We start from the raw sequence: 72,089 nt of genomic DNA on the forward strand, positions 1-72,089 counted from the left end.
GCCAACCAGCAGCTACTGCTTTTCCCTTGTGTCTATTTTCTCCCTCTCAGCAGATGTTCTTTCTCAAACTATTTTAGTCTTTTGGGATTATTAAATTAATAAAACATCAGTGAATTTTGTCTCTTTATCCTGTGGTAAAACAAAGCATTAGTATTTAACCTACAAAATATACCTTATTTCTTTTTATCACTATTTCTAAGCAGAAATGTCAGTTTAACAGCTAAAAAACACTGATCAGTTGTAGCTACTAATTAGCTAATACTTTAATTACTCCTACCTATAGGTTATTGCTGTTGTGTTTAAAATCAACATTAACCTTACTCAAGCTTTAAGTCACTTGTGTTTAAATAGTCATTAAGATTTTACAAATATGTGCACAATCATCAGGTTATAACAGGATCGTAATGTGTTTTTTAGACCAGAATCTTCTTTCTCAGTTAACATGTAATACAAACAAGCTCAAATTGGTTAATACTAAATACACATGATGAATGACTGATGGATACGTTCTCCCTTGTGCAGACATTATTGCACAAAGTGAAATGTTCACGTAAAAAAACAACAACAAACAAACAAAAGAACTAACAGAAAAACTTTGTGACTGAGGTGAAAGTGTTTATCAATTTGTATTGTTATTTAAAAAGGCGAGGCTTGAGTCATCTGTTTGAAGTAGAAGCTAGCTAGCTTCACTTAGCACTTATGCTGTATTTAGACGATCCAAAGTTAAGTTTTTGCTCCAAAAGATTAAAAAAAAACTATTAGAAATTCTTTTGGCTGATTATAACTTTAACTGAAATTACAGATTAATTCAAGAAATATTTTATCTCTTAATCAACACTATTTATAAGAATGGCTAATGGCTAACTGAACCAACACTTTACTGTCATTCTATTCAAATTTCTATCTGCTTTCAAAGTAAAAGAAAGATTCAAATGTTGTTAGAATTAAACCATTGTTGAATATTTAAATTTCAAACCAAAATGCTTGATTTAATTTCCTATAATGTTAAAAGCTAATGCATGAGATGCTGTAAACTTTGTGTCTGTTGCTTTCCTCAATGAAAAAAATTTGCCAAAAGTAATAATTGCTTTGTGATTAAAGCATAAGACGTTAATCAATTAGTAATAAACATTAAAAATAGCTGAATGGCTAAAATGTTAAAATTAACCATTTATTTAAAGCTGTGTGGTTAGCTAGTTTGGCTTTAGCATTAGTGCTGTGGCTAAACTATTTGAATACAAAGCTTTTTTATCAGCATAAACCCCTAAAAACCTCACCAGTCTTTTAACACTTTTAACCCATATAAAGCTATCAACTTTAATTTTTTAAGCTGGACAGCAAAAATAAGTTTCAGTCACTATTTGACAATTGAACTATTATAAGATAATTTCATTGAAGTGTATTTGTATTGAATATAAAAGAGCTAATGTTAAAAATTTATCATTTTTCAACCATACACTACATAGAAATTACATTGCATGATTTAAGTGGAGGTTATTCTGATCGCTTGTGATGAATTTCCTGTAAAACCTATTTTTGCAGTGTAAGTTATTGTTATCATTCTGATGGACTGCTGGGAAAGCAGACCCTTGGGGGAGTAGCATCTTTATCAGACACAGCTCACACAGGATTAGTGTAAAATAATAAACCTAATCTTTTTTGCGAGGAGCCAAGCAAGTGTTGTGACTCTCAACAAACCGTGGTTCAGTATAGATCAAACATTCCTCTTGTTTCTGAATTTATCACAGGTCAAACCCTCCCTCATTAGTCAGGGCTTCTCAGCGAGTTGTAGCTGCTAATTCTGGGGGGCCGCCCAAACGTATCGCCCCCCGCTCCTTTTAGTACTATGGCTGCCATGTTGCTGAAACCCTCTCAAGCTGTTCCAGACGTCTGACAGCAGCGACATTTATTTATTGACTTCATTTCACTCTCAGGGCAGCTTTTACGGCTCCCCCGAGTGATACACAGTTAATGTAGAGATGTTCATTGCCCGGGAGGGTTTTTATGCTCCTCCTCGCCCTGCTTATAAACTGTTCCTAAGTGTTTAAAAACTTAGGCAATGACACAGTGCTGTGGAAATGAAAAAGCATGTGGAATAAAACGGGAAAAACATTAATCTGGGCTTCCACCTCCCACCTCTGACATCGAGCCACCGAGGAGGACATGGGAGGGAGAAAAGCCCAGGTTATCGGAAAAAAAATAGAAACTGGCACTGGATCTAGACCCTGTCATGGTCAAGAAAATGGAAATTAAAATAGTTGAATTGGAAATTATCATTTATTACAAGCAATATGGATGTGTTTCTTTACTGTATTTATTGGAGTAACATATTTTTTTAACTTGCATTTTAACAGTTTCCTATTTTGTGTACAATTTATCTAATCAAATTTTTATTCTTTATAGCAGTAACAAAAGTATTTAAACAGGAAATTTAAAACTTCAATCACAGGGTTGACCAGTGAATCATGGCAAATTGGTTAAATTGGCCCCCTTTTCATGTTAGCCACAGCTACTTATAGCTGGGTTCTGGGATTAGTTTTATGTTTAGTGGATACTCCTATTTAAGTCTTCACTACCTTGGAAGTATATTAGAACTCTGTGAACTTTTAAACAAGAGCTAAATTAGAACATAAATGTTGTTACATTGCTATCACTGCATACTGTTTTAGCAGTTTATGATAGGAATAATTTAGGCCACCATTGTCAAATATATATACCAAGTAGTTTTGGGTTGTTTATTTTAATAACATATATAACTGTTTTTGAGTGGGATGTTTTTGATCAAATTTGTAGAAAGCTCTTTTCAAATCTTACCCTTAGAGCTGGTCTTGCAATCTTTACATTTAATATACCTCTTTATGTTCATTGTGGTTTTAGAAAGCTCTCAGGGTTCATTAAGTAGTAATAGTTGCATATGTGTGACTGTGAGACCCCTGCAGATGATTAGGCTGCACACTACAAGTACGTTGGAACGCTGTAAATTGGTGTACATGTTGAAATTTAGGCCACACATGCCACACACATTAGGGAAACCACAAATTCAGCTTTTACTTCTTTATTTCTGTCATTCTGACAGCCTATCCACATAACTGTGTTATAAAGCAGGCCACCAGGAGTACCTTAAGATATGAATTACTTAACCTAAACACAAAAAAGTCACGCACTCAGCCTTGAAGTGAGGTATACCGGTACTGTCTGAGCTTGTACTTATAAAACTGAGGGCCTAAACCAGAACTATACTAAAGTTTTAAGCATTTACTTCAAAACTAATCATTTTTTATCATATTGTTCCTACAATTTTAAATCTTTTTTTTAAAGTCTCAAAGAAAATCTTAAATTAGCATCCACAGTTCTCTTTAAGATTAAACTGTGTTGTTGGTGCCTATAGTTAGGGGACCAAAGAATAGCTGCCACCCTTTTCCTTAACTTCAAAGAAAAAATCTAAGTTTCTGAAATATTTCCAGACATGTAAAAAGAAAAAAATATGTAAGAGAAAATGCCTATGAGGTCTCTATCATCAGAAATGAATGGATGAATTGTTGGCATCAAGGCTTTGCTTCCATGAAGTCTATTTGTTCCTATTAATGGACATGTCAAGCAGCATTGTCCCTCTCATACCACTCTTTTTTTTTCTTTTTACCATTAAAATATTAAAAGTTTTTCAAAAGAAGTAATGTAGCTGTATGTAGCTGGATAGACTATATAACATGTTTCATTGTGACTAATTGCCAAGGTAACTGGTTCTGATCACAGCTGGTATACTAATCAGCTGTTTTTCCGTTACCAGCTAGTGTTTAGCCAATGCAATAATTAAGAATAATCAGAGTGATGGGAAATGTTTCATATGTGTCCTACAACAAAGTTCACCCTGACCATGTTATATAAGCTTGTTATGCTTGTGTTAATGGTTAAAGTGCAGAATGGCTGAAATAAATAATGTTCTGTGTAAAAGGCACCTGACATCTACCAGCTTATTGACTTTAGTTAATACAACTAGAAACCACCAATCAGACTCCAAATTCGGCCTTCAATCACCTAAAGAACATCTCAAGGAATAAAGAACTAATGTCTCAGCAGGACCTTGAAATTCTAATTCATTAGTTCATCTTTAGCGGAATTATTACTGAGAAGCAGTGTTTAGGTAACTCCCAGTGTTTATTGTAAACTCCCAGAAAACTAAAAATGTTGAGACACTCAGTTGCTTTAAATAAACATTAAAAAGGCATTTGTTTAGAGTTGTATTTACTGTGCCATCTATACATCATTTAAATTTCAAGTCTAACTTTTGTTCCATTTTCCTAATATTTATCTTTTTTTTTAACATATAATCCACTTTTTGTTATTTTGTCACCTTTATTCTTTTTTTAACTATTTGTGCTACCTCTATGCCACTGCAATGAACTTTTCTGTTTTCTATTTTTCTATTTTTTTTAATGTACAGCACATTGAACTGTCTTGCCACTGAAAGGTGAATAAATAAATAAAGACCCCTGCTAGGATTATATGTCTTGGATGCTGCTTGGATGTTGAATTAAAAAATGCTCTACAACAAATCAGTTTTAAATACCCAAGAAGAATAAAGCTATTAAGTCTTTTACAGTTCTGAGTGAATAATTGAGAATTATATATTGTTTGCAACACATATTGTAGTCTTGGGTATATGGCCATGAAAAATTTATTTAGGAATTATTACTGAGGCAGGACAGTTTTTTTTTTCTTCCTGTTCCCCTTTCACTTCTGCTTAGTAAATATTGCCACAGAATGTGTATGTGAATTACTAGTGAAACTGTTAAACTGAGTGAATAAACTGATTCATTGCAATGTGGAAGATTACATTTTTTTTTTATTCTGTGATAATCATCCTATTTTACTCTTGCAGATTTAGAAATAATTGTTCATTGAAATGAAAGCAATTCAATAAAGCTTTAAATGACTCTTGAGAACATCCAGTTGTTTCACGCTTACTAACTGGATGGATAGAAAAATTACCTGAGTGTGTCGATTTACCCCATTCACTGGCCTCATAAGGCTCTCTGCCATTATGGCAGTTTTATATGACAGGATAGAACCTCCTGCTTTTTAGGTTTTCTAAATCGTTTTTGATGATTTTGGTGTGTGAACAGTGTAAATGGCTTGGTTTCATTGTAGCAGCAGCATCATGGGGGACAGCCTCACAGAAGGCTGTGGAAAGGTGTTAAGAGTCGATAGGAAGCTGTAGTGATCTTAATCCAACTGAGAATAAAGGCTGAAACTTGATGTTCAAAAATAGCTGCATAACTTTAGCTAACAGCAAATCGTAACTTTGCATTCATGCAACACAACATCTAACAATGCATGTTACCCTGACTGCATCCTGTAGAATATGAAACAAAGTGGTGGCAGCATCATAGTGTGGGGATGCATTTTTTTCTTCAACTTGTAGTTATAGTTAGAGGTTCTACACAGGGCTAACATTGTTTGAATTTGCAAGGAGAGTCTATGAGTTTTTTTAATTGGATAAATACAACTCTCAGAATATCTGTCTCAGCTTTGACAGCAGCACTCTGCAGCAGTGAATCTGGTGGCATTTCTCTCTGTGCAAATTCATAGACCAACTCAGACACAAAAGAAGAAATGAGCTCTACCGTTTGATCAAACTCACTCTGATTCAAATACGGGCGTCTTTATAAGCTAAACTGCGATCCTATTGACTTCAAGAGAGCATGCATTATCTGCATCATTTCATTGAAAGAGCCATAATTATTGGTGGCTTTGGCTCAGTCTACCCACCAGTTATTATTGCATTTGCAGTCCTCAGCCTTTAGAGGCTTATCATGTTTATGTGTCCCACCACCCCTTTAGATGAATGAATTCAGGCCCTCTCTATCCCTCTCCCCGCTGCTGCTCCAACTGCGTTTCACAGAGGGCCTTTAGCTCGGCAGCTTTTTCAAATTTGGGGCTTGCAACACTCAGCCAAAAGCCGCAAATTACCCCCCTCTAGCAGCAGCGAATTAGGAACAATTTTGTGTTAGCTCTATAAAAAAAAAAAAAAAAAAAAGCGAGTGGGAGAAGCAAAGGGGAAAATATAGCTTACACCAGGGACCACCAACAGAGGCAGCATGGGATGCATGGGCTCACCGCTCCACTGTTTGGGTGGCAGGGCGGTGCTAAAAAGCAAGCCTGAGTGATCTTCGAAGCAATCAATCCTATCATATCACATCTACATGGAGCAGCATAACATCCATTAGCAGACACAAAGGCCTGAATTAGAGGATTTGTGTTGCTGTTCCAGGATGTTTGCAGGCCTGTGGGTTGAGCTAACACAGACCTGCAGCCAGGATGCTGACAGATCTCCAGCACCTTGCAGCTTTAGCCACTCTGATGACTCTGAATGGGGAAAGGGTACATATAAGGTGACAATCCTGGAATTTTTATTCTTTCTTTCACTGAATGTGGGATTTTGATATTTTCTTCTTATTATACCTCCCTTAACAACGCGGTTGGTCTTTTACGCAGTGCATTAGTATAAAAAAGGGGTCATTTTCTAGTTTCTTGCAAAGCGTGAGGTTTGGCATGCCTGCTTAATCTGCTTCCCTTGAGCCAATCCATGTTTTTCCCATTCTGGCACCACCTTTCTACTCCCTTTTAAAATCTATTTCCAAGTTGTAATATGCCACTGCAGCCGTTGCTGTGGGGGGAAAGAAGTAAGGGGAGAAAGTGCAGACAGAGGTGCAGCCCGCTCCTCCGAGGAAGACAAAGTGGTCTGCCTTCCTCGGAGGAGCGGGCTGCACCTCTGTCTGCACTTTCTCCCCTTACTTCTTTCCCATTTTCATCAGACGGGGTGTTTGGGCCAAAGCCGGGTTGGGGTTACTGACTCTCATTAGGCCCGTGCAGCGATCGCCAGGCCTTGGGCTCTACAACCGTAATAAGAGCCTGCAAAACTTAAGTCTGACCCTCCCCTTCTGACACATTAATTGTGTTTCCTGCTCAAAGTTTTTCATTAAGCAGCATTGAATTTGAAGCCTTTGTTTGTGTGGCTAATGGCTCTCATTTGGTGCAATAAGCGGTTCGGGGGCTGCTGTGGGTGACATCACACACTTGCTGCGTTTGATCTCTGGTCTGTAAAATGAGAGCTTTTCTTTCCCCTGGTGGTTGGAGAACTTCTACCTGCAGTGCATTCCACAAGCTGACATTTACAAAGGCTGGCGCCTTGATTCAAAAACTCTTAGAGGAGATCTTTGGAGGGAAGCCACCCTCTCTCAGGCAAGAACAGCTGGCAACTAGGAAAGCTAAAAAATTAATAACATAAGCTAATATGCAATAATATGTTAACTTTTCACTAATATTTTGTTCTAATTTTGTGTTTGGAGCCCTGCAACCATGTCTCTGCTGGACACATAATCCTACAGACGCAATCTTCCAGCCGCGTCCGTGTTTTTCTCATTCATTTTCCCTGCCTTTGCACGGAGCTTTATATTTCCCATGATTAAAACCTCCGCACTCACCGTTTTGGCCCTGCACACATGACGTCCTGTCTGTTGTTTTCAATACTTTTAGAGATTGGAGGATTTCAAATAAGCATTGCTTGAGCTTTAGATAACCTCAAAAAAAAAAAAAAAAAAAATTTAAAGTTCTTAATAAAAAAAAAAGATTCCATATTGTTTTAAAGAAATATATCTTTGAAACATTTGTTCTTTTATGGAACAAAAATATCAGTTGTCAAATCAAAAGTTTGTGTCTTTATAGTTGTTATTTCAGGGTTAGACAGTAATACGACGCACATCTGCAGGGCTGTTCAAAACAAGAATTAGGTGCGCAGGTTCAAAATTATTGTGGATTTTCTGTAATCCAAACAGAGTCCAAATTACCCATGCAAGAGGGAATAAATACACCACCCCCCACTAATATTTGGCTTAATGGGGGATAAGGGTGTGGGTTGCACGGTGAGCAGCTGCTTTTGTAGCCATCAAGAAGCTTCTGGTAAACTTAAGGTCGGATATTTGTAATCTTTTCGTCGTGGGATTGTTAGAGCTCGTTTAATGTTGTTTGGTTTGCTGGCACCAACAGTGCTGTTATGTTTGCTTGAAGTCAGAGGTTTCCATAACATTAATGTAAAATGGCGTCATTAATGCCAAAAGCAGATTTTGCACTTTGTCAAAGTTTTAAACATTTTGTTATTTAATCAGTGGTGGATGAACTACTCAACAGCAGTACTTGAGTAAAAATATTGATACTCATAGTCAACTCTTACTCCACTACAAGTAAAAGTTACTCAGTCAAACAGTAAACATGTACTGAATTACTCACTTTTGAAATACTTAATTATTCAAAGGTACATGCTTTTAATAAAACTTAAAGGTGAACAAAGTTTTTTTTACATTGGGCCCTTGATTTTACGTTATTACATCATGTTCTACTGACCTATGTTAGTTTTGTGTCATTTGGAGCCATTCTAAAGATATTTGGTTAGGTTATATCCAAGTAACGTCTTCCTAGTCTTCCTATGGGCAATGAGTTGAAAACACTGTTCATAATTTATTCTTTATGGTACGCCAGCATTCATAACATGTAGGCGAATCACTGTCTGCCAGACATCTGCGATTATATTTTTTATATTTATATATATATATTTTTTTTTTTTTTTTTTTTTTTTTTTTTTTTTTTTACAGTGTCCTGTCTGGCAAGGTGGCAATAAGAATAATTGTCTTGATGCCAAAAGGAGCCCAACAGATTTTACTTTCACAAGTGTAGCGGTATCGCAATTGCCATACCGCTCCACTTGTTTCATGTATATAAATTGCTTTATTATAATTATGCAGGGAGTTTTACAGTTCATATGGACACTGCAATGTAAGTAGAGCAGAAAAACAGAAGAAGAAGAAGGAAAAAGAAAAAGAAAAAAACAGGACAAAAGATGAAAGAAAGAGGAGATAGGAAGGAGACAATGACAAAACATTTTCAGTCTGCTTCAACACCTGTAATGAGATGGAGAAAAAAAAAAGAAAAAAGAAAAAAGAACAGCACAACCAAAAAACATGGTACGAGATATACAATAAAGCAAACACCTTGAAACTATCACTAAAGTAATATTATTAAGTCTGACATGTACTCTGTGTTACCTGAAGATATGAATGTGGGGTTTCTGTTTGGAAGTGAATCTCTAAGTACCTGAAGCCTAGCACCTGTAGTTGTTTGTGAGGGTGAACTTGTGCATGTAAAGTTTTAACCATAGAAAAAAATGCTCAATAGTGGTTGTGGAGAGCCGGAGAGGCACACCCCCCAGAGCACTGAGTCCAGCGCCGGGAGACCCAAAGCCCCAGGCGCCCAAGGGGACCCCAGAAGCGAAGGCACCAAGGCGGGGCCAGCCCCGGAAATCAGACCCCACCAAGGCAGGAGGAGAGACAGCCACGAGGAAGCCCCCCAGCCACCGCCATGCCGGCGCCCCGGGGAGCCGCGGGGACGAGTCCGCGGGCCCCGCCGGCAGCCGGCCACCCCGAAGTAGGGCCGGGCGCCGAACACCAGCCCCCCCACGGCGCCGACCGAAACGCCCCAGCCCCACAGAGCACCGAAACACGCCCCGCCCCCCCGCACCAAGCCCCGGCGACCGGCCGCAACACCCACCGCGACCGCACCACCCAGGAAAACACTAAGGCGGCCCCGCCCCCGGCCGGGGCCCATGCGCATCCGCCGCGAACCGGCCACGAGCGCCGCGGGACCCCCCCCAAAACGCCCCCCCGGCCAAAAGCGCAGCCCCACCCCACCAAGACCGATGCCAACAGCGCGCAACGAAACACACCGCGCACAGAATCAGCCCGAGAGCAGAAAAGCCGCCCGGCGCAAAACCGCAAGAGGAGCAGACCGCAGCCGGCGCAACCACCCCCCCCAGCAGCCCGAGGGGCAGCACAAAGCCAGAGCGGAGCGAACCGCGCCGCCCCCCCACCGGACGATGCCAAAGCAGCCCAGCCACGTCCGCCACCCCCCCCGCAGCCCGCACCAGGCCGGGGCCAGCGGAGAGGCCGCCAGGAATGAGCCAGCAGTCCCCCGGGCATCCACCCCCAGCTCCACCAGTGCCCGGGTGACCCCCGGCGCCACCCAGGGGAAAGGGGAAGAGGGGGGGGGGAAGGGGTTTTCCGCACTTAGCGGGGGAATTGGGAGATTATTTGGGAGGGGGTTGGGGGGCGGTTGGGGCCCCCAAACGGGGAAAAAAAAAAAAAAAAAAAAAAAAAAAAAAAAAAAAAAAAAAAAACACACCACTAAATCATGCCTTCCCCCCTAGTCCCCCCCACTCGTCCCACAAAAAAAAAAAAAAAAAAAAAGAAAAAAAAAAAAATTTGAATAAAAAAATAAAATAATAAATAAAAAAAATAAAAACCGGACACACATTCACACATAACATTTCACATCCTTTTAATCCCCGGCCCAAAAAACCCCCCGGTTTACCCCGGTTTGGTCGGCCCCGGGGGAACTATGGGATGCCCCCCAAAATTTGGCCCTAAAATCCAGATGTGAGGGGGGGGGTGGGGGGGACACCCCCCCCCCACACCCAACCCCATTTTCTTTCCGGCTTAAAGGGCCCGGGCCCCCCCCCCGCACCCGGACCGGACCCCCCCCCCGAAAGACCCCCCCCGGGCCCGGGGCCCCCCCAAATCCCCGCGCCGGCCCCCCAACCCAAAGAACCCCCCCCCCCCCCCCCCCCGAAAAAAAAAAAAAAAAAAAAAAAAAAAAAAAAAAAAAAACCAAACCCAGGCACTTAAAGCCCCTCCTTTCCAACCTTCTTTGGAGAGAGCAGAGGTGAAGCCCCGCCACCAGCAGGCCCCTGGGCCCCGCAGCCAGCCCCACCCAAAAAAACCCCCGGACCATTTTGGCCCGCTCTTCCTCCGGGGCCCCAGACTCCGGCGGGAGCCGGGAAAAAAGGGGTGTGAAAAGGGCCCCCGATCCTCACTGCGCCCCCTCGAATGTGGTGTTGTTGCGTGTTGCTCTCAGAGGGTTAATTAAAACGGGGGGATCCCAAGGAGGGGGGGGCCGGGCACACTCCCCCCCCCCCCCTCCAGGAGATAGACGGTGCCAGACATCCCCCCCCCTTGGGAAACCCCCTAAACCCCTCAATGTCTAAAAGCGAGAGGGGTGGAGGAGGGCCCGGTGGTGGGCCCTTTTTTTTAAGCCCCCCCCGGGTGGCCCTACCCCCACCCCCCGAAAATGCCCAAAAAAAGGTGTGTGTTGTGAAAATAAAGTAGATGGAAGTGTCTAAAATGCAAAAAAAAAAATTGGGTGGGGGGACGTCATCAAAAGGGGTGGGGGGCCCCTCCAGTAACAAACCCCTCCCCAAAAACCTAAAAAGTGTGGCCAAAGTGTAGGAGCGGGGAAGAGGGGGGAAATTTTCGGGGATGGGGGGGCAAAGGACTGGGGTGCCTGCTGCACTCCCAGGGAGCCGCCCCCCCGGGCTGACTAAAATGGGCCCCCCCCTTTTCCCCCGAAAAGCCCCCCCAGGGGAAAGGGGGCCCCCCCAAAGTTTCACCCCCATAGGCCCGGGGGGCAGGGACCGGCAGCGGACCCACCAGCCACCCGGGGCAGGGGGGGCCCGGGACTCCACCCCCCCCCCCCCCCGTCCTGTCCATCCAAAAAAAAAAATAATAAAAAAAAAAATAAAAAAAAAAATAAGTAAAAATAAAAATAAAAATTAAAAAAAAAAAATTTAAAAAATTTAAAAAAAAAAAAAAAAATTAAAAATAAAAAAAAAATAAATAAATAAAAAAAAAAATTTTTAAAAGGAAGATAAGAAAAAAAATAATAATAATAAAAAAATTTAAATGAATAGGGAAGGGACAACCCCAAACCCGGCCCCAACCCCAAACCCGCGGCCCAACCCCCCGGGGGCACCCGGCCCCCAAAAACCCCCCCCTTAAAAAACCCCCCCAAAACCCAGGCCAAGACAGGGGGGGAAAACCCCAAACCCTTCAAAAGCTTTTCCCCAAAACCCCCCCCAAACCCCCCCCGGGAGTTTAAATCCCCCCTCCCCCCCCCCCCAATTAAAGAGTAAAACCCCAAAAAGGGGGGAAAAAAAGAATTCCAAAGGGGAATTCCATCCCCCCCCCCCCCCCCCACCCACGGGAAAAACCCGTGGAAGGGGGAAGACCCCAAAGGGAACCCCCCCAGGCCCCCCCCCCCCCACGGGCCCCCAAACCCCCCCGGGCCCCACCGGGCCCAGGGGGCCCAAGGGCAAACCCCGGCCACAGGCCCGGGCCCAAGGATCCCCCCAAAACCAACCCCCAAAGGGGGCCCGCCCAAAAAACCCCCGGGAGGGGGGGCCCCCAAAAGGGGGAAAAAAAAGGGGAAGGGGTAGGGGGGAAGGGGAAAAAAGGGGACCCGCCACCCCCCCGACCCCGGCCCCAAACGACCCCCCCCAAACCCCGGGGTCCCACCCCAATCCGAAGAAAAGAAAGCCACACAACACAGCAAGCGCAAAATCCCGAGCCCCACTCCAAGCCCCGATCCCCCCGCCCACAAAACCCCCCCCCATACAAAAAACAAACAAAAACAAAAACAAAAATTTAATTAAAAATTCTCCCCCTCACCGGAGGGGGAAGGGCCCGCAAACAAGCCAGTCCCCAACACCCACCGCCAAAACCAGGGAGGACCCCCACCCAGATGCTCCTCCCCCCGAAAAGTTTAAATGGCCTGCCCCCCCAGGAGACAGGCAAGGGGCCCCCGAAACCCGGGGAATTTTTCCCCGGGGCGCACCGCCGGCATCGGGGGCCCGAAACAAGGCCCCCAAAAGAAACAACACCGGAAAGGGCCACAAGGGGGCGAAAACCCACGGCACCAACCAAGGGCCCCCCGGCGGACCCCCCCCCAAAAAACCCCAACGAAACCCCCCCCGCCCCCCCCGACCACAGCAAAAACACAAACCCAAAAGGGGAAAGCAAAGGGCAGAAACAGCCCCAACCCGGGGCCCCGCCAGAGGGGCCAAGCAGCAAGGCCCCCCCGGGCCCCCAGAAAAACCGGGGGGACAAGCAGCAAAAAGAAAACAGCAGACGCGACCCCCCACCCCCCCGCGCCCCGGCGGGAAAAGGGAAAAAAAAAGACCCAAACCCCTCCCGGGCCCCCCAAACCCCCCCCAGGGCCCCCCGAGAGGAGGACGGCCACGCCCGGCCACGGCCCCTCCCCCCCCCGCCCCCAAAAAACCGAGCAACCCCCCCCCCCAAGCCCCGCACGATGCACCGCACCCCACGCTTTAACCCGGCAAACCCCCCCAACGAGCGAAGCCCACCCCCGACCCGGGGGCACTCCCAAAAGGGACCCCCGACGCCCCCAACCCGCCCCCCAACAGAACACCGAAACCCCCGCCACAGGCCGCGACCCACCGCCCCCCCCCCGGACGAAAAGGCAACCACGGCAAGAAACCCCGGGGGCCCCAAACACCCAAAACCCAAGGGACCGGAAGACGAGGCAAGCCCCGACCCCCCGGCCCGAGCCCGAAGCACCCCGGGGCCAGCACCCAAAAAGAACCCCGAAAGCCCGGGGGGGCCCAGCCCCCACCCAAACAGCCAGCAAGGCCCACCCAGGAAATAGGTCCACGTCCCCCCAAACCAAACCGGGAAACCCCCAAGGGGCACCGCAAAGTTTGGCCGCCCCGGACCCCCCCCCCGGCGCCCCTACCCCGCCCCCCGGGGGCAACAGTCCCCCCGGGCCGACCCGCCAGGCACCCCCCTTCCCAGCACCCCCCAGGCCCCCCCCGGGCCCAAGGGGCCCCCCAAAATAGGGCCCCCGCGCCCCCCAAGACGCCAAACCCCCATTTGCCCCCCACTAAAACTTAAGGGGGGAAAGGAGCCCGATCCAAGGGGGGCCCAAAAGAGATCGGTCTGATGGGGTTTCAGAAGCTGTTCAAGATTTAAATTAAAGATCCCAAAAACAGATTTTCTGTACTGATTGATGTTGAGTTTATCCTTAACCCCCAATTCATGAGGGTAGTTTTCTTTGCGATTCATTTGGGAGGGGATGCCAACAAACCGTTTTTTTTTTCCCTAGAAACTTCCCCCAAAGTTACACCCAAGCAAACAATGAAGGGGGAAAAATTTGAATTTTTTCAACCCCGGCCAAAGGTGATAGATCCTTAAAAAACCTGTAACCCCGAAACACCCCGAACCGGGGTGCTAACCATGCGCCGTTTAAAATTAAATTTATCCCAAATCGATTGCCTGTTTCACTGTGGACATGATGGGTTAAAATTTTTTAAATTTTTGAATTCTTGCCGGGAATCGTGTTGTGGAGGTTTTTTGTAATTTTATTTAAATTTTTAAATTTTTGGGGGGTTTTTGGTTTATTGGGTTTAAAAGTTTTAGGCATATCATAAACCCAGATGTTTTGTTCAAAGCCGATGATAAAAAAACCTTTTCCCATTTAGTAAAAAGGGGAAAAGATAATTTTAGATCATCCAGGGTTTAAATTTAGTGTCCTTGGGATAAACTTTTAAAATAGTTTGGGGGGGGGGTTCTTTTCTAAAAAACTTTTGAAATTTTAGTTGGAATTATTAAACCTTCCATCAATATGCTTAAAATTTTATTTCTAATTAAAAGCCTTTTTTTTTGCTTTATTTTTCTAAGAATTAAAATTTTTTTTAATTCCAATTGCAAAATTTTAAACCCAGCGAAATGTGATAAACCCCCTACCTTCAAACAAATTTATCCCCGATATGTAAAACCTTTATTTTCCAGTACGGAAAGTTTTTTCACAATTTTTGTTTTGTAGAATGTCGGGGTTTTTCCAGATGGGGTACGACCCGCACGGGAAAATTTATGAGGTTTTTGTTTTTTTTAGAAAAATTCCCCCATGCTGTCAGGGAAAGTGAGTTAAATTTTTGAAAACATGGGGGCCGTTTTGATCTTTAGAGCTAATAAACGGCCCAAAACTTGAGATTATTATATTTCTGCATATTTTTCCTTTTTCTGTGTTTTTATCCCCGGGCTCATCTAAGGGGTTATGTTTTTTTCCTTTTAGAGATGTATTTTAATCTATTTTCAAATAAATATTTTGGGGTTAGGTAATCTAGTCCCCTCTGTCTTTAAATTTTCTGGGAGTGTTTTTTTAAACTTTTAACGAGGGGGTTTTGTCCTTCCAAAAGAAATTTGAGGAATTTGGAAAAAATCTAAGGAAATTTTTAAAACCCTTCGGTTTATGGTTTTATTTGGGGTCATTTGGGAAAAAGGTAGTTAAGGGTTCCCGGTAAGAACCCTTTAAAATTTTAAATGGGGCTACCCGACCCAAAAAGGTTTGGGGTCGGAAAACCCAATTTCCCATCTTTTTTAGGGGGGCCGCCCTTTTATTTTTTTTAAAAGAGGGGGTGTTTGGTTTTGGAACTTCCCGTTTTAGATGACACAGTAAAATTCCCCAAATAGGTTTTTTATATTTCCCCCGATTTTCAATTGGGAGAACCGAGGGATTCTGAAAGGGGCAATTAATTGGGGAGTATTACAGAAAAAATTTTGGGGCCCCAAATTTATTTTTTTGGGGTAAATTTTGAGATTTTTTGGAAAGATTTCCCAGTAAAAAAATTTACTGGGGAGAGGCAAGTGTTTGAGTTTCTGGAGATAAAGTAATTTCATCTCTGGGGGTAAAAAAAACTTTTTTTTATTTTCTCCAAATTTTTATGCCTTTTAAAACCTTTTTAATTTATATTTGTTTGTCCTGATTGTAGCCAGAAGGCTTTAATAAAAAATCGCAAAAAGGAGGGGGAGAGGGGGCTCCCTGTCTGGTTTCCCCCTGGGACAAAAACTGGAAGGGTGTTTTTTTGTTTTTCCTTGGGCACAGGCTTTTGGGAAAATTTTATTTAAAATTTTTTTTATAATAAATTTTTTTTAGAAAAAAGCAAATAAAAATTTCCAGTTTACTCTATTTGAAAGCTTTTTTTGCATCTAAGGACAAAATTAGGATTTAAGATTTTTGCTGTAGGAATAAACCCCCTTTAAAAACAAACGGGCTGGCCGGGGTTTTTTAAACAGCCCGACTGCCCTTCCCCTTTTAATGAAACCAGTTTGACTGGGGGGATTAAAGAGAGAAGTGACTTTATTAAACCCTTTTGCTAAAACTTTACAGAAATTTTTTTAATATCCACAAATTTAATTTAAAGGGTAAGGGGGCGATAGCTGGGCGGGAACCAAAAGGGTCTTTGCCTGGCTTAAAACAAGGGCGAATGGTGGGCAGAATTCATATTAAATGGAAATTTTTCCATTATCTAGGGGTTTCCTGCCCGCTTCCCGTGGAAAAGGGGGGGCCAGAATGTCCCAAAAAACTCTTTAAAAGAACTTTTTTAGGGAACCCCCTTTTGGCCCGGCGCTTTTTTATTTGGCATGTTTTTAAAAAGCTTCCTGAGCTTCAGCGTAGAAGACGGGGGTCCAGGGGTTTGCCTTTTCTCTCCCGATAATTTTGGAAGAGTTATTTTTTCCCAAAATCGCCCTTGGGTATCAATTTTTTTGATGGATTTTTTCTGTGATGTGTTAAAAATTTTAAAAAATCTCGGAAAGGGATTGTTTTAAAAATCCTTTCCGGGTTTCCCTTTAAAGTATTTTCCCAATTTAATTTTGTAACTGCAAATATAGTGTTTTTTTCTTTGGGTTTTTTTTTAGCTGGGGGGGCTAAGAAAGCTTCCGGGCTTATTTCTATGTTCAAAGTTGCAATTTGAAGTCTTTGAATTAAAAAATTTTTTTTGTTTTTTTAATAAATTCGTTTTTGTTTTGTTTTTTTTTACGGATTTTCCCCCCAACCTTTTTTTCATCTTTTCCCAGCGAGTTTTCTTTGTAACTTTTTTTTTCCCCCTTAATTTGGATCTTTTTTTTTTCTAACTTTTTTTTTTTGAGATGGGAAAAAAAAATAATTTTTCCCCTCAACACGCTTTTCCCTGCCTCCCATATTTTAGATGCTGAAGGGGTTTCCGGTAAATTTAAATTTCACACCAAGTAGATGCCCAAATCTTCCTTGAAAAAATTTTTAGAAACTCTTCCCTCTTTAAGCAGTGATGTAAATTTTAAACCCCAGCTCTTGTTTTTGGGACCCATTTTTTTATTTTTTAGGGTTTTTTTTGGTTAAAAAACAGGACATGGGTCACGACCGCAAAAGGATGGATTAAAAGCAAACTGAAAACGTCAGACAGCAGTGAGCTGCTGATTAGGGAAAAAGTCCAGACGAAGAGAGGAAGATGGACATTGGAAAAGAAAATGTTTTTCCTTATGTTTTTTGGAAAAAGAGATCGCCAGCAAACGCAAAAAACCAAAATCACTCAAGTAAATTTTTTTACTACATTTAATGATTGCCCCAAATGCGCGGGGCCCGTTGTACTCCCCCTGTCCATTTTCTCCATTTTAGGCCAAAGTTGAGGTCACCCCCCCAAAAAATTTGAGAAAACCAAACCCCCTGCTTTGAAAGTGATGAAAAAATTTGTGGGGAAAAATGAGGGGGGCGGCAACATTTGGACCTATATTTGACAATACAAAACTTTTGGTTAAAAATAGATTTTTTAATTAAAAAGAATTTTGCCCTTTAGGGGTCTAAAAATTTTGTCTAATAAAGTAAAAAATGAGGTTTTTTGGGGGATTAAAATAAACTACCCCTCTCGTCTCGATTATAAAAAGGCTGCAAAACATCAGGGAAACCAGGGGAGTTAAAAATCACTTATAATGCCCCCGAATTTTTGGGTTTCTTGCAATAAGACAACATCTGCATTTTAAACTTTTTTCTGGTTAAAAAACCTTTAAACTTTTTCTCTCCGGGCCAGCCCCATGCACATTCCTGTCACAAAACCCTTAAAATTCTCCCTAGGTTTTTGAGTGAAAAAGTTTAAAAAATACATTTCCTTTGAAAAAAGAGTTATACCTTGACCCAGGGACATCAAAAAACCCGGTGTGCTTGTGATTGTGTGGACCCCCAGGGGAAAACAGACGAATAAAAGGGAAAAAGGGGAAAACAAAAATTTAAAAGAGTGCAATGAGGAGAAAAGGTTAAAGAAAAAAAACCCCAGCCCAAAAAGCATTCTGAACCCAGCTGTAACTGCAGTCTACCCTTTCAAACGTGCTCTAGAGCTGTGCATATATTTCATTTATCACCGTGAAATGTTCTATACACTTTAATCAGGTGTCACATGCTTTTAAACCTGCCTGTTGTGCATCTAATAAAGCCAAGGAGTGATCTTCTGATCCCTGAACAACTGACCATTAATATAAAGTTTGTCAACTGCTACTGTAGCTCTGACGCCTTCACTGATGTATTTCTTCCTGATTGGGAATAACGCTCGCCTGCGATCTAATATTTCCTTTGGATACTGGTCATTGACGCTGAAATCTGTTCCTCTCAGCTCTCTGCCCTGACTCCTGACCTGCTCTTTCTGCTTGTAATGCTCAAACTTAGCTACAATTGGTCTAGGACGGGATTTATCAGGCTTCTTACCTCCGAGCCGGTGAACGCGATGGAAGGTGATGTTTTTTACCTGGTCCGCCGGGATTTTCAGCTTCTTCTGGAGGAACTCACGTACTATCGCCTCAGGGTCCTCGTCCTGCTGTTCAGCGATTCCAGCGAAGACGAGATTGTCTCTCATGCTCCGCGACTGAATGTCCAGAATGGATTCCTTCATCTTTCTATTTTCGCCGGACAGCTGGATCATCCCCTCGGCGAGTTTGGTGACTTCCCCCTTCAGCGCTTCATTCTCGGCGGTGACGGAGGCCAGCTGAGCTTGGCTGAATTCCAGCGACTCTCTCAAAGCTTGAAACTCCTTATGCAGGACTTCTACCAGGGCAAGGCGGGCGTCCAAGCTAGTTAGCTTTTTGTCGATGGATTCCAGGACGTCGCTGTAGCTCCTGTCTGGAGACAAAGTAGATGTAGAAGCAGCACTGGTTGAACTAGACCGACATCGTTTGGAAGACGGTGTGTTCGTGGATGTGGGATTCTTCGGCTTCCCCATTACGATGTTGTCAAAACACTCGTCCATGTAGCTCTCCAGGCTCGTCAAGGTCTCGTCTTCCAGTTTGTTCCCTCGGAAATACGGTACAATTGTCAAAGTTTAAATCTGCTTGTTTTATTTACATTTATTGGCTTACTTACCAGGACTGGAATTGTTTGTTTTGAATTACCTGTATGTCGCCATTTTTACTTACGCACACGCCCACAGCTCTCGCGAGATCTCAGCCGCTCATCTCATCGCCCTCTTTGTTTTTTTTAAAACAAAGCGGAGTGTGTATGACGTCATCTGCGCGCGCTGGCTACCATTCATTCATCCTGTCCACTGAACTGCTGCTAGTTTTACTCACATGCCTGGAAGATGTCTAGCGCTACTACCACACATGATCTCGCTCTCCAAATGGAATTGAACGATTCAGATTAGCTAGCCCAATGAATAGAAGGGGTAGAGCGTAGCTGCCTGTGGCCGCGGGCTGCCTGTCACAACTCCAGTCCGGCGCCCGGATGACGTCATACTCGTGCCTTTTTGTTTAAAAAAAAAAAAAATATATAACCTCGGATGTCTGGGGGACAGTGATTCGCCTACATGTTATGAATGATGGCGTATCATAAATGATCAATTATAAACAGTTTAGTTTGTGCCTTCAACTGGTTGCCCATAGGAAGACGGAATATCTTCAGAACGGCTCTAAATGACACAAAACTAATATGGGTGAGTAGAACATGATGTAATAACGTAAAATCAAGGGCCCAATGTAAAAAAAAATAAAAAATAAAAAATGGTGTTCCCCTTTAAGTACAGTAATCAAGTAAATTTACTTTGTTACTTTCCACCACTGGATTTGGTCCTTCTTTACTGATTCATCCACTTTGGACGGGACTCATAGAAAAACAACCCTCAATCATGATGCTGTCACGACCATGCTTCACTGTTTCTTTGGTATTGTAAAGATAAAAGAGTTCATTTTTGGTTTGTTCTTGGTCTCACCATGGACAGAGAAAAACAGGTGATGGAGCATCCTCCAGATTGTTCACATTTCTAATCATGATCTTTTTTTATTAATTCAATATCAGTTCAATTCAATTCAGTTTATTTCTATAGCGCCAATTCACAACACATGTCATCTCAAGGCACTTTCCGGTTCACCAGATCATGCAGTCAAATTGATTCAGAGTTTTCTATCTATTTAGGAAAACCAGTTGATTGTATCGACTCATTGACTCGAAGGCATTCCCTCATAATTATTAATCTTTCATCTGATAGAAACTGTTTGGTTTAGAGAGTAACAAATTTGACATGACAGGGTATTTTAACAGGACAATAATACCAAATCTCATTAGTGTTTTCTTTTAATAGATTAATAAAAGGGCCAATGATGAAGCTTTAAAAAATGAACTCTTAGCTTAAAAAACCAGTTCCGAGTAATAAAACCATATGGTTTAAATGACCTTGATCAATTCTGCCAAGAAGAGGGTCTTACATTCGACTAAAATTATGTCATAAATATTTTTGATGGCTCCAACAATTGTTTGATTAAAGTGAAAATTACTGACAGATACTTAAGTACATTTTAGTACAGGTCTGTATTTGTATTGTAGCCTAAACTGGGACGATATGCAAACATGTTCATGTAGCTTTTGTTTTGAAAATGCCTTAACATTAGCTCTTGTATCATCATTCCACCCTGGGAGTCCAACGGTTCAAATGGATAAATAAAAATCCTAAACCGATACAAAGTTCATCTTAATGAATGATGTTTATAGATTTTATATTAACCTGCATAGATGGAAATAATGCCACTGATTCATATAAGAGCCAAGCTTTAAATCAGTGTTTAGTTCTAGTGTGCATGCATCAACTCGTGTGCAGCCTGTTGCAGACGTTCCCCTTTATTTCTCATATTTTACTATCTTTATTACATTTGTGACGTTTTAAACTTCTTATTTATATGCTTTGTATTTAACTAAAACCTCACACCATGAGGATAGTTACTGTTTTTGCTGTTCTACTTGCGGTGATATTGTTAAAGAATTTCCCTCAAGGGATTAACAAAGTAATTCTGATTCTGATTAACAGCAACCTGAATAAACAAAAATCAGATTTTCTTTGGATTTTTGCTTTTTCAAAACACTAAAAGTCATCTTTGAACAGTTAACTAGTTGCCATCTGTCTCATAGCTGTATGAAGGCCTTTCTTGTTTTTATGCTGCACAGTCTAATCCTGATTTGTTTCTTTTTCCCAAATTATTACATCTCTTAATCTTTTTTTTTTTTTTTATTGTCCCCTCTACCCCCAACTGTACTCCCCTCCCCTTTACTTTATCCCGCTCCCAGCGAGCGCGTGGCTGAGGTGTGAGATCATTCTCCTTCTGGGTGGCTTTCCTGCTATATGTCACTGTCATTTGTTGGCACCGACGCTCAAGAGGGGGTCCCTTTTCCAAAGAAACAGGCCGCACTCCGCCTCACAACCGGAGCACGATAAAATCCTGGGCACGAGACCGGAGAGGGTGTACCAGCAGAGCGGCATGTTTTACTAGGCTTGGCAGGGGAATGCATAGACCTGTGAGAAGACAGAAAGGGGGGGGGGATTTATAATTAAATAACTCCCCAAAGCAGGGCAGCATGGAACTGGGTCTGCCAGGAAAAGCACACGCCAAGAAGCAAATGGGGCCGATGGACGTCAGCCATTAAAATGAGAGAAGAGAAAACGTCATCTTTGATATGTTTGTATAGGTGAAAAGTGTGAGATTTGTAAATGGGAATTGAAAAGCTATTTCTAGATTAGCTTTATCTTTAACAATGAAAATGCTGCTTACCACAATCAAGATAAGTTTTGGATTTTTAAATATATTTCTGAGAGTGGAAAACCTACACAGTGATGGTGTGTGAATTACAGGGTGCCTATTTATTAATAATGGGGAAGATGTTAAAGCTGCAGCTGATAAGCAAGAAACAACATGACTATTCTGCAGCCAACTGCAGGCTAGAGGTTTGGGCAGATAGCTAATAGTAAACTAGCAGTGTTTCTCTTTCATAAATAGCAGAAAATGATAATATTCTGTAAAATATGGTGCCATCTGCATTTATCATGTGTTTATTCTATTTTTACTTGTTGAATAATATCGTCACTCAAGGTCATGATTTTTTTGATAATCTCATATTGGCCCATTCTAATTTAATTTGACCTCATCAATAGGCAGAGGTGGATCTACAGGGGGGAAATATGGGGGAACTGTCCCGCCTTACTGTAGAGTTTCACGCCCCCCCCACCCCCCCCGCTTTAATGTACTTAAAATGTTTTTAATTTCTAACCACCTGTTAATATAAAAGCCTGTTACTACCTTCCCACTTTACACACACACGTGGTTTGTATTTGCATATTTTTTGTTATTACATCACAACAAAAACAAATGTGTGTCTGTTGATTTTTAGTGCCTACTGACATCTCAATATGTAAACCATGTCTGTTCTGTCAGATTGGGAAAATAATAATTTGACTACAATAAGAAATGGAGCGGAGGCTTATTTGCAGCCTGAAACACTCTATCAAACCTTACCTGCCACATCATCTGGATTTTCTTCTGAAATTTTCTTCTGCTCTTAACGCCTCAGCAGCAGCCATTAAAGACTCTTCTTATTAAGCAGTCTCATCCATGGCTCTCTCTGCCTTCCAGCTGAGCTGTAACGCACCTCTGTCCCACCTCTATAAAACCAGCTGTAACCCACCTCTATCAACTAGTTTTTGTTGGGATCCGGAGGCTTGCCCACCAGAGGGCGCCAAGGATCCCTTCCTGAGGGCTTGTGCTCACCTGCAACACCTGTTTTCCTTCTACTCCTCAAGAGGTCCCTACTTAAGGAGGTGGAGAGCTTCACTCCAGTGCCAGAGTGTTTGACAGTCATGGTTAGCAAGCCTGAGCCAACCTGCCAGTCTGAATCTCTGACTCCCTGAAAACCTGAACCTGATCTGCTTTCTCTTCTCTGCTCCCCAGGTTGAACCTGCCTGAAACCAGAAACCCTGAAGAGTCTCTCTGTTGGAAATCTGTCTGTCTGATCTCTAAAGAACCTTGGAGAATCAACCTGTCAAAGACCTGCCTGCCCGCTCTCTGAAGAATCTGAAAGGGAAATCTGTGATCTGCATACACTCAAACCAAGCTCTGCCTCCACCAAGCCCTCAGCCTGCCGACAGCCTCTGGACCCTCCTGGTTCCCCCCCTCTGCCGTTCTGCTCAAACTCCAGAACAGGTACAGACCTGCACCTTCACATCCTGCAAATTACCTGGACATCTGCTAACTCCTCTGTCCCCCTCTGCAGTGAACCCAGTCGTGACCAGTCCTGAATCTGATTATCCCTTGGATCTGTTTAAAATCTGTACAGTGTTATTTCAATAAACCTTTGAACTTTTTCCCTGTCTGACAAGTGTTCTGCATGTGGGTTGGGAACCTGAAACCAAACATGACAGTTTTCCTTAGATAACTTTGAATCAATTTGACTGTATGATCTGGTGAACTGTAAAGTGCCCTGAGATAACATTTGTTGTGATTTTGCGCTATATAAATAAACTGAATTGAATTAAATACGCAACAGGTGAAAAAAATTACTGAAAATTAGGTAAAACATCAGCAAAAGTGCAGAAAATTAGAAAATTTCAGAGGCAGAGAGAAAGACAACAGCAAAATCTTCTCCAATGGGCTGTTAACTAGTATTGGAAGCAAAAAGCACCATTAAGTTCCACCAGTTGCTGCACACTGCCAGACAGCTGGCTGAAAAACATCTGTGATATGCATCACTTATATGATAGATATGACTGTTTAGAAATATTTTTACTCAACTGATTAACCAGCTGATATCAGCTTGTTATGCTTTTGTTTCTTTAGAAAGAGCAGAACAGCAAATGATGAGTAGTTAAATATTGTAACTAGAACTACAGAGCTTATTTCATATTTGTTACTTAAGTCTATACTTTAAAATAAGCGGATTGATGAAAACTTGTGGCATCTATGCAACTTAAAAGGATTTTTTAAATGTAAACTCCAACAAACCATCTCGTTTTTTAACTTAAGGCTATTACATGGGGATATTTTCTTTTAAATAAAGTCTTCTCAGGATGTTTTGAAGGATGCTATGTATAGACTAACCCAAACTGTCTATTTTAGAAAATATATTACATTAATGAAAAGGATCCAACAGCCACAAGCAACAAACCACACCAGACAAGGTGTCCTTTTGGTCCAGTTGTGCAATTATGAGTGGAAAAAACAAGTCTCTCAACACACTGAACCTATATGTAAAAACAAAAATCAGACTAAACCATTGCATTAGGTGAATTAACTTCAGATCTTTTTCCAGCAACACATGCTGTGAACTTGGAGCATTTGTCCCAGAATGAACCTTTCTCCTAGCTGGCTTGGCGCTGCAGTCAGAAGGATTGAAGGCAGCAAGGCGGGGAGCTCCACCAAAACGTTTATCTTGCCTGTTTGACTTGGCGGTTGTTCGTACTGGTACAGCAGCACTGTCAGGCATGACTGGATTTCTGACTGAATCGACTCACTTTCTTCCAGAGAGCCGACCTCCACATGCAGAACTATGTGCTGTGTGATAAGGCATAACCCCGTCATTCAAGTGGAACTGAGCGGAGATCCAGCAGGGTGTTGCAACGTGAATGAGATGCCGTCACACGTACATTTATTGCATGGATCAAGCCAATATGACAAGGGTTCAGGGAATTTTTCTGTGCCAGATTACTGAGTGTGAAACTTCAGCCCTTTGTTGCCGATCTGAGTGGTTTCACAGACAGTGTTAAATCTGACTCTGAGGGCAAAGACCACACAGGAGACCAAAGGAAAAATGTCATAGATTATTAAAAAGGAGATTTTATTTTACCTCTACTTCAAGAGAAGACTCAATAAAGCCTTTAAACACTTAATGACATTGAGAGGAAGGAAAAAGCAGAGTAAAAAGACCAAGAAGGCAGGATGGAGAAGCAATGAGCAGTCAGGGCTCTACACACACACACACACACACACACACACACACACACACACACACACACACACACACACACACACACTGACATACACATCAGCCCGAAGAATCTAACTTGCTTATTTTATCAGGTGCACTGCCTAACCCCCCTTCTGAGCCCCTCGTCCCAGGCTGTCAATCAACCAGTCTAAGGTCATTTTCTTTCTTTTACTCATTGCCAGAAAAAGCTCATAATACTCCCTTGATAACTTCAGTGAAACTGTTTTGAATTCATGGTATCAGAGAAAAAAATAAAGCTGCTTTTAAAACCTTTATCATTAGTATTATAATCTTTTTTGATATTGCTTTTCTGAGGTTGATTACTCTGTTAGTCAGGTAGAGTAGAGTGCCAGGTTTCTGTTTTCCAGCTGGGGTTTTATAGCTTGAATTGAGCATGTGAAGCGATTCCTGCGCACTGCCTGTCAGCAGAGCAGAGCAAAATGTGGAAGAGGGGATTCGAGGGTCCTTCTATGAGCTCCATGCAATGAATAATTCTTGTTTCTGGTAAATTCTCTAATTAGTGCAACTGATGTTATCTAGAATAGTAATTGCTATTATTTGATTTGAGATATAAATTTAAGCAAAACAAAGAAACAGTATGAAACATTTGCTCAATTTAGTGCTTTTAAAATTATTATTTTATGTTTTACTTAAAGAAAAGAAAAGGTTTTAGTCTAACAAGTCCTCAAGTTTCTCCTTTATGAGTTTCTGGAAAATACTCCCAACAGCTGATTTCGTCTTTCATCTAAGAAAGGAAAAATTCCACTAGCTTTTTTTTAGTCCCCCTATTGACAGGTTAAAGCAACAAGTGGGGAGGGGGGGGGGGGGGGGGGGGGGGGGGGGGGGCAGTAGTGCTTTATAAGCAAGCATCTGGGAAAATTCTAGTAAGCACGCCATCTTCTGTGTTGCCTTAATGTAAGAACTCTAAACAGAACAGCATGAGGGAAAATATGAAAGATCCAACATTTCCTACATTACTGGGGAAAAAGAGAGGAGTGCAATACATGTTCTAGGTAGATAATATTTAAAAAACTGGAATACGTATATGTAGAAATCTGCTTTTTATCAAATTAGGATGTGATTATTCAAATTTAGCTACGGAGAAAAAGGATAAACTCAGATTAGATTGATGTAAAAGTTTGTAAAAGGCGAAGTTGGAGCTCATCCTGCAGAATCAGGCCTACTAGCAGGTCACTGTGTTTTAGCTGCCATCCCTCACTGACTGAGAGCTGCTCTGGAGGAAAAGATGCAGAGAGACCATCATCCATCAGCCCCATCCTAAAGATTCAACATGGCGATCCATCTCATGCAAAGTCTGGATGAAATGAAAATATATACAGCTCTGTTCTCAGTCCTAAAAAAATCATTTCCCCTGCTTTCAAAGCTCCCTGTAAGGCAGCGCTGTGTGGATTAAATGAAAAGAAAAATAAATCAATCAGATGTTTGAAATGAGCTCGGTGTTGAAACGAGCGGAAGACTCAGTCATGTATCCTCTGATTAATTCCGTCTGTCTATAGGTTTAGTCACAGCACATCTGAACTGTTGGTTTAGGGGTCAGGCTTTGGTTTTTACTTTCCTCACGGTTTATTTCACAGATTAAACAAAAAGCTGGTAACAGGAAGGATAATTTAAAAAGCAAACACAAAATGACAACATTGGAAAAAAAAGGGTTTGAATTTTGTTGAAACATCTTTATTTTTTTGCTCCCTTATTAAATCTACACACACTAACTCCAGCATCTATTGTTCATTATTATTATTACTTAAAGTATACATATTTCATATATCTATTTCAATCTATTTTATAGATAAAATTTAGGTAAGAAAGAAGGAAAAGCAGGATTATTTTTCTATTTATGTATTTTATTTTATTGAAGGATGAGATGTGTCGTGCTCTGCAACAGAACAATCTAGCAATTACAGGCGTTTATTTAGTTTGTTTTTGAAAATATGCTTTTATATTCTTTAATAACTATAATTATTTAATTTAGATTTTTTTGCACATTAACCTTAAACTTTTCTACATAGTTGTATCAACCTTTTATGTTATTTATCTTTGTTTTCTTTTCTTTTCCAACAAAGCCTGATGGAGCCACTTAGATGCTCTTATTGACCTGAATCAGCTGTAGGCTGACAAAGGAGCTGCTACTGCTGCTTTTCTGAAAATTAAACATGTTATTTTACCTTTATTTGTAGATTTTTTCCCATTATATACTGTCATTTTAACATTAATTAACTGAATGTATGTCTGCTTTAGGAGCAGGCCGCAAATACTGCTTTAGGCCATTTAGTTTGCGGAGAGAAAACGCATCTGAGGCCTGAGATGACCAGGCTTGATATTCATTCATAGTTTATTATTATTGTTATTATTATTATTATTATTATTATTATTATTATTATTATTATTATTATTATTATTATTATTATTATTATTATTATTATTATTACGTCAAAAACATATTTATTATCAAATAATACAATAAAACACTTTGTTATCATAAAAATTATAAACCGAGAGGTTTCTTTATCATAAAAAAAAAAAAAAAAAAAGCTTCAGGTTTAAATAAATTTCAAGATAAATACGACTAAAGACGAGGTTTAAATCTTCAACTTTATTTTTCCAGAGAAAAAAAGTAGGAAATTTTCAATTTAAATAATAAAAGGATGAGAAGTCCTTATCAAATAACAAAAACTCTGCAGGAGTTTTTCGTTTCATCCATTTCCCGCTGCAGTAAATGTGATGCTTTTCTTTAAAAGTCTCTGTTACCTGAGAAACGAATGTTCAAGTTCTGCTTATTGGATTATTCGTTATTAGAGTTGATGTGTTTGATTAGCTCTCCGCTGCTGCGCTGAGTCTGTAGTTTCTGGTACTGCTGGTGCAAACCGAGGAGCTGAGAGGAGGCTGCAGGGTGGAAGAGGCCGGGGGGCGGGTAGGGAGCGCTGGAGGTCAGAGGAGGGGAATATGCGGCGCACTGGGCCGGGGAGTATGCGTCCAGTCCCGGCTGAGACTGCAGGAAGGCCTTGGCTGTGAGGGCGCTGCGGGAAAAGAAGGTGGACAGAGCCGGCAGAATGCTGCTGACAGGTGGGATGGTGGGCGCACCGCACGGAGAGGGAGTATGATGGTGGTGGAGGAAGGGGTAGATCTCCAGAGCTGGGAGCTGCAGAGTGGCCGCACCGAGGCCGTATGCGCCGTGCGTAAAGCAGCGGATCCCGCTCGGCTCCAAGTGCTGCTCCTTCAGCGGGTCGAAGCGAAAATGCTGCCGCTTAAAGCGTTTCCTCCGCCGCAGGAAGCTCCCGTTCTCAAACATATCGGATGAGTTGGGATCCAGCGTCCAGTAGTTCCCTTTGCCCGGGTTCCCAGGCTCCCTGGGCATCTTTACAAAGCAGTCGTTCAACGACAGATTGTGTCTGATGGAGTTCTGCCAGGCTGGGAACTTTTCTCGGTAATAAACGAAGCGGTGGCTGATGAAGTCACATATCTCACTGAGGGTGAGCCGCTTCTTGGGGCTTTGCAATATAGCCATGGTTATCAGAGCGATGTATGAGTATGGAGGCTTCACGGTCGCGGGGGGTTTGGTTTTAGCAGGAGACGGACACGCAGGATCTTCCGCCTGGTTATTGGAAGTCTCCGCGCTGCGCTCCTGCTCGCTCCGAGATTCCTCTGAGAGGGAGAGCTGCTCCTCTCCGCTGTCCCGCAGTCCTTCCCCCACCACGTCGATAACAATATCCTCCATGGCAGTACCTTCCAAACCTAATGTCATAGTAGACGTCCAGGAGTAAACGCCAAGACCACCTGGCAACAGGTGGGTGGGTGACAGATCCTCTCCGAGACGCACACGGCTTTACGCACGCTCCATTTCCAATCCCAAGAAAGAACAAATCCTCTCTCGGCTGCGATCCCGCTGCTAAACACCAACAATCTGCCGTTCACAAATCATCGAGATCCAATCTGCTTTATTTCACTGCGTATGTGCGCAAAAAGCACTCAATGAGCTGCTGTGCGTAAAGCGCAGACGCATGTGCGTCCTTGGAGGTGTCCAGCATCGTATGCACGCGCTGCAGCAGGTCGGCTGGATGTGATGTCACGAGTGAGAGGAGTCAGACCAATGAAAAGAGGAGCAGAAGGAGCAGGGTCTATACCAGCACGTGCTCTCACTAAAGCCTCACTTACTCATCACCAAAGCATTTCTATCAAAGGGGTACAATGATATTAAATAGATTCAAACCAAAAAAACCTACTGACTGAAGTTAAAAATTAAAATATTCGTCTGACAGTTTGAAAAAAAAAATTGGTTTGAGTTTCATCATTATTGTTGGCAATTGGTTTAATTTAACATCAAAAAAGGTCATTAAACTTGATCAGATCTTGCTAGCCTCTAACTTTAAACATTTAATATGATAAATTCTGACTCCTCATTAAACCGTTCTCCCATCAGGTGGTTAAAAATGTTTTAAATAAAAATGTGCTGTCTATCACAGTCCTCATTTTTTACCTGAAAACCAAACTTAACATGATTTATTCATTGACTTAAGGCTTGATATTAGCTATAGCGTATTGCTACGTGCTAAATAACATCTTAAACTCCTGCTTCAACATATATCCTCTTATCCACAGCGTTATTACAGTTAATCGCTTTTGTCAAGCAGATACATTAATTAATTAGGCAACCTTTATTTACATAACTTTACATAACAATGAAAGAAAAAGACATTAGCTAGCTTAACTGAGCCAACATCTTTAGCTTAATTGCAAAGAAATGCTAATTTGTTAGGTAAAGAAGCTAATGTTTTTAGAATGTAACTGTCATTTAAACTGGGTTAAAACATAACTATGCTTAATTCAGAATTAATTAATTTTGGTTACGCTTAATATTTTTCAAATTCCTTTTAGTGTAGTGTAGCTAGATTCACCTCAAGATTAGCACTTTTGCTGAAGCTGGAAGCAAACTTATATTGTCAGTTTAGCATATAACTTTCTCTGCTACATGTTATAACTTCATTTAACTTTTACTCAGTTGATACATTTAATTTAATAAATCCCATAAACATATCAGCACTGTGGATCTCTGCTGGACACCGCATCCAAAGGCAGCTGACTTGATGATATTCACATAATATTTGGTTGGCTTTTTTTGGAAATTGATCTTTTTTAACCAATCGAATAATACAAAACATATATACATGATGGTATAATACCAATTATAATAGTTATATTTCTTATTCTTAAAAACTCATTTTTACAGTGCAGTCAGGTAATAAAGAAACATCAGGTGATGTGATATTTTTCCTCTTCCAAACTTGATGATGTGTCTTCCTGAGAGACGAAAGGGCCAAAACCACTTGTGTGCATTTAGTGAAAGGTGTTTTTATCCGGCGATTCTAGCCTGCAGGCGACCAATTGTTGTTTTCATATAGCAACACGAAATCAGTCATTCCACTTTTATCCCCTGTTAAGCATATGAAAACATGTAATTGTGAGTCAAGTGTGTGAATAAAGTGTGGCTGCGTGCAGGAGCCCTGCTCCTTCAAGGAGGGATTAAGGTTTAAGACCCAGCCTCACGCTGCAGGGGTGTTTGGGGATTTTTCCCCAAAAGCTTTAATTTCAGAACGGTGATAAGATGTCCCCATAGTCAGCGTGGACCTTTACAAAGTGTGTATATATTTTCTGTAATTATGAGTTTCCATCAGGGCTGAGCATTTAATTTACTATGTTGATTTATGTTAAACAAAGATATCCCATCTGTCATTTGAATTACAACCAGTGAAAAATAAAACCTGCTTTTGAAGAATGATTTGTAAGTACCCATATGTGTTTTGTTTTTTTAGATAAAAAAAGAAATGTTATTATAAATATACATGTTGAAGCTCAGAAATTATAGTTGTGAGATATTTGCTTCTAAAGGCTGATATGGGTATGAGTTCTGGTAGAAATTTAGATTATAGCTCAGAAGTAAAAGATTGTAATAAAACTATATAATGGTTTATTATCATACAGTTACCAACAACTTTAATATTTAGAACCGAAGGAATAGATTCATTGTTTGATTATTGATTGAAGTAATTTATTATATCTTGTTATTAACTAATTTAAATGCAAATGCTAAGAACTTTCTTCTCTAGGAAAATGTCCTGTCTGGGTACTGCTTATAACAGCTAATTACATTGTAATACATTTTATAATTTACCAAACCAGACATTTTCCAATTACCATTTTTGTGTCTTGCAAAACATATTTTTTCTTGCCTAGCCATCTAACAATTAGGCCACATTAAATAATGTTTACAGCTTATTGCTAAAATAATGACACATATGCAAACATCTTATTATTATTTAATGACATACTTCATTGATTTTAATTTTCTTTTCTTTTAAAGAAGGGAAGGAAAAACCAGATGGGCAAAATTATCTGACCTAATTAACTAATTAAGCTGTTAAACTAAATTATTTAAATTAAGACTAAGTTAAAACACCCTCAAATGATAATATTTTAAGGGGTGCCATATTTAAACTGTTTTTTTGTTGTTGTTATTAGTGCAGATAAGTAATTGTTTTGTATAAGTAAATAAAATCCAAGTCCAAATCCATTTAGTTTCTACATTTTTTTGTAATCTGGTTGAAATTTGACTCATTAAAGTTTTTCTTAGACATTTCCACTGATTAAAAAGATGTCCTAATAAAAGAAAGGCAAATTTCCCCAGTTAGATCTAAGCTGTTTCATGAAAAGATGCAGAATATTTCTCTCTATTTATTTTGCGAGCGAAAAACCTCGACGTGAGTTTCATAAATAAGCAGAGCATTAAAAGTCGGATAGTGATATGAAAGAGATAAGATTTTTATTTTCTAAGACCATAAAATGTCTTTTGAAGGCCTCTATTTGTTTGTGTTTAATGACGGAGCTCTTCTGTTGGGGATCCCCAAACTTCCTGCCTCTATGATCTTATTGATACCCTGGAGGGGGAGGGAGGGGGAGAGGGGTCCAGGCTGGGTGGGCTGTGCTGTACCGACATAGCTGCAGATGATTTCCCAAATTCATCACGCATGTTGTCAGATTGAAAACAGGCCCGCAAACGTTTGGGTGGAATCAATAGGGAGCGTGAAATACCCGGACTAAAATGAATAAATGGATAAATAAATAAAGTTCTATGGACAAAATGTCCTTCCCCCAAAATGAAGCAAACCGTCCTGCGCATCCAAGGTGGCGCTGAGTGTTTCCCGATGTGACGCACCCTCAGAACAGGCCTCCAGTCTTTTATTTTTATTATTAGGTTATTCTTGTAAGAACCGCAGCCATAAAAGACACGCAACATTACAGTTTGGAAGGAGCTCTATGGTTCTGTTCTTTTCTTTTTATGAATCTGGAAAAAAATATGGGAACGCTCAAAAAGGCATGGGCCACACACACGTCTGTCCGCACGCGCTTTTGCGCATTTTACTAAAGCAATTGATTTATCTTACTGAAGATGGTGTTATAAGAGATTGTGGTTCTAAGTGGCAAAAGGGGGGAGTTTGGAGTCACAGGAGATTTTGTGATAAAAATATCATTTGGCCGGAACCGATCCTGCCTTTTTGGATCATCATGGATTAATAAAAGCCTCACAAACACATGCTTTGGCGGCTTTAGGCCTACTTCAGTAAGATGTTTTTCTATCTCATAAAATATTTTAAGCTGTCAACATCATGAAGAACGGAGCAGAAATGTGTAAAAATATGTGGGGGTTTTGTAGTTGTTTTTATCCCCATCAAGTTTCATCTCCGTTCCCTTTAAGTCTCATCAAATCCATGTTCTGTGTATCACAGCTGCACGAGAGGCAGCTGGGCCAAACCCACGACTGCAACAAACACGGAATTTCGTGGGAGGACACGTGTGAATTTCACGAGCAAAAGGCTCTCATTAACACACTGTCTTTATGGGCTGGCAAAGTGATTTAACTAGTTCTTTATATGCGATTAAAAATTGGGTTCAAAATGTCTTTTTTTTTAACTCACCGTGTTGTTGTGTTGATCTGTCCAGGGAATACAAACTAAAAGGAAAAAAACAAACTGCATAAATCCGAAAAAAAAGTGGCGTTAAAGTCATTGAAATGTGGCGCCATCTGGTGTCGTAAATGAGAACAGCTCCTGTCAATTTGAAATAAAAAAAATAAAAAAACAAACTTTAGGCGATATATATAATATGTATATATCCTATTAAGCTTTTATTTTCGATTAATAATGCTTGGTTTTAGAAAATTATATAAGGAAAAAAAAAAAAAAAAAAAAAAAAAAAAAAAATATATATATATATATATATATATATATATATATATATATATATATATATATATATATATATATATATATATATATATATATATATATATATATATATATATATATATATATATATATATATATATAAATAGGCCTGCAGCCAAATTTGCCCATTGAAAATCACTGCAGCAAAGAATAGATGTGATCAGTCTGGCAATGTTTTGATTTTAGGAAACATCAGGCTATTTGTTGTAGAGGCTTTTACTTTATATCTTTTTTGGTAACTCTTTTTGTCTTTCAACAATGCTTCATAGATATTTTCAAACTGTTAATGTGGATCAAACTGTCTGATATCATGTCAATTAAAGGCAAGGCAAGAGGATTTTTTTTGTATAGCACAATTCAGTACAAAGAATGCAAAGTCCTTTACGTGATTAAAATATAGGAAAATAAAACAGAATCAAAGCAAGTATGAAAATAAAATAAAATGAAATGAAAAATGCAGAAACAAAAAAGAATATTAAAAAGAGTTGGACTAAAGAAAATAAAAAAGTTGAACTAATGAGGTTTCAGTTGAACTGTTTAACTAGAACAGTCGAAGGCAATCCTAAACAAATGTGTTTTTAGTCTTGATTTAAAGGAACTCAGGCTTTCCGCACTTTTACAGTTTTCTGGAAGTTTGTTCCAGATAAGTGGAGCATAGGAACTAAATGCTGCTTCTCCATGTTTAGTTCTGGTATGCAGAGGGAGCCAGAAGACCTGAGTGGTCTGGAGGGTTGATACACTGATAGCAAGTCTGTGATGTATTTAGGTGCTAAGCCATTCAGGGATTTATAGACTAACAGGAAGATGCTGATGGTTATTCTGGTGGTGTGGATATGTACCAACTCCTCCTGGAAATTACATAAGTATCTTCTGCTTGTCAGCAAGAGAAGCAGGAAGTGCTCCAGAGTTTTCTGCCTAATGGCTGAGGTGACTTTAATGGAACACAGCTGACCAACACCAGTAGATTACTTGGTTCACTAAATCACCAATAAATATTCAAACTTCACTCCGTTTCTCAAGTAGTTTGGATTTTATGCCTCTCCACTTTTTCTTCAGACTCTGGAATTCTTTGCATGACCTAGTTTCTTATTCTAGTCCTGCAAGAATAAGTTAAGCACACATGACCTTTTATTCCTGATTAAACAGAAAATAAAAGGGTCAGATTTAGATATGTGACTGTTTACTTTTACTGTGACGGTAGATCTTTTTCACAGAGTTATTACTGCAATTCCCTCTCACAATTTCCCAGTTTAGTTTTATATGGATCCCCACTCTTTATGTGGCCTGACTCATGTTTCATTTATATAGCAACAATACAGCAAAACAAACAATTATATAAAAGCAGACTTTAGCATGTAACATACCTTACAAAAAAAAAAGATAATTTATCAAACAATGAGATTTACCAAAACACTACACTAATATTTATGATGTATATAATCTACCACATGCTGTATTGTACATGCTATAAGTGCACTATTTAACATTATTTACAACATAATATACTATATACATATACAATATATAAACATTATACAATACAAAACATATACTACAGAAACACAGATGCTACGCTCAATATGACCTCACATATCTGTACTATTGTTAAATATTATGGGTTGGCATACCCATCACAGGGAGGAGTGTTTATCTACCTAGTGATAGGATAATTATCATCAAGAAGATGTGTGAGTTTATTACACCTTGGTATTAGCTGCCTGTTCCATGTCAGAACTGATCTTTTAATCTAATTAAGACAGTTCCTCTGTCTGGATATAATGTTCATTCTGTACGTGTCAAAGATTTGGAAATGAAATGAGAGCGGTGTCCTTAAGCTAAGAACAAAGTGTACGATGTTAAATAAGATGATGTGGCAGACTGGAGATGTTTTAAAAGCCTTTTTAACTGTTAATCGGAGCCACTTCCTGAGAGTTGAGCAGCTGCCTTCTGTAACTCTAAGCAATTTCTCTGATATTTTATTTTAAGTGCAATCGAGAAAATATTTCAAATATAGTTTTTTTAATTTGGTACTGACATTAACATTTGGTACTGACATTAACTGACATTTTTTTTTTTTTTTTTTTTTTTTTTACATTTTTTGATTACTCCTTCTGGTAGGTCTTGGTAAAAATACATTAAAAGCCTCCGAATAAATTAGTCTCAAATCAGTGGCATTATCTCCCTCTGAAAATGTATAATAATGTTATACTTGTGAGCCTTTTTATTTAGTGGGGAAAAGGAATCAACTGTGGCCCATCTTTTGGCTTCCCTAACAATTTATTTAAATGCAACTTGAGCAATGTTAAAACATATAGACAGCTAGACAGACACACGCACAGACAGACAGACAGACATTGATTTAACCTTTAGATGCTGATCCTGAACTTTCTGTTTCACTGAGTATTTATATTTTTTGGCAAAGGTTCTGATTTGGCACAAAATAGGCGAGCTGGTTTTCTTTTCTATCTTTCTTTAAGGAATCAAGCAGTTGATAATCTTAAGAAAAAATTTGTCATTTCGCCATCACGCCACTAGGTGGAGGTGTTATCTTTCTAACTCAACATGTTCATGCATATAAAAGCTCCCTGTGTTAAAAAAAAAAAAATGCACCACTGCAACTTCATATAATGTCCAAAAGGTTTAACAGTTGCCATAGTTCCTTTTGAGTAATTATAGAAACAACAACACCATGGTTTTATAAACATAAAACAGTTGATCTATGATTAACTTATTCAGAGATTAGATTGAGAGATAGAGTAGCATTATTTTGTGTCCTAATCATTGGCTGCAATATGTTATTTAAAACATAAGAGATAATTGATGGAAGATATTTAGACATACAAAAAATAGGGCATAGTTAAAAAATCACAGTAGTAAATAAATGTACCGGTAGGCTTCAATAGCGGCTAGTTCTATACATTTGTTTAGGTAATTCATTGCAGTAGGATTCCTACATCTTGTTTTTCCTTTGAGAAAACACAACTATCACGTTTTTTATGTAGTGAGCATATATATATATATTTTATTATTCAATGACATTTTCAGCACATGACATTTAATTAATCATAAAACAGCAATATATAGAGCTATAAATGCATTTACATCTGGCTTGTTGGTCAGGTTAAAAGCACTTAATGAAAATAACAACCTTCAAGCAGGTATATGGAGCCCACATTTCTGTATTCAAACTGGTTCATCGTTCTAATGAAGCCAGAGGTAAAGGCTTCAAAATATTAGTGTGTTTATGGCTTATCTGCCTGTAGATTAGTCAATTATTAAATAGAGCTAATGTTTGTTTAAATGGTAAAGGATCCGAGTCCAAATCCTGTTGGGATGAAAAAATCTGATGGGCCTAAAGATTAGGCTGATGACAATGTGGCTTTTCCCACGGATAAATTGTCAAAATTATATTGTATATATGCATGCAATAATTAGCAATAAAAATATGTTTTTGATTGTTATGGCATCAATAAGGATTAATAAGGTTATTGATAAGGATATCAATTATCTTCACAATGACTAAACACACAACACCAATATATATTTTTTCACTATCATACTATCATTTATATTGTTTTATTGTGTTTAGAGAGATACTGTTCTGATTTTCGAAAAACTTTTAAATACTTTCTTGCCCCACAGCAGAGGGCAGTCTTGAATCAAAAACATTGTACTTTTCCAAACTCTTTCCAACCCTCTGAGACAGAGCAGAATCACCACTTTCTCAAAGGTTCTGACTTTGTTAAATTATTTAGCTTTACCTCTCCCAACATGATCTATATGGGGAATTTCTATCAGTGGTCTCAGGCATTTATGTTCCCCATAAAACTATATTAAAACCGAACAGCAGGTAATTTAATTATGGTCATAGCTTCAGAGTTCATTAGTAACATTCTAACCTCAGTTAGCATTTTTATGCCTTGACTCAGAAAGTCCCGACATGCAGCCAAATGCCTGTGGAACATCAACCCCAATATTTCCAACAATAATTTTGATCAGCTCTGACAGCAGAGCTTAGAGCCTGGAGTGTTTGTCTCTCTGTTGATGTGATACAAGACTTGAGGACGGAGGTAATGAAGATGTGTTTTATATATGTCACTATGGGGGACTGTTTGGGGACCAGGGCTCTAAATGAGCTATCAAACTTTTTAGTGAATGTTTTAGTGAAAGGAGAAGAAATCAAAGAGTCGTTTGCTTGTTTCTCCCCTGCATGCAAGCGCGTCTGCACGGCCCTTTGTAGAAGATGGAAAATCATAAACGGGCACACAGTGAGACATAAAAGCTGTAGCTTTTTCACTTCCTGTTTTCTGCCCCCCCCCAGTTGTCAGAGGTGGCATGGTAATCTATACTTTTATCATTGCGACTGAGATTGCTTTGATGACAAGTTGCAGCTTGCCTAAAAACAACATCTGAAGGCATGTCATGGAAAAATGCGCAAGGTTTCCCAGGGGCATACTGAGATCAACATTTCCTGAGAAAAATAATAAAGCAATATCTGGAGTAGAGTGTTATGTTACTGGTGTGTCAAGCTTTAGGATATAAAAGGTCTTTAAAAGTTAACTGAAAAATCTCAGAGGTCAGTTAGGGTGAGATAATTATCACTTTTTAGGGTGATTTTCTATCTCACCTACAATGAATAGCTCTCTTGGGATCTTCATTTAGTTATTCCAACATGAAAATAACTTTCATGAAAATATCAATGCAAAAACTGCTAATGTGATTTTAAAAACATTTAAACCAACATAATGTTGTATTTGGTTATTATTTACATTAGAGGTGATGGTGGTTTACAGAGACAAAAGGAGAAATTAGTCATAAAGAGTTTCTAAATTAAATCATCATCTTACATGCCTTGAGGCATTCATTTTCTGTGACTGTCTCAAGGCATGTCATTAATTACAATATTTACATTACTTGCATCCAATTTAACCATGGTGATTAAACACTTATTTCAGTTTGCATGGTCATTTACTTCGCAGCAATCCCTTCTCCTGGGCGAGTAAGTATCTAAAGTGGTCGAAGAGAGTAATTTACTTAGCTGTAATTCATTGTACCCTAAGTGGTGTTTTGGCAGAAAAGAAAACTCTCCTTTAACAGGATGGAACTTCCTGCCAAACTGGGATAAATGTAAACAGTAATTTAGCACCACCAGCTACAGGTTTAAAATACAAAACTCATGCAATTAAAACCCAGAAACATTGAAAAAGGAGTACTTTCTATGTTAAAGAGACTAGAGGTTAGATAAAAAAAAAAAAAAAAGTTAAAAAAACAATCCACTGGACTTAGTTTCCAAGTTTGAAGACGATTTGCTTTCCATCCAGGAAGCTTCAAACTTGGAAACAAAGTCCAGTGGGTTGCTTTTTAACTTTATTGGAATGACTATGACCTGGATGACTGAGAATCTTCACCAGCATAGAGGGTAGATTGCAGCAGTAGTTGCTTTATTGGGAGTATCTTGGAGATCAAACCCCAAAACAATTAAGCAGAATTGACAGTTCCAGCAATAGTCACTTCAGTTGCCTTGTCAAAGGGAGAAACTGAGGGAAGAGAGACAAAATAAGAAAACACAGAGTCAAGAGTGTCTTCTTGAGAAAGAGAATATTAAGTCACAGACAGCAGGCGAACAGCTACAGTAACGACCTCCTCCAGGAAGTTGGCACTGCAGAGAAAATAGCAGAGAGAGAACCTAAATCAAACGGTAGTGTTGTGGCCCAGCTTTGATGACACAAAAAAACGTCCACAAAGACCAAAAATGCACCATGGATAAGTAACTATTATTACGCAGGCAAAAGAGAAAATGCTCCAGATAAACTCCTTCAATTTTCGCTGTTTATTTCCACTCGAGCAAGCAAAAAGAAAAGGACAAACATTTACTCCATGTTTCTCTTGCACTGGTAAAAAACCATACGCCCACCCAGATGCATGCTGGTCCTACCATTTACAGTCTATTTATAAAAAATTATTCACCCAAATTAATCAGAACTTTCTCCGCAGGGTGGCTGGGCTCTCCCTTAGAGATAGGGTGAGGAGCTCGGTCATTCGGGAGAGGCTCAGTGTAGAGCCGGTTCTCCTCCATATCGAGAGGAGTCAGTTGAGGTGGCTCGGACATCTTCTTCGGATGCCCCCTGGACGCCTCCCTCAGGAGGTGTTCCAGGCATGTCCCACTGGGAGGAGGCCCAGGGGATGACCCAGGACACGCTGGAGAGACTACGTCTCTCGGCTGGCCTGGGAGAGCCTAGGGCTTCCCCCAACAGAGCTGGAGGAGGTGTCTGCGGAGAGGGAAGTCTGGGAGTCTCTGCTTAGTCTGCTGCCCCCGCGACCCGGTTCCGGAAAAAGCGGGAGACGACGAGTACGAGTACGAGTAATCAGAACTAACCAGAAACAAAGGAACATAACTTAATAACAAAAAAAAAAACTAATCTCACAACAGATGCCAAACAATAAAGTAGAATAAACTTAGCTAGAGTTTGTTAATTATTAACAAAAAATAATTGGCTCCTACAGGTAAAAATAGGCGAAAGTAGTACAGTAAGATAAGGTTGGTATGTCTTCCAGCAGCCTAAGCCTATATCAGCATGACTGCAGAAATAGGTCAAGATAACCTGAGCCCCTCAAACCTTTATCAAGAAGAAAACATAGCCTAGTCTTAAAGATAGACACCGCATCTGCGCCACTGCAAGTTGAAGTTGGTTCTGCAAGAAAGAAGGTTCATAGTCAATTGATTCCCCTCCTATATAAGTTTTAAAAATTTGTTCAGGGAGTCATTAAAGAAAGGTTAAAATGGGATCAATAACATCTCTTCTTTTGTTCTTGCTGCAGTCTTCAGCAAGTTTCCTAAGTAATTTTTCCCTTTATGTTGAGTTGCAAATACTTCAATCTTTAATCCTGGATGAAGTGAACCCCAAAATAAGCTTTCTTAATTCTGTTTTAGCTGTCAACGTTATGTTCTACTTGTCTAAAACAAGTCACTGTAAAAAAAAAAAAGGTTTTGTGTGTTTACCACTAGTAATAACAATCTAAAGAGATAAACCAGCTGCTGGATTCTTTTGCGCTCTGGATGTATAGGGGGTTAGCACCTTCTGTTCTAACTGCAGCTGGGAGGGACTGCTGCACAAGGACTGTGGGTGCTTTGGGATTGGGGAGAATCCCAAAGCAATGCCTGCTGGTTGGGGAGAATAGCTAGAAAGATGCATGCTTTAATGTCAGAATATGCAAAAGTATTTGGTAACATCAGAAAAAGTTGCAAAACTTTTGTATTTGTTGTTAAAAGGCTTTGAAGCGTAACAAAATACAGCAACCGGTAATGCTAAAATACAACCACTGGCTGCGCTGTGAAAAATCGTTAAAGTACTACTCACTAAAACACTTAATAGTTATGCTTTTTACAACGTTTTACTGCCTATGAATTACAGTTCATAAAACTGCATCTACACAAACTTCTATGGCATGTTTTGAGCCTCAAGCGGCCCCTCTAGTTTTAGTCCAACTGTTGTGAATTTTCTTTAAGGCCCTGTCCAAGCTAGCAAACACAATTGTTTCCAAGTTTGCGATCATGGATTGAAAAAACAAAACGAAAAAATCTTTGTGTCTAATATGTGTAAATAAAGCGTATTTTACAAACAAAGAGGGACATTTCACATCTAAAAAATGTGCCGAGTAAGATAGCTGTGGTCTAAATAAAGACACCAAAGGAGTTATTCACTGCTTGTAAAATATTAACTTCTTTTGACCTTTTGATGGATCCTCGCTCAAAATATCTAGAACCCCCCCCCCATCCTTTAAGCAAGGCATTTATGTGTGTTCCCTCTCTAAATAGAGGGGTTTAACATTTGTCAGAGCTGGTAGGGTGGCATTAAAGGACTGCAGTAAATTACTTTGTGACATCTGAAGCAAGTGGTTGGATCAGAGACACTTACCCCGCTGCACTTTAGAAGAAGACAGGCCCTACAAAGCAACTGGTCCTTGAACACCCTGGGGTCAGGTCCCCTGGGGGGCTCGGGTGTGTGTTTAGTGGTAAGAGTGCTACATTTAATGACCGGGTGTGCTCTAAGACCCGGGCCACAATAATTTGGTGAAATCCCAACAAGGAAACAGCTTGAATTTTTGCATGAACTGAATATAATTAAATTAACTTACAGCAAATTTAACATAAAAATAAAAATGTATGTATTTTACTTGTTGATGATTTAATAATTTGTTTTACAATTTTTTGAGATTTTATGAGGGATTGCAAATAGAAGTATTACAGTCTTATTTTCACAACATTAATCTTTCTAATATGTAAATAAATGAAAAAGCCAGAATTTTTGCAAGCAACAATAAAAGTAATTAATCCCTTGTCCTGTAGCTGTGGTGCCGGGGCATTCCAACACTGATTCCCACCCCACAAGTTCAGCAGACGCTTGCATTCCTTTGCTGCAAACCCACCTGGTGTTTCTTTTTTAGCCTCCACATGTATTCCACTCCTGTGACCCTTTCTGACCTTTCCTGGGCAGCAGGAGCACAGGTGTGGACAGTTTGAATGCAATTGCCGTCCATCCTGGACGACTAAACTAAATCAGAGTGTTGGATACCACTGGAGATGGAAAATAGGGAAAAAATACTCATTTCAGGTTTACGAGAAGAAATAAATGTCATGGGCAACATATGACCTATATATATTTGGACATGTGTGATATACAATGGTGTAACCGATGCCATCATTGCCATACATTGTCTAGTTCTGGAATGCCGGTGTTCAGCCATTTGGGGTTTATGTGTCTTCTTGGTTGAGTTGTTCAAAAAAAGATGCGATACACCAACAAAGGCTCTTCTATGAGATAATCTATACCACAAATGATCAATGTGTCTGATGTTGGACGGTTGACCTGGCTAAAATCTCTTGCATCTAGGTTAACATCCTGTTTAGTGGCTGTGAACATTTGTGTATTGTGAGAAATTCTGCTGATCCAGTGGAATGTGTGCATGTATTTGCAAACCCACTTTTTTCCTCTCAGCTTTTTTATATAGAAAGCTAACTGGTATCCCAGTCCTCCCTGGACATTTCAGCTAATAAATCACTTGAAGTATTTTTGCACATTACAGCAGATCATCAGTGAAGGACACATACATTATGCTGACAGACACGCAGCCGCTTCCTCCTGCTGCTTCCTTGGGATGACTGTCCAGTGATGGAAAGTGCAGGTCACCTGCCCACTCTTTCTGACCTTTTGACTCATTGCAAACACAAAAACTCCCTTTGTTTGGCATTTTATGTGATAGACAAACACAAAGTAGCTCATAATTAAAAACTGAGAAGACAATGAAAAGGCAAACAAATGCACATCTTCTCCCCCAGCTGAAAAGTTATATAAAACATGAAATTTTGACGTTGTGAAAGCTTTGCAGTTCAGAGTTCCCTTGAGAAAACATCCTAATGTAGGAGCATAATGCTTTAAGAAGGCTCTAGAATAGTTTTCAGTTCTAATTATAGCCCATAAAAAATGCCTCCAGTTAAATAAAGTGCTTCATAGATGGAGAATCAAAATATAAAATTAAAATAATTCATAAATACAGTTGCTATAGAGAGCATTTAGGTCATAAAGTTTACACTCTTTGTTTCATTATTACAGCCATTTGCTAAAATAAAAAGATAATTTTATTTCTCATTATTGTACAATCAGAACCTCATCTCGAAAAAAAAGAAAAGTAGTTAAGAAAAGGAAATATGTGTGAAAAGTGAAAAAAAACAGTGGCATTATTCCACATAATCTGAATAAAAAACATAAAATTGTTAAGAAGGTTAATGAAGTGATAATAAGTGTGGTGTGTATGCAAAATATCAGAATGATAAATGCTTTTATCTTCTCACGATATACAGACTATCGTTATAGACATAATTTCTGGAATTATATGAAACTAACTAACTCACCCTACCTATGACGTATAGCATGTCCTTGTAACACCCTTTATAAGGAAGTCATATCCATGCATATCAGAGTGTGCATAACTTCCAGTCCCTGCCAATTGGGTGCTGAGTTATGTAAACTAACAACTAATATGACTCATAGTACATTTTGATGAGACACAGGGTAAGTGAGGCTCTGTCATGTAAAAAAAACTAATGGTTAACAACAGTTTATGAGGTGAAAAAAAAAACATTTGGCTAAATTGAAAGCATTGTTTGGCCCACTGCTAACTAAAACCTTTGTCGAGCCTTTTTTTTTTTTGGATGGTCTCAATTAGATTTTTTACCCATTGCTGTTCAAAAATAAACCAGACATTGTGACAGTTTGAATTATGGTTCCACTGGAAAAATCTTCTTTTAAGTTTCATCTTTTATGCATGTAAGAAAGTTTGCATTTACACTTTTAGACTACAAAACTTTTTGGGTCGGAAATTGCTTCGGGTTAATGTATAGTTGTTCAAAAATCTGCACTGGTTCTGGTTCTGCTGAAACTTTCTAACGATGGTTTCTTCTGTTTCTTAGTTCCATTTAATCCTAATGTTGGCATCCATAGCACAGCATTGAAGTGGTTCACCTCAACATTCTTTGCCATGATTGATCATTTTATCTCTTTCAGTCTCCCACCTTAATTTGGGGTTCCACAAGTCCCCATTCTCTTTTATTTCTCTTTATATGAAGCTACTTGGAACTATTTTAACTCAGCACCAGTTAACCTTCTACTGCTATGAAGATGGTCTTACTGGGATCAAAAAGTGGTTGAGCCAGATTTTTTTCTTTACAAACGAACAAAATACTTTATTTGCTAGAAACACACCTCTAAGTGCATTATTAAATCTGTAGAACATGATTAAAGAATATTCATAACGATTGCAAAGTATTTTCAAGGTGAAAACAAAATTGATTCTGTGCTCAGGAAAAGCTTTTTTCCAGCTGCAACTTTTGGCAAAACCTAAACCCCTTTAGTCATGCCTGCTTTATTAGCTTCAGAATTGACTATTATAATTCCCTCTATGTTAATGTCTCTCAATAGAGTCCTAAGCACCAGAATGTTACCACCCTTACATTTTTAAATCTCTTAAAATCGTATGGAAACGACTGCTCCAACTGTCGCATTTCTGAATTCTCCTGAGTGGTGCAGGGCTTTACACGAGTGAATAAAGTGAATGTGATTGGACAATTATCAAGGGGGTGGGATTGTTGTGGCGGAAGGTTTGCAGCATGTTTAATTGTGGCCGGTTTATTCAGAAGCATCTTGCTAACCAGTTAGCAACTTAGTGCTAGTAGGTTCCCAATGGGAAATTCAGCACTAAATTGGTGACTTAGAAACAACACTGTCAAGGAACGCTATGGACAGCGGAAACATGCAAGAGGAGGAGAGTTTTGTGTCGGAGGTTGTAGATGAGTCTCCTCCGTCATACATTTTTTTTTATTTAGAGGAGGAAAGTGGGCACGAAGATGTTGTGGAAGAGGACTCCAGGGCGGCAGAAGCTTGGTTTGGTGTAGAAGGCTTACAGCCGTACATGTTTGAGCCCTTGCCTCGCAACGCTGCCAGTTCTGTTAGCTCTACGCCTGCTGAAGACACAGACGTCCATCCCTGTGAACACTGGGACAGAACTCAATGGGAAAGGAATGATTCTTATTTCTTATTTCAACTGTTGTGTATATTAGCTGCAACATATGAATAAAGATGTTATGACCCAAAAAATGTGATTGACAGTTGACTGTCTGTACAGTATACAGGTGCTGGTCATAAAATTAGAATATCATGAAAAAGTAGATTGATTTCAGTAATTCCATTTAAAAAGTGAAACTTGTATATTATATTCATACATTACATACAAACTCATATATTTCAGATGTTTATTTTGTTTAATTTTGATGATTACAAATGACAACAAATGAAAATCTCAAATTCATCATATCAGAAAATTAGAATATTACTGAAGACCAATAAAAACAAAGGATTTATAGAAATGTTGGCCAACTGAAAAGTATGAACATGAAAAGTATGAGCATGTACAGCACTCAGTATTTAGTTGGGCCTCCTTTGGCCTGTATTACTGCAGCAATGCGGCGTGGCATGGAGTCGATCAGTCTGTGGCACTGCTCAGGTGTTATGATAGCCCAGGTTGCTCTAATAGTGGCTTTTAGCTCTTCTGAATTGTTGGGTCTGGTGTATTGCATCTTCTTCTTCACAATACCCCATAGATTTTCTATGGGGTTAAGGTCAGGAGAGTTTGCTGGCCAATTAAGAACAGGGATACCATGGTCCTTCAACCAGGTACTGGTAGCTTTGGCACTGTGTGCAGGTGCCAAGTCCTGTTGGAAAATGAAATCTGCATCTCCAAAAAGTTGGTCACCTGCAGGAAGCTTGAAGTGCTCTAAAACTTCCTGGTATGTGGCTGCGTTGACCCTGGACCTCAGAAAACACAATGGACCAACACCAGCAGATGACATGGCACCCCAAACCATCACTGACTGTGGAAACTTTACACTGGACTTCAAGCAACGTGGATGAAGTGCAACTCTTCTTTTCCTCCAGACTCTGGGACCTTGATTTCCAAAGGAAATGCAAAATTTACTTTCATCAGAGAACATGACTTTGGTCCTGTTTCTCTTTAGCCCAGGCAAGACGCTTCTGACGCTGTCTGTGGTTCAAGAGTGGCTTGACACAAGGAATGCGACAGCAGAAACCCATGTCTTTCATACGTCTGTGTGTGGTGGTTCTTGAAGCACTCACTCCAGCTGCAGTCCACTCTTTGTGAATCTCCCCCACATTTTTGAATGGGTTTTGTTTCACAATCCTCTCCAGGGTGCGGTTATCTCTCTTGCTTGTACACTTTTTTCGACCACATCTTTTCCTTCCCTTCGCCTCTCTATTAATGTGCTTGGACACTGAGCTCTGTGAACAGCCAGCCTCTTTAGCGATGACCTTTTGTGTCTTGCCCTCCTTGTGCAAGGTGTCGATGGTCGTCTTTTGGACAACTGTCAAGTCAGCAGTCTTCCCCATGATTGTGTAGCCTATAGAACTAGACTGAAAGACCATTTAAAGGCTTTTGCAGGTGGTTTGAGTTAATTAGCTGATTAGAGTGTGGCACCAGGGGCCATCAATTTTGAACCTTTTCACAATATTCTAATTTTCTGATATGATGAATTTGAGATTTTCATTTGTTGTCATTTGTAATCATCAAAATTAAACAAAATAAACATCTGAAATATATGAGTTTGTATGTAATGTATGAATATAATATACAAGTTTCACTTTTTAAATGGAATTACTGAAATCAATCTACTTTTTCATGATATTCTAATTTTATGACCAGCACCTGTATGATTGGCCGAATTTAGGTGTACAAGCTGATGTATAACTAACTGGCCTGCATAAGATAACGGAAAAAAAAGTAAAGATTCTGAGACAGGATTTTTTTTAAATAGAAATTTTGGTAGAATATTGTCTGATAAAGAGTGCATTTATTTAAATGTTAAAGCCAGAATGATTTGACATTTAAATATGATTTCTCTACGACTTTAATGGTGCAACGCCTCCTTATGTATTAAACTGTTTTGTGTTTGGGTTCATGGCGTGTTTTCGGGTTATCCAGTTAGCTTTTTTGTTTTTTACGTTGGGGTGACTGGGTTTTTTCGGAAGTGGGTTCCGTACTCTGAGGCTAGCTTCCTTTGAACTGTTGTACAATTATCTAACCAGGTTTTTAAAAACACAAACTGAAGATTTATTTATTTATAATTTTTTTGATACACTTTAAACTGGTTCTCGTTTCTTTTTCTGTCACCCTTTTAAGTGTTTTTATGTTTCTCTTTATTTGAATGTTGAAGTGCTTTTTACAGTAATAAAATGAAATCTGAGCATTCGATCATCATTATAATAATATAATAACAATACCAAAAGATAATTTAGACAAACTGGTTCAAGATAGGATGTTGGCATAATGACATGATTATGTTTACAGTCATAAATACCTTGTTACTAAGTGTGACAGCAATTTAACTGTCTGTGTCAGAAATGGAATGCCTTTTAAATTTGCGTGTGGGAAAAAGTCGAACAGCGCTCTGATAAAGCTCAAAGATATCCCAATTATGAGGAGAAATTACTCACCAGCGTCCCTTTCCAAGATTATTGTTTCTTCTCCAATAAACTTAGAGCCAATAAAAACAAGAATAAAAAGGAAGATGTTTGTCCCTTGAGGTTTTTACATCTCTGATTTTTAAGTTGTAGTGGAGTGAAAGGAATTTGTTTTTCTTTAGAGATAAGATGTTTGTTAAGATTGGCTTTAGCTGTTGGCGAAAATGGAGAAATATATTTACGTTTCCTTTTTTGGCTTTAAAGAAGTTGATGCGACACATCCTCTGAGACCTTTGGTCAACATGTTTTCCCAGAGTGACTGCATGTGGTGTTTAAAAACTTGTGTGAACTTTAGTTACACCTACACCTTTCTTTCTTTCAATAACTCTTTTCACTTGCCATTTGCCCACAGACTCGGGCTGGGTTCATTGTGAAACTCGTGCAGTAAAGACTTAAAGCAGCTCTTCAGGTTCACTGACACTAACTTGAAGCTCTGGGATTTAAAGCTGACTTTTCCCCTCCAAATACTAACTTTACTACCCACCTGCTATTTATCCTCTGTAAACTCTTCAGCCAAAAGCACCTCTCCAAAACCATGAAGCTGGTCCCTTAAAAATGAGTTTCACCTGATAATCAAAGCTATTCTTGCATGTTTCTTTTATAAATCTGTTCAGTTGCAGACATCACAGATAAAGCACGGTATTTGATACACCTTAGAGACGACCAAATGAAACCAGGCTTTAACCATGGATCTTGTCCCGAGCATACATGAATCTTTTGCTGTGCATTTGTGGATATTGAGCCTCTTTTAGCTCCATATATTTATGACAGTTTTTGTCTAAACTCGGGTTCGACAAACAGCCAAAGTCCAGTAAACTGCACTGGTATTAGCTGCATCCTATGCTAACAGATGGAACATCTATTCATAAAATGTAGTTAGCTATAGTTTAAATTATTCTTAAAACATGAAATTCAAATTATATCTGGGTCTAGGGTTACGTCTTAGGTATTTTCAACATTATTTCTATTCTTCTCAGAACCAATATTTTAATCTGTGAAGACAGCTACAGATAAGGGTTATGGTAAGGAGGCCCTGCAACCTAGAAGACTATGAGTTTATTGCCAATTAAAAAAAGATGATATGCAGAGAAGCTGGTCACCTCTGAGAAGTTTTGATTGCTCTAAGAAGCTGTTGTCATAAAGCTTTCTCCTGTTTTTGAAACTAAATGTATGACTCAGTGTTTTTTCCAACAGTTATTATTAAAGTGTAGAAAGAGTTAGTTACAAATGTTAACAATTTAGATATTATCTTAATTCCTAGTTTAAATTGCTTAGAGTAAAAATTTCCAACATCCAACTCTAAATATGGCTATTATTAGAAAATGGGTTCAAGAAGTGTTGATATCAGATGTAATGTTTTTAAAATAATTTCATTCCTTTTGACCACACTCAAAAAACAAACAAAAAACCCCCCAAAAACTACAACTCAATTTAATGTCATTTGAATAAAAATAAATGTTCCTTTTTTGAATCTCTGGATTCTGCTCAGAAAACCTAATTTAAAATACCTGATAAATCAGGACCTCTCTTTATCCCCGCCTTGCTAACTTAGATTCCTTTTTATCTTTTCCAGACTGCAGATCCTGATGCAGGTCATGATGATTCTCCTCTCAGCTTACAGACGGAACATGGGAAACCCAGAGGAAGACGAATGGATAACAGTTCATCTTCCCCAACAGCCCTGCAGCCCTTAATGCTTTCCTTCAATCAGTGTTACCATAAAACACGGTTTCCTTCTTGCTTCTTTATTAATAATAGGAACAGATTACTCATAGTGCTGCATTAAAACAAATTTTCCAAATTTTGTCCCAAATAGAAAATAACCACAATAATTCTGTTTGACCCTTTAAAGCCCGATCCAAGAATAAAACAAAACAGAAAATTACTTTTTTTTGGTTTGAAGTCCTTATTTGGCCTTTTAACAAAATATGTAAAAAGAAAAAACAGAAATACATTTTTGATATTAATAGTTTATTACTATGCGATAAGTCAAGATTATTTTTTGTGTAGTCTTCTGCCCTCTGTTATCAGGTATATCTGATTGTTTACAATAGGATTTTGAGCAAAGTTTTTACCATTAAAATATGCAAAAGTCGTCAGACGCAAAAAATTTCAGAAACCATATGTATCAAATATGATACGTTTGGCATTACAGGGTTAACTTTATAAAGTGTAAAACTGTATAACTTTTATAAAGAGAAGAATCATCAAAGCAGATCCTTACTGTCCAAATTTATAAAAAATATATATGAAAAAAAGTTTCTTTGCTAAAGTAGGTATGAATTGTTAATTTACATCACAAAGAGAGGACTAAGAACATTTAAATACATGTAGGTATAATTCCGCAGTCTCTGAGATACTATATGGAATGTTTTTCTTTTGTCCTGTTATGCTGATATGGTTCTAGGAATAGATGTCCTAGAGTTAAATGATAGCTCAACAGCTTTGATTTTTCAAGCAGACCATTGTGACTGTAGCCATAAGGAAGATACTAGTGTATGAAACTTTATTGAAAATTATGAAGGGAGTAAAATTGTATACAACATAAACAGAGATGGAAAGGGAGGTGAGAAAGAAAGAGCGGAGAGAGAACGAGATAGAGACAGGTAACAGTGCATGGGGGCAGGCAAAAATAAGGAGCTGAGAGCAGGTGTAACGAAAGGGAGGAGGGCAGAAGCATAGCCCGGGTCTAACACCAACCCCCACAGCCCCTCCATGGCATCCCCCCTATAACCCGCACACCTGCCCCTACAGAAGCCAGAGTAGGTAGCCAACCTGCAGAAGCGCCCACAAACAATCCATCCGTAGTTGTTTGAGCTTTACACCCCGCCCCATTCCACCACGGGGGTTGTAAAAGGCCCATAAATACAACATTAGTTTGTGTAACATCCATTAATTTCGATGGACATAGTGTCTTTAACACAGCTTCAATATTATTAAAACTCTGATCACTAGAGACAGGCCTTCAAACAGGGTTCTTAGTATGTGTCGTTTATGCATATGTTAGTACTCAGTTACTGCTCAGTGAAAGTAATTTGTTATCAGCCAAAGTAACTATGCAGTTACTTTTTATGTTATAAAATGTCAAAGAACTTGGAAAAGCTGGCAACATACAATTATTCACAAAATGTACCACATTATTGCAGCCTCTATATTTCCAGATGTTTCAACCACAATCAGTCATACAGCAGAACAGGCAGGACTCGGGAGATCAGATTAATCCATCAAAATGGAGCTTTTGTCTGTAACCTTTAACAGACGATGGGGTCCAATCCTGCTCTGATATGACCATATTGGGTTAAAAAACTGACATCGTCTTCATCAAACTATGTTTTTGCTGCTGACATCATTTAGTTGATAGATTATTACTGTGTGCACCACAACCGGATGGTGATGATGATGAAGGTGCCAGAAAGAACCTGAGCTGCTGAAAATCCGTAGGATGTTTTTTTGGCCATGCAGGTTTAAGCTCCGCCATGTGAAAGCCAGGTTTCAGTTGCCGCAGCTCAAACAAAGCAAACTTGACGTCACAAATGTTTTTGTTTTTTTTAACACAGGCACCCCAACACTCACCCACATGGCTAAAACAATGTGAGCATTCAGCCTCCTGCCCCGCTCTGTATTTGGCAGCAAATCCTCAATCACACGACCCCAAAATCCTTCACATGTTGCATTAGGTATGCAAAATCTGCGTCTTTTCAACTGAATCCTTTCCTTTTCACTGCCTGACATTGTAAAAGGAGTCACATGCGTTAGATGAAAAACAGACTCCAAGTTCAAATAAAACAAATATATTTGAAGTCTGAGTGGCTATAAATCACCCTGCTGTCTGTTGGTGCTCTGTCTGAGCTTGCTCTGAGAGATGCGCTGTTAAAATAAAGGCAAAAAGCAGTGCAGAAAAACAGTATTCATGAATTAATTCCATGCGGAGATTATCATGAGAGTAATAAAGATATAAAGGAAGAGTAGTACTAATATCTCAGCTGGTCGAAACCAAACTGCTTTCTCTCTGTAAGAGGATGTTTTTGAAATTCTTTCTACATTCTCTAAATCAGTTTCTTACTTCGGTGCACAGTTTCCTGTTTTGTGGCCCCTGACAGCTAAGTGAGAATCCTTTCAGATTTCAGATGAAGTGCTTTTTAACACTGTTTTTTTTGTGTCTGTCCACAAATCCTAACAGCAACATTTACAGCCCTAAACCTTTTTTTCATACTTTATAAAGTTAGAACCACAAACTTTAACATTTTCCTGTGACTTTTTTTGTGATAGATAGAAATCTGCACATAAATGTAAAGTTAGGGAAAATAATGCTTGTTCTCTCAGAACATAGAAAAATTATTTCAAAACGTTTGCATGCTCTTCTTGTCAACTTCTAAAATCAAAGCCTTACTCAGTCCATTCAGTTTAATACCGTATTTTCACGACCATAAGGCGCACCGTACTAAAAGGCGCAGTCTCAGTTATGTGTCCCATTTCTGTATTTAACACACACATAAGGCGCACCGGACTATAGGGCGCGTTTTTTATATACAGGTACATGTCCTCTACTACCTTTAAATAGCTCTACTGCGAATTTAAAAATACAGCGGGGGCAAAACTGAGTATGACTGTGCTTTATTCATGTATTTATTACAAAGTATTAATCAAACCTGGGAGCTGGCCATGAGACAGACACATCGCAGATGACACAGCGCTGTGATCACTCCTAAATTAACTTAAAATCCTGAAACCTGCCAACGGAATATGTTCGCTTTTATGGGTGCCTGCAGTTTAAATTATTTAGATGAAAAACACCTGCCATCCACCGCGTGAACCCGGAGGCTGCCCAGCCTAGAGGCTGCTGATGAAAGGATTTCTACTGTCGGTGCACCGCTGATATGTGGGGGTCTGAGCGCCTCCGACAGAAATAGATAATCTGGATGAACTGACTGCAATTATTAAGTTTTCAGGTGGCCTTTCTCACTTAAAAACATATTAAAACTACTTTATTCCCACTGATCACAGCAAATATAGCTGCAAGATTTAGATTATTTAGATGAAAAAACACCTGCCAGCCACCGCGGTGAAGAGGAGGAGACCCGCCCAGAGGCTGCTGTTGAATTAAGATTTCAAGTAGAAAAATAGAGCGGGAGCAAAACTGAGTATGATTGTGCTTTATTCATGTATTTATTACAAAGTATTAATCAAACCCATCAAAGTCATCATCCTCTGTTTCTGAATAAAACAGCTGCGCTAAATCAGACATGCCAATTTCCCCTTCTTCGCTGTCAGAGTCACTTTCCGTGCAGCGCGGCTCCTCAGAAATAATGCCTGCTTTTGCGAAAGCTTGAACAACAGAGCCAGCAGACACATTAGTCCAAGCATCAACAATCCATCCGCAAACTGTGGCGTAACTTGCCCGGCGCTGCCTTCCACTTATCCTGAAACTGTGGTCTCTGTCTGTCATCCATCGCTCCCACGCCGCTCGCAGCCTTACTGTGAACGGCCGCTTCACACCGATGTCGAGCGGTTGAAGCTCCTTTGTCAGACCCCCCGGGATAACGGCGAGCACAGCGTCCATTTGATTCACCTTTTTTTTCACATCGGCTGTGAGATGGGCATGCAGCGATGGTGATGCGTGGAAAAAACCACCTGGTCTCCTCACATAGGCTACACCTCCCTCAGCTATGCTTTCATCATCTCCTCATCCATCCAGCCTTTTCCATTTGCCTTAATATCATATGTCATCAGAGTGCTGTGTCTGTCTCGCTGTCAGCTCCCAGATCAGCTTCTCTGATTGGTTGATGCGGCGCGTCCAGCAGCAAAACTTCAATTTTTCCATCTCGAGCAGCAGCAGCGCGTTGGCAGATGCTTAAACGCTCCTGCTGCTCAAAACGCGCTGCGGGACCTTTTGCTGCGCCTATACGCGCGTCAACCATTGACTTTGCATGTAAACTCGCTGCTTCTGCTGCACCTGCTGGGTCCGGTTCACACCGATGTCGAGCAGTTGAACAGCGAGCACAGCATTCATTTGTTTCCCCATGTTTTTCACATCAGCTGTGAGATGGGCACGCATGGAGTCACATATTAACAGCGATGGTGATGAGTGGAAAAAAAAAACATCTGGTCTCCTTACATTCAGCCACTCTTTCATCATCTCCTCAATGAGGTGGTCTCAAAAGTCGCAGTTACAACACACATAGGGCGCACCGCACCATAGGGCGCACCGCACATTTTGAGGGAAAAAAAAGACGTTTAAGTGCGCCTTATAGTCGTGAAAATACGGTAATACAGCAGAACACAAATGCACAACATATGTTATCTCATCCTAAATAGACAATTCAATCAAACTGATTGCATCCAGTGATTGACTTTGAAAGGTTTGCTCTTCCTCCATGAGCAGGTAGTGATAGTTGATATGCTCTTACATTGTATTGTTGAATTTTTTTTGCATCCATACAGAGACAGTGGAGAGGAAAAACTGCCTTTTAACAGGAAGGAACATACAACAGAATGGGCTTGTGCACGCTCTCACACACGTTTAATAGGCGTTCCCTCTCTGGAGAAGGTACAGGGTTGTGCATGTTCATTTTTTTCTAAAGTGGAGAGGGCGAGTCTTTTCAAAAATTCATGAAAATCTCCACTATACCTTTAAGCAGGCGAGTTTTGAGCCAATTTTCATCTCAAAAAGAATGAGAGAATCAGGACTATGCACTAAAAATCAGGCTAAATTCTACCATCTATATTCAAAGGCAGGGATGCCCACATTTGGCCCTCAAGGGCCACTGTCCTGCAAGTTTTAGAGGTTTCCCTGCTTCAGCACAGCTGATTCTGATTATTGCAGTTCAGCCAAAGCCTGTTAATCAGCTTTCAGTTGAAAACAGCACTGCTGGCAAGCCCGATCCAAGGTGTTAATAGCAGCAGCTCAGCTTATATTTCCAGGGCAATGTCACAGCCCAACAGAAGAAAACTAAACAAATGAAGCTACACTGATGAGAAAAAGCAGAGAGAACAGAAAGTTAGAAACTGAACTAAACAATGCATAATTGGAGAATAGAAGTAGAATTATGAATGTGGAGGAAATATTGAGAAATAGGAATTCATCACAGTTACATTGAAAGTTTTTTTCTGTATTTACTTCAAATGTATAGAGACAGATTTTCTTTGCTTGATTGTTTTGGCAACAAGGCCTTTGTAGGAAATATCTGGCATGGGCGGAGAGGAGAGGAGCTAAAAGGAGCCATTGCCCGTGCAGAACTGGTCTTGTTAGGACCCCTGTACTAAAGATATAGTACTAAATCAATTCATATGAAAATATTTGCTTTCACCAAACCCTTAACGGCAATTGCATTTTTTTTTTTACCATAATAGTTTTGACTATATGACCTATATCATGCAAACTCAACTTTTCTTTGGCTCACCTAATTTATTTAACATTCAATTATGGCATTGTTTATCTTTTTATTGTCCTTCCTTCTATTGTCCTATGCCCCTTGGAAAAGAAAAAGCACAAACACCACCCTGGCCTCCCTGGTAAATGTAATCTAGAACCACCATTGATGTCTGGAAATATAGATATTTGAGCTTTTATAAATTTTCTTATCTGTATTTATATGTGGATGTTTAGCAATTAAGCAGTTTCTCTGTCCCAACCATCTTCACCATGTCAGACTGTGAGGTGACCTCAATGTGTTCAGGGTGATGTATAGGGAATCACTTCATCCACACAGTTTTACATATTGGTCCAATTAATCTGACAAGAGCACATTCTTCCACGTTTGCCCAACATGGGCAAACGTGCCCATGTTGGGCAAACGATATGTTATGAATTTCTTTTAACAATTTCTTTCTTAATAAAATTCCATGAGGGTAGTATCTGAGGAATGGATATCCATGCCTAAGAAGGTTGATGATGGTGCTATACACTTGTCATTCTCCAAGGATGATCTGAAAAGAACTCTATAAGATCCTAAACGGTTGAGTTTTATGACCTGATGCTGATTTAATCTTCTCTTCAACTTTCTCCCTGACCTGTCTGCTCTTTTCCTTGGTCGTAGCGATGGTCTTTGTGATATTCTCCTAGTCCTTTAGACAAAGGATGGATTTAGACTAAAGCAGTTGCTTGCACAGAATAGCATTATGACGTATCTTAGTAAAAAAAAAAAGTTTAATATATTAAAGAATAACTATTTTATCTAACAAAATATGGAAAACTACTTGTGCAGTTTTATGCATAAAGCGAAAACTCTGCCTCTGCGATATAAGATAAAAATGTGGCTTTATGGTTATTATCCACATTATCTTATTATCGTATGAATTCTGTGGCAGTGTTCTGCTTTTTTGTCCAAATTTGAGTGAGGTAATTGTGATTAGAGGGTGGCTATTAAGGACTCCCTCAGGCTGGCACGCCCTGTTATTCCCTCACCCCCTCTCCATAGGGAGGGTGGGTTTGTAACCACCCTCCCACGCTCAACCATGAGAGAGAGGGAGGTACCCATTACATCCACCCCTCCTTCCCACCAACTGCTTCAAGCTACTTTAAAGTCCTGTTGGAGAGGCTGAGGCTCTTATCAGTGAGAAGATGAAATTCTCTCTTAAAAGGTGGTACGGTACTGTATGTGGAGCACTGTTTCCCACCGTGAGAGCCTACCTAGACTTCAAATACACAGCGGGGTCGGTGGGTTTCTGTTTAGCTCAGAGCAAGTGATTCAGCCCCTTTAGTCAGGGTACATTAACATAGAAAATTCAAGGGTTTTTACCCTCAAGGCAGTTGGCATTACCACAAGCCTACATGTCTAAACTCCTAACTAAAACCATGCATATTATTTGAATGCAACTTACTCTGGAGTTGTTTTTGTAAAATCGAAAATTACTAACTGGATGTGTTAAATGTACAGAGAATTCTTAATTTATCCACTGGTCAAAACTCAGGCCTCTTAAGAGTCAGCTTTTTATTCTAAAAGACTGTTTTTAACAGTTTTTAAAAATAAGTTACAAGACCATTGTGAACTCGGTGGAGAGTTTAACAGCTTTAAAGAGTTGACCACGGCATAAAGGCATAAAGCAAACCACAGGCAGAGTGTGAATGTATGGTTCCCATGAAAAACAAGTCTCAGAATAAAATCCACGTTAGTGAGCCACCAGGACAACCATTAACAAGTTTTAAACCCATTATAACTTCATTTAAATTTAGTATATTATATTATATTAATTTTGATGTGGAATATTTCAAATATTTTTAGGTGGCGTCAAATAAACCAACGTTTTTCATTTCGCTTAGAAGTGACTGCATCTTATTTTGTTTCCTTTCTAATGCATCACCTATCCTTCAGCGGAACAGAACTTAATTTCCCCCCTCATCATGCATTTCACACTCAATTATTGCAAACTGCATTTGCAAAGAAGCTTGGCTGAAGTAACTCGATTGTGTTGCAGCAAAGCAAAGTGCCATTATTCAGTGCTACCATTTGATGCCCAGGGAAGAGGATTTGATTTAGTAAACTTTTTACTTTCTGGGAAGCTTTTTGGTCCCTGAATTCTGCAAAGTTTACATGTTTACTGTAACAAAACATTTTTTTACTCAAAGATAGTTTCAGTCTTATTTTCACAAGTCCCACCATAAACACATAAAAAACTCACAAACAGGAGGGGGTGTGCTCTCTAATATACAAACTATGCATGAGATGATGCGTAAGTTTCGTTGTAATACTTTCACTGTTAAATATATTTACCACATTAAATGCAAATGACTTAAAATGCAAAACAAAATCTCTGAATTAGGTAACTTATTTCTTTTTAAAACAGATACTTAACAATAATTCCCCCTACTGCTAAAATAGTATATTATTACAATAATAACTTTTGTTTATATAGTTTAATTCATTCTAATCCTATTTCTGGGAGTGCAGCAGAAATAAGGCTGATATTGTGCTGATCCTGACCTGATTGGGGATTTGTGTTTGTGTGAGTCATGACTCTGATCAGAGGATCCCTGCTGGAGGGTGTGGCTGACCTGCAGCAGACTAGACACCAGTTTGCTACTTTCCTCATCAGACCGCTCTGGAGGAGCTGCAGGACATCACCTGTTGCCTGATTATCAGGTCTGTTGGTAACGTCAAGCCCCCTGTTTTGTTGTTACTCTGCTCTTTATATCGTGTGTCCTATCCTGGAAACCCTTGATGTTTTCTTACCTCAGCTAAACTTATTTTAATGCTTTCTTTATTCTACCCTGAATTCCTCTACAGCAGCAGTCTTCAACCATGGTCCTTGGGATCCCTGTCATAAATGTCTTTTTGCTCCAGCACACCTGAATAAAACTATTGCATTGCCACTAAGCAGCCACTGAAGACTGCAGAGATCTGTTATTCACCCCTATACTTAAGTGAGGTATGTGGAAGCAAAAGGGGGCAAATGCCATGTAAATATATGATTTCACAGCAGCTTCACAAGGTCCTGTAAATTTAAAAGTTCGACAAGCGTACTAGTTAGGCAAGCAAACTCAAAAGTTAGACCAGCAAACACAAAAGTTAGACTAGCAAACATAATTGAGACTAACGCACAACCATACACACAACACATGCAAAGGAAAAATACGATTTGCAAACTGCAAGAAAAGCTGCAACCACAGAAAATAGAGAGTGGCAAAGTTGAAATTAGTGCATTACAAAAAAAGGACTCCAGACCACCAGGGGGCGACAATCCATTTTTTTCAGTATTTAGTCCTGTTTTTCTCCTAGACAGAGCTATGGGCTAAGTTTTCACTGTGACTAATTGTATGTGCTATCATTCATCCCTCTGACCTCTATGTTCCTTTTGTATGTCTGCTTCTCTGTCCTTGAATCCACTGCTGGCTCCTGCAGAAGGCCGCTCACACTGAGCCTGGTTCTGCTGAAGGTTTCTTCCAGTTAAAAGGAAGTTTTTTCTTCAAATGGTCACTGGATGCATGCTCTGTGTAAAGGATTCCTGAAGAGTCAAGTGAATATCTACTGTCGTCTCATGCTCATCTGCAAGAAGTATGTTCTGCAAGACAATGACTGGGTCAATCAACTGGATTTCTTTAGATTGAGAGTTTTAACCAATCTGATTGGTTCACCTGATTGAGTTGTCTCTGTAAACTGCATTGAGATAGACCACTTTTCTGATGTTAAACATCGTGATGTATTTCTGAGGGCGTAGGATAGTTCTAGGCAGAAAGATCCCCGAGCACTTCAAAAAATTTGTCTAGCACATTTTGTTAGCTTTTTTTTATATATATAATGACCATAGAAACTCTGACTTTATTTGAATATGTAAGGTTATTTACGTTCCAGGATCAGAGTAGTTATTAGAAAGTTAACTTCAACAAACTGAACCAGATCGGTTGACCTGTACACACTCTCTGAATAGACGATCTAACAGGATTACCTCTGGTTAAGCTCCGTGACATCTACACACAGCTTACTGAAAAACTGAGTGTGTTAAATTAAGAGAGACAGAAAGTGATCCAAAGTTCCACCTAGTTCAGCCAAAGCCAGAAAGTCACCATGTTGGAACTGCACTTGCATGGCAGGGTGAGTAACGTTACTTACTCAAACCATAATCCATACCAACGAAAGACAATATTTTATATTTTATACCATATTTTAACTTACTTGGTAGGAAGTGTGAGTTGCATACGCAAGCATGTCTGAGGATGGTTTATATTCGGAAATCTGGTTTAATTGCGTCTTATCACAGATGCTATATTTTTATTCTGGCAGTGGCAGTAGGTCCTTCCTTCCTTCCTTCCTTCCTTCCTTCCTTCCTTCCTTCCTTCCTTCCTTCCTTCCTTCCTTCCTTCCTTCCTTCCTTCCTTCCTTCCTTCCTTCCTTCCTTCCTTCCTTCCTTCCTTCCTTCCTTCCTTCCTTCCTTCCTTCCTTCCTTCCTTCCTTCACATGTGTTTTATGTGTCAGTACATTTTCTGCGTTTGCGGCATGTTTCTACTTTGCTGCTCATTATTATCTCTAATTGCAGCTTTTCTTCTTTGCAAATTTTTTTCTTTGCATGCATTTTTGTGGTTTTTGGGTTGGCCTAATTATTGAGTTTGTAGGATCTTTTAAATTAGCTGTTAAGTCATGCTTCTACACAGCTTTTGCCACTATAATATAAGCACCTAAAGGATAAAAGACAGTGGATCTAGAGGTCCAGAAATGAAGACCCGATCTCTACTGATTTCCTCTGAACTAATTTAGTGTTCAGTTGTTTGTCTACTGCATCAACCTGCTGCCTTTTCAGACACTAAATGATCTCAAAGCCCTTCAATCTATACTCTTAAGAAACACAGGAACAAGAATCCTCACAGCTACATTTTCCACTCATCTTTAGGATCTCTGTCGTCATGTTTAACTTAATAATTTGGTAAAGTGAGAAAATAAAAATATATTTTATAAGGATTCTCTGTTGAAACTAGATTTACAATTGGTTCCTTTTTTGATTAGTTTAATGACAAGATAATGTTGACCTCAAACTCGGTAGCAATCTTTGCAGATGTGCTTGATAGGGTAATGGTTTAGTAATGCAACCTCAAGACTCTAAATGGTAAATGGCATGTACTTATATAGCGCCTTTATTCAAGTTAGGAGACTTGACCAAAGCGCTTTACACTACATTCATTCACCCATTCACACACACACTCACACACTGATGGTGGCAAGCTACATTGTAGCCACAGCTGCCCTGGAGCTCACTGACAGAAGCGGGGCTGCCATACACTGGCGCCACCGGGCCCTTTGACCACCATCAGTAGACAATGCAGGTGAAGTGTCTTGCCCAAGGACACAACGACAATGAAAGTCGGAGTCGGGGCTTGAACCGTCAACCCTTCGATTTCAGGGCAAACTCGTCAAAGTCATTACATTGCTTCTTTAAAGCTCATGCCATCTGGCCCGAGATAGAAATTAATAAAACAAACTAAGACAGGTTCCTCTACAGGATGCAGCTTTTACCAAGTTGCTGGTACAACAACTCCTTGGCATCTTTTCTTTTTAATATTTTTGTATTGTTAGTTTCGAAACATGGAGTAAACATAAAACCCTTTTTATTTCTTGCTTATAGTACTTGTTTTACAAGTATCTTTTTGTTGTCTAATGTATAGATCTTGACTTTGAAGTAGTACAACCCCCCTCCTCCCGCCCCTCGAAAAAAATAATTAATCCAAACTGTTACAACAAATAATTTACTGCACTTTTTCTTTCACCACTTGTTTCAGGTTTTCAAAAAAAAACAACCTTTAAAGTGATGTTAAAACATCATCGAAATTAAAACATGGTTATGGGCTTAGTTTCAGCTAATGAAGGTAAAGTCTACTGACTGTTTCTAGGAAGCAAAACAGAAACATCTATTTTGCATTAAACTACTTGTTCATTTTATTATCAACTATCTAAATAATGGCATTTTTGGTTTGAAATATCTATTTTGCTTTAAAGTAAAACAATGACCTTGGTAATAAGTTACACAAAGTCCAATCATTCATACCAAAGCAGCCCTCTCTGTTGACCAACTGAAACAGAAATTTCAATCAGAGTAGGAAACATTAAAAACCCCTAAAAAACATAAGTTAAGTCTCTGGGAAAGCAGCCAAGCAAATTAACAATGGGAGAGAGGATGACAGAGCAGAATAGGTTTCATTTTTAAGAGGGTTTAAGATACTTTTTCTACTCTTAAGCATCAGTGTTCTTTGTCAAGCGTGGGGACGTTTTGTTTTTTGTTACTAAGGCAGTGCTGTGTTTTTTTTTTAACCCTCCGCATATTTACACGTGAGCTCAAAGGGAGGGGGGGCTGATTTCAAAAGGTTGCCACTTAAGAAAGAGAGAAAAAAAAAACAACATTGGGCAATATTCTTAACACCTTCAGATGCAAACCACAGACACTCAAGTGGCACGCTGTCTGTATTCTGACAGTGAGAACTGCGGCTGAGAGCTAGTGTCTGACTGAAGCTGAAATCTGGGTCAGACCCCAAAGAGCTGCTCGTGCCCCCACACTTTCTGCACTTGTTTTTCTTCTCAGTTTCACCAAGCCGGCTGACATTTAAGTGGTTCTCATGAGGACACAGCATATCTGAGGCCCTGCTTCTCACCTCACCACTCGCAGTTATTACTAAGCTTTGGGTTTCTAATGTTATTATGCTCACATTACCCAGCTTCCCACAGGTGGGTGCAGTAACATAGAGAAGAAGTCATTTAGGAGGAAAGATCTAGAGGTTGATGATGGGAATCCAATCAGATTAGGATAACAGGTTACATAATTCCAAAGAAATAAGCACAATGCAGATGCACAGAGGAGATTACATCCATTCAAACATGCGCTTTGCTCCTTCTTGTCTTCCTGCAGATATCTGCTTTCCCAGTGGATAGGCGCCTTGATACTGTAGAGAGTTGATCAATCACAGCTTATTTAATCCGATGTTTAGCAAGCCGATAACCCCGTCGTGTCATTCGAGGCCCGTTTACCTGTGACAGAAGACAGAAGAAGTGATAGTGAAGAGCCCGTGGCCTTGTTTGCAGAGAAACAGGACTCGTTTGCAGTTGACTGGCTTATCTTATCAGGAATCAGGAGCTCTGTGAAGAATCTGCAGGTAGGAATGTAGGAAAGTGAGGTACAATGGGATGGGAGACGCTAGAGCTCTGTGATTTTAAATGAAAGTAATCTCACGGTGATAACCTGTCGCTGTGTGTCTGTTCATGTCTGCATGTAGATTGTGTCCTTAGTTTTTTTTTTCCTTTTTTATAACACAAATTTTTTTGTCTGAATTATTTCCCCCCCAAAAAAATTTTTTAAAACTACTAATTTGAACTTAATATTTTTTTTTTATATTTGCCAAATTGGTGATTTCATTACTGCAGATCATTTCACTCCTTCTTCAGCCCAGAGTAATGCGTCATCATATCTGAGCTGTAACAAAAGCATCCACCCTAACCACGGCGTAAGAGTTCATTTTTTTTAATTTTGGTTAACTTATCATATGAAGTGGAGATGCTTACCACATAAAAAACCCTCAAAGAGCTCAGTTATCCATTTTCAACTTTTATTGTTTAAACATTGGACAGTTAAACATTTTGTCATTATTTTTCTTCAGCAAGCGGATGCTGATAACTGTTGGGGTTCAATACTCTTAAAATTTTTCTTTGGTGTCATTAGTGGCTCAGAAATGATTTTCAAGCCTTCTCAAAATTAATTTAACACAGAAACAAAATAAATGAAGTGAACAGAATTTACTCACTCACTTGCTACCAACTGAATCCCTTAATCTAAACTACATTCTGTTTTTAGAGTGTGGTTGTGGCCAGTTTCTGCAAAACAAGCTGCCCAACAGGGGAGAGAATAGGTTTAGTAAGAAGTATTAAAAAGCTAATTAAAAACATGCAATTTCACACGGTGGACAATTATTAAGTTTCATGAGTTTTTGAATAACTTAAGGTCCCAAAAATCCATTCTTAGAGTCAGTAGAATAATAATGAGAAGAAGAAACCTTACAATTAAAATAGACCTTTGCAGCGCTTCGCTGCTCAGGCCTAATAAGAATTGCAAATGTTTGGCATGTCTATGCTTCCTGATGCATGCCATGTCTGTGAAGATGATCAGCTGTTTTACGTGAAACGCTTCATGTGCGGTGCTGCTTTCATGCTATGTTGACCTCAGCAGCTTACCACAGCCCCAATCAGAGTTTGCAAGGCATTATCTGGAACGCAGATCTGCTTTTATACATTGACACAGGAAAGAAACCCCCCAAACCAGAGACTGTGTGTGTGGCTCACAAAGGAGAATCTGGAAGAGCAGTGATTATAGGTCACTGAAAACTTTTTAAAGAGCTTTTAGAAAGAATAAAAGTTAGTGAAGCAAAGCTGAAGAGTGTCATGATCAAACTCTGGTTCATATCTATTCAAACACTCCCCCTCTGTCTCTGTCCCTGACCCTGTAACCCTTTCTCTGACCTCCAAGATGTCACTTAAAAAGCCACAGCTGCATCCCAATACTGAGTGTTTGAGGTGGAGAAGCCAACTCCCCTTTTGGGTATTTGGAAAGTCCAGTTGTTTTTGGCTAGAACACATCGATGAGCCTCAGGGGGCAGAATGTTTGTGCCCTACTCCCTCATGGCCCTGCTTTATTAGAGGGAGGAGGGGTATGCATTGAGTTTATATCTGCAGCTGGGAGGTCGGCTTTCCTTTGGGACAATGTGAGGATATGAGTGTTTGATGACAAGCGATGATAAGGGAGTGAGTGTGTGTACGTGCGTGTGGGAAGTGAAGGCGAAAGGTACAAGGGCAGTGACTCTTTTTACCCCCCTCCAACCTATTTTTTCAAGAGTGTAGATGCAAGTCTTGTGTGAAATTGTGAGAAGATTTCTTCCTTCTGCATATCTATTCATTTATCAGCTGATAGAAGGATGATACCACTGACAGCCCCCTCCTCATTCCCCTCTGTTATCCCTTCCTGAGTCGACCTATTAGCCTCTAAAAAGATACAACTACCTCATAAATATTTCTTTCTGTACCCTTAAAACCAAAAGCTTCATTATGTGAGAGGTATTTCTATGCCAACAGTAATTCAGTTTTCTATGCCCGACTTCTTCAGAAACTGCTGAGCAGATTCTCCCACCTGAGCCACAGAGCTCTGCAGCCCCTCTAGAGGTACCATGGGGTGATAAGCTGCTCCATTCAGGCTCTTAAAGATGAGCCTCGGTAGACTTCTAGCTCCATCGTCTTTTCTTTTTCAGATTGAACAGTGCTCTCTGAGATGTTCAAAGGGTTTGATACTATTACAGTATATAACCGGAATTTGTTTCAAACTTTGCTACTCCAAAATGATTTCCCTTATTAGTCTTTTTGTTGGTTGATCCCAACAAACCCAATTAATGCAGATTAGAGTTAATTTATGTAAGGTTTTCTTATTTACAAAGTTGCGTTTCCTTTACAAGATGATGATGATGATCAAGTTTATCTAAGTTTCGCTTTTAGACAATACCTCAGCTCTCCAGTTGGAACCCCCCCCAAACATAACAGTGCTTTTTTTCTCTGAGTGCCTCCAAATGTTTACACCGCGTGGCTTCTTGGTGTACCCTTGGAGGGAGGGGTCGATAGCTGGACAGGACGAGTTCTGGACTGGCTTACGGTATGTACCTGGCCTCGTTTCCTGCAGGGACGGGTGGAAACGAGGAGCGCTCATCGACACGCAGAGAATCCATGTGTTTCCTGAACTGCTTTAATAATGAGCAAACGCACATCCTCCTGAAGGCATTTTATCTGCTGCCATAGCCCACATTGAGACCTTGAACCGTCCCGCCAAACAATGCTTCAGGAATGCTTCTCTTTCTCCTCAACAACAAATCAGCCAGTCATTTAGATAGCTGTATCTCCATCTAGACACACTTCGGCAGCTGGTAGGAATAGCCTCAAACAATGCAGCGTTAATTGCTGTTAGAGTGATAAACCCTAAACTCTTGTGTGGATTTTAACATTCTTGCAAGCAGATTAGGGATTTATGTCCTTCAAAGCGGTGGTCTTTGAAGGATATAAAGCACTTGTGCCTTGAAATGAACATAATACACTGGGGGGGCTTGTTCATGAGGGGATTTCTAGGGTTTAATGTATCAGCAGTAAAATCTAGCAGGTCATGCGACATGCCACGCCATCCCGGCCCTCCTGGGTAGCAAGCAAATAGTAAATAATGATTTCCTGTTAAAACGCACTGCAAGATGTGTCACTTCCTTTCATTTCCCTTACTAGTCTTTCATCTGAGTCTAACAAACCCCCTAGAGACGACATTCAACACTCCCAAAGCTGTCTTTTTTTTATTTTCCCAAAATGGTGTAAAAGTTTGAGAAAATTAGAAGTGCTGGGAGATTGTGTGCGTCTGCTGCAATAAATATGGCTTTTAAGTGCTGTACTTACCATTAGGTTCTGCAAAAAAGAAAAATACAAGCAAATGTAAATGATTGTGGTGTTATGTATGCAAATACTTTCACATCTAAGCTAAAAAAGCTTCTCGCGTACAAGAATAGATGGGTGTAGAACCCCCACCAGCAGTTCCACTGTATTTAAGGGAAGTTTTACCAAACAACCAAATTAATCACAAGCTGTGGCTCCGCATCACAGCCCCCTTTATTAGACACAAACTTGTATTTGGATGAGTACCTAGAGTAGAAGAATGGCTGCTTTTCCTACAGTGATGTAACTATGAGTCCAGTTTCAAACAGAACAATGCTAAAAACAACCAGTGATGTAATGGGAAAGCAAAAAAGTAACACCCACTGAAGAGCCGACGCTATCAGCATCTTCAGCTCTTTAGGAGGAAGGCGAGTCAGGAAAAGCTCATGTGGCGCTGTGACCAGCCTTCCTGTCCGTGAAAAAAGACATTGGGGCTCCCACTGAGACGTTTTCAAGACCCCAAACCTCGTGCTTTATTTTCTGCCTTTTTAAGAGCAGTAGAGTCAGTCAGAGCTACTGGGAAAGGAGTTCCCACGTTCAACCTTTACTTTTTTTCAGTCAAACTAAATAACTAAAAGTGCTCAGATGAAAGAAAAAAAAGTAACATAAAAGAGAGTATTATGGTAGAGGTTGCCAAAAACAGCATGAGCTGTATGGTGGCTTCAAATAGCTTTCTGTGACAGGCTGAAAAAAGACCAGCAGTGCAGAGTTTATACAGACTGTCTCTAATTTAAAAGAAAAACAAAGCTGATTTGAGATTCAATGTTTCAACAATCCGGTTTTTCCATTTTACAAAAATCCAAATCTCTTGTGTGTGTCTGTCGTTGACCGTCACTGATTGCAGCATGAGAAATCCCAAAGCAAGTGAACTCAGATCTTTCAGGGTATTTCCATATTTGGAGCAATGGATACCACAGGGAAGTTCTTATGATCCGTTCCAGTCGAGGAATATATCATGATTCAGCTGAAGAGGCAAATGTGGATTTCCTGCCAAAGATAGAATCTGCTGCTTTGAACTAGAAGTAAGAGATCGGCTGTTAACCAAGATCTCTCTACATTTCCTTATTTATCTGCCTGGACTGCCTACAGCCTGGTAGGAAAGTCAGAAAATACAACGTTGTTCCCACAGTGAACCCAACAAGCGCAACTATTCATAAGTGTAACAGTGTAAGAGTGAGGAGTGAGAAGTTATTTTCGGTATTAGGTGTTAGAAAGAAAGAAAGGAAGAAAGATTGAATCTCAAATCAGCTTAGTTTTTCTTTTAAATCAGAGACAGTCTGTAAAGAAAGAAAGAAAGAAAGAAAGAAAGAAAGAAAGAAAGAAAGAAAGAAAGAAAGAAAGAAAGAAAGAGAAAGGCGAAGAAGTAATTTCTAGTAAATTATTGTCTGTTTTTCATTCAGGTTGCGAGAAAGTTACCGTAGTGAGAGCAAGACTCTTAGCAGCTACAATAGATAAAAAAATCTATGAGCCACCAAAATCTATTTTGATTCAAAATTATCAGAAATGGTAATTTTATTAGTGGTCAGTTTTTTTTTTTTAGTTAAAAAGAAAATATTTATATGGTTCTACTGTTTAATAGTTGTTTGATCAAGCTGCAGCAGCAACTTCTTTGTGAAACATGAATAAACATTGTCGGGGATGTACTGTTCTGAGACAGAACAGTTCTTTTAGCAAGCGCAGAACATTTAGGGACGTGCACTTTTACGGTTAAGAGCCCAAACATGATGGGCACAAAGAAAATACATCAAAAAGGGGAAAACAACAGGAAACTGACTGATAACGCTGCAAGTGAGCTGCTGACCCATGCTTATGCTGATTCACAGGTCAGCAGAGTGTCCTTAGATTCTGCTCATGCTGATAATCCCTTATCCAACACAAGATAAACTCTGATTTCCAGAGAGGTGTTGTAAAGGATTGTTAATTATTCATTTGTAATTATAAACCAGAATCTTATGTTTTTGTACTGGTGTCAATCGGTTGTTTTCTTTTTTTGTTTGTTTTTCTCTCTGAATTCAGGTTTATAATTAATTACAAGAGATTTTTCTATATTTTTCCAATTTAGGATTTATTTAGAACCAGCGCTGAAATGTACAGTTTATCTGAAGATTATTTTAAAAAAAACAAGGACAGCTTCTTAGATAAATCTGTAATTGACTTTATTAATTGTATACTGTTTTAACAAAGAGATATTAAAAATGACAGATCCTACATTAAAGCTTGTCTTCACACCTTTACCACGTTTACCAATAGGAAATTCTGAAAGTTAATGATTTAAGTAGAAATGATTTAACCTTTATAAGAGTTTACCTGTCTCTCTGTAGATAGGCACTTTAAGGCCCACATCTGGATTTTGAAGCCTAATTTGATTTGTAAAGTTAAAGTAGAAGGTGGTGGGAGATGCAAAGTCTCGAAACTGGCAGCCTTCAATAGCAGAACTTAGAAGAGAAGTTAATTTCCCCCACAGAAACACAATATGTTTGGAATAAGAAAAATGAAAACGAATAATGCAGCAACTTCATACGAAGCTAACTTACACAACTCAACTTCGCAGGTAAAAATAATTTCTTCAGTAAAGACAAAAGACATGACAAATAACAAAAAGAGGTTTTGGGTGTCATGGAAGAACCTTTCTCAGATCTTGTCCAGGAATGTTTTCTTATTTTTCTATTTTATGATATTTTCTCTGCAATTCATTGAAAAGCAATAGTCTCTGGGTGGCATCGCCTGCCTCTGCCCCCTCTTTGTCAGTAAAGGTCTTGCTTGGCTTTCAAAATAAAACCATAACCTAGATTCCACATTTTAGGTTTTAAAGTCATTTCCAGCATGCACATCTGGTGAAGGAGAAGTCACAAGGTTCTAGGCAACCAATCAAACATGTACTTTAGCAGAGATGGCAAAAGTACTCACTTATCGTAGTTGAGTAAAGGTACAGATACTTGTGTTAAAAAATACTCTGGTAAAAGTGGAAGTACTGATTAAACTTCTTTACTCAAGTAAAAGTAACAAAGTACAGGCTTGTAAATTTACTTAAAGTGTAAAAGTAAAAGTAGAAACCACTTTTTTCATGCCGTTGCCTACATTTTAAATGGATGTCTGCCAGTAGGACTAGATCTCCGTTGTGTTCATTTTCAATCATCTCGTCGTCCATGCTACTATGCTAACGCCGCCGCCACCAAGCTGCAATGATTTGCAGCGAATGAATACCGCCGAATCTGTCGATTCATCTTGTAGTGGTGCGTCAAATGCAACGTAGATTCCCATCCAATTAGATTGCATTTGGTATTGATGACGTGAAAAATAATAACGGTAACTCCATTGAAATGATTCAAAACTAAAGTAACGAGCCAATTTTTTAAAATGTAAGGAGTAGAAAGTACAGATATTCGTGTAAAAATGTAAAGAGTTGAAGTAAAAAGTCGCCATAAAAATAAGTAGTAAAGTAAAGTAAAAATATCAGAAGAATCTACTTGAGTACAGTAACGAAGTATTTGTACTTCGTTACTTCCCACCTCTGAACTTGAGGTAATATAAAACACTAATCTAGCCCTCCTGTTACCTTTAATATTGGAAACCGGCTTTAAAAAAATTTAGCAAACATTTGACACCTACATATTATCTTGGAACGCATACCCCACATGTCATCCTATTATTGAAATAGTGTTTTTTTAACTTGTTTATGAAACTGGCAATTTTCCCTGTCTTTATGGAGCAATGTTACTGAGCCTCCATAATCCATCCGTAATCCATTAATTAATCACACAGTTTACTATTAAAAAAGATGGAAAGGTATGGCATTAGAGGGTTAACTAACGAGTGGTTACAGAGCTATTTGGAGGATAGAAAGCAAATTGTGAAGTTTGGACAACATAAATCTGGGCTCAGGGGCATAACGTGTGGAGTACCGCAGGGCTCCATTTTGGGTCCAACGTTATTTATTATGTACATAAATGATATTTGCAATGTGTCTTCTGTTATGAAATTTGTACTTTTCGCAGATGACACTAACATTGTATGCACTGGAGACAACTTGGAGCAACTTTTGGCGCAAGTAACAATCGAAATGAACAAGTTAAAGAAATGGTTCAACAACAATAAATTATCATTAAATTTGAAAAAGACTAAACTAATGTTATTTGGTAAACGGAAAACTAATGTCCCAATCGAAATTATTATTGATAATGTAAGTATAGAGAGGGTTAAACAAAATACTTTTTTGGTTGTGATTATAGATGAGACATTGTCCTGGAAAGATCACATTAATTATTTGAGCACAAAAGTTGCTAAATGTGTGGGAGTGATGAACAGAGCACGTCACTTCCTCAACCAAAGTGCATTGTTCCTTGTGTATCACTCACTTGTCATGTCGTATTTGAAATATTGTATCAAGGTTTGGGGAAACAATTTTAAGACCAATCTTCAGCCCCTGGTTACACTGCAAAAAAGAGCCATTCGAATTGTTCATAAAGTAAATTATTTACATCCCACAAATGTATTGTTTTTACAATCCTGCAATTTAAAATTGTTTGATCTTGTGAACTTAAGAACCGCGCAAATAATGTTCAGAGCATCAACTGGCTCTCTTCCAGAAAATCTGTTAAAACTTTCAGGAGCGGGACGCACTTCACACTAATAATCTTAGAGGGGAAAATCGATTATACCAACCAAAAGTAAGAACTACCTTAAAATCAATGTGCATCTCAAGTCATGGTGTCACCCTCTGGAATAATTTAGCGGAGGAACACAAGTGTTGTGAAAATATAAACCGTTTCAAAAAAATATTTAAGCAGGATGTCCTGAGAAAATACCTGGAAGAGCGTGAGTGATGTTCTATGAAGGTGGTGTGATGTAGGGAGGGGGTTGCAGGGACGGGGAGCGTTGGGCCAGTGTGTTGTCTTGTATGCATGAGTGTGGATGAGTTGTTTGTCTTGTCTTTGTCTTTTCGTTTGCAGGAGTGTCCTTGGGATGAGCGGGAGGGGATTGGCTTTTGCTTCTTCCATCCCCTTTTCAAGCCATGCATGTATTGTTTGTCATTATATGTATTGTAAAATGTGTGCAGGTTTGAAAAAAACTTTTTGAAATGAAATGAAATTAATTGTTTTGGTTGTGTGTGGGTTTATTCCCATTCTATAGTTTTTGTATTTGTTTGTTTTTTATACAAGTGCATTTTTTTTTACCACATATGCTGAGAGACCATTCTATTATTTTTTTTGTATATTAAAAATATCTTCCAGTTCCAGTGTAAAATGATATTTAGACATAAAAGTTCATTGTTCTTTAAGATAATGTACTTGCAACATACCATTATCGTTATGTTAGTTTAAAATTGTTTCCAAACAGCAGTATTATAATTTCTGGAACAATTTACTGTAAAGCAGAATTTGTCATCATGACAGGCCTAATCGACCCTGTTGTGGAAGTGGAGAGACAGATAGCAACAGAGGGTCATAACTGAGCGTGCCGTTTTCATCAAGAGGAGGGATTTCCTCATAATCAGGTTTCCTCAAAATGTTGTCCTGCGTCAGACACACAGGAGCTACAACAACTTCTGATTCTCAGAAAACCTTTTCTTAGAAGTCATTTTCAGTTGAGCAGAAGATGGGGAGCACACACAGCACCAAGAGAAATGATTCAGAAGGCTGCAGAGCATGCTTTTATATGTTAGATTCACCCCTACGTTTTGTGTTGTTTGATATTTAGCACCCCCGCCACTTATTTGATATTCAACTTCACGCTGTGTTTCCCTCTCGCCATGCTATGTGAACTATCACTGCTTCTCACACTGCTATAATTATGGTCAGACAGGGTGGGAGCTCTAAAGAGTTTTGAAGATGGAAAAAATGTAATTTTGTTAAGATGTTAATATAATCAAAACCACCAAGATTAGAAGTGTGTACAGGTGCTGGTCATAAAATTAGAATATCATGAAAAAGTAGATTGATTTCAGTAATTCCATTTAAAAAGTGAAACTTGTATATTATATTCATACATTACATACAAACTCATATATTTCAGATGTTTATTTTGTTTAATTTTGATGATTACAAATGACAACAAATGAAAATCTCAAATTCATCATATCAGAAAATTAGAATATTGTGAAAAGGTTCAAAATTGATGGCCCCTGGTGCCACACTCTAATCAGCTAATTAACTCAAACCACCTGCAAAAGCCTTTAAATGGTCTTTCAGTCTAGTTCTATAGGCTACACAATCATGGGGAAGACTGCTGACTTGACAGTTGTCCAAAAGACGACCATCGACACCTTGCACAAGGAGGGCAAGACACAAAAGGTCATCGCTAAAGAGGCTGGCTGTTCACAGAGCTCAGTGTCCAAGCACATTAATAGAGAGGCGAAGGGAAGGAAAAGATGTGGTCGAAAAAAGTGTACAAGCAAGAGAGATAACCGCACCCTGGAGAGGATTGTGAAACAAAACCCATTCAAAAATGTGGGGGAGATTCACAAAGAGTGGACTGCAGCTGGAGTGAGTGCTTCAAGAACCACCACACACAGACGTATGAAAGACATGGGTTTCTGCTGTCGCATTCCTTGTGTCAAGCCACTCTTGAACCACAGACAGCGTCAGAAGCGTCTTGCCTGGGCTAAAGAGAAACAGGACTGGACTGCTGGTGAGTGGTCCAAAGTCATGTTCTCTGATGAAAGTAAATTTTGCATTTCCTTTGGAAATCAAGGTCCCAGAGTCTGGAGGAAAAGAAGAGAGGCACTTCAGCCACGTTGCTTGAAGTCCAGTGTAAAGTTTCCACAGTCAGTGATGGTTTGGGGTGCCATGTCATCTGCTGGTGTTGGTCCATTGTGTTTTCTGAGGTCCAGGGTCAACGCAGCCACATACCAG

The 72,089-nt window shown here is 39.6% G+C and overlaps 2 protein-coding genes across 2 annotated transcripts; one reads left to right on the forward strand and one right to left on the reverse strand.

Moving 5' to 3' along the window:
• Nucleotides 1–12,624: 12,624 nt before the first annotated feature.
• LOC119771979 (basic salivary proline-rich protein 1-like) lies at nucleotides 12,625–13,548 on the forward strand. Its single transcript, XM_038268214.1, has one exon. The coding sequence runs from the start codon at nucleotides 12,625–12,627 to the stop codon at nucleotides 13,546–13,548; it is 924 nt and encodes a 307-aa protein (XP_038124142.1).
• Nucleotides 13,549–27,530: 13,982 nt separating this feature from the next.
• zgc:162612 (forkhead box transcription factor) lies at nucleotides 27,531–29,020 on the reverse strand. Its single transcript, XM_038268209.1, has one exon. The coding sequence runs from the start codon at nucleotides 28,697–28,699 to the stop codon at nucleotides 27,740–27,742; it is 960 nt and encodes a 319-aa protein (XP_038124137.1). The 5' UTR covers nucleotides 28,700–29,020; the 3' UTR covers nucleotides 27,531–27,739.
• Between the last annotated feature and the right edge of the window lie 43,069 nt (nucleotides 29,021–72,089).

The sequence above is a fragment of the Cyprinodon tularosa genome, unplaced genomic scaffold (genome assembly GCF_016077235.1).
Source record: "Cyprinodon tularosa strain WSP-4 unplaced genomic scaffold, ASM1607723v1 ctg699, whole genome shotgun sequence".
Taxonomy (NCBI): Eukaryota; Metazoa; Chordata; class Actinopteri; order Cyprinodontiformes; family Cyprinodontidae; genus Cyprinodon; species Cyprinodon tularosa.

Coding starts and splice junctions, on each gene's coding strand:
- zgc:162612 (XM_038268209.1), bottom strand. CDS start 28,699: ATGACATTAGGTTTGGAAGGTACTGCCATGGAGGATATTGTTATCGAC.
- LOC119771979 (XM_038268214.1), top strand. CDS start 12,625: ATGCTCCTCCCCCCGAAAAGTTTAAATGGCCTGCCCCCCCAGGAGACA.